General features: G+C 37.2%; 1 protein-coding gene and 2 long non-coding RNA genes across 4 annotated transcripts; 2 read left to right on the top strand and 1 right to left on the bottom strand.

The window, feature by feature from the left end:
* The first annotated feature begins 30,920 nt into the window (after positions 1–30,920).
* Positions 30,921–31,138, top strand: LOC124320532. The gene is made up of 2 exons (XR_006913975.1): positions 30,921–31,003; positions 31,090–31,138. It is a non-coding gene; the product is annotated as an uncharacterized LOC124320532 (long non-coding RNA).
* A 10,680-nt stretch (positions 31,139–41,818) lies between these two features.
* Positions 41,819–43,047, top strand: LOC124329466. Of its 2 annotated transcripts, XM_046788535.1 has the most exons (4): positions 41,819–42,138; positions 42,334–42,434; positions 42,496–42,859; positions 42,959–43,047. In XM_046788535.1, exons 1-3 carry the CDS (start codon positions 41,987–41,989, stop codon positions 42,810–42,812), a joined length of 570 nt encoding a protein of 189 aa, XP_046644491.1. In that variant the 5' UTR covers positions 41,819–41,986; the 3' UTR covers positions 42,813–42,859; positions 42,959–43,047. The 2 variants fall into 2 exon arrangements, with proteins under 2 accessions (XP_046644491.1, XP_046644485.1); XM_046788529.1 differs by having other exon boundaries at positions 42,496–43,047.
* LOC124329483 lies at positions 42,641–43,384 on the bottom strand. The gene is made up of 2 exons (XR_006916797.1): positions 43,318–43,384; positions 42,641–42,678 (listed from the first exon to the last, which is right to left on the bottom strand). It is a non-coding gene; the product is annotated as an uncharacterized LOC124329483 (long non-coding RNA).
* Positions 43,385–72,089: the final 28,705 nt, after the last annotated feature.

Raw genomic sequence — 72,089 nt, 5'->3', positions numbered from 1 at the left:
TCAAGGTACTAATACAAAAGATACGAATTAAGCTGTGCCTACTAACCGTAAAAAAATTCACTGTAGGATTCTGTTCTGTAGCTTATTTAAGAGTAGTATATCGGAGGGAAAAATCTTCATTAATTTCGTTGAATCCAATTCCAGCTTGGCGCCTTTTAGTCCTCTTACTGTGCCCAAATTGGAGCTCCAGGGAGCCAAGTAGCTCAGAGACTTTACTTTAATTTATTTTGTCGTCTCTTCGGATTCAAATTGATAACTTCCTTTACTGGTTCAGATTTTAAACAGTTCTGCAATGGATCGCCTCCAAAAACTAGCCATTTTCAACCAATCGTGGCGAAGAGATTGGTGAGAGATATCTTAGAGTATTCCCAACCAGCTCGGTAACGTCATGTACCTGATGCTGAAATTCCGGCTGATGAGGGCAGCCGAGGATTATTTCCTTCCATGATTCTGGAAAGAAGCCATTGTCTAAAAGGACAGATTTTCTTGAAACTGCTGGTAAGTCATTTGCTGTATACTATCTTTATATACTATCTGCTATCGACTTTTTCTGTATTACGTATAAATAATGATTTCCCTGCTTCAGTCGTGAGCCAAAAGGCGCCTTTGATCATCTGTGCTTATGTAAAAGTGCGCCTCATAGAAATGAGAATCGGATACGTTCGTTATTGGAACGTTATTCCGATTATGCATTCTTATTCGGATTATAAGAAGTTATGAAAGAAGTCGCTTGGAACTTTTTTCTGCACAGCAAATAACGCAGCCGTATTCATTTATGATATCTTGAAATCTCCAAACCCAGTAAAAACGTCGTTGTTGTAATTGAAAAAAATAGTTGATGGTTCTGGAATAACCATATTTCATCTGTACAGTTGGATTGCTAGTAACATCATTCTTTATAGCTTAAGAAGCCTATTGCGTTACCTACATTTGAATAAAAATTAGATTAACGAATGTGGAAAATAAAATGTAACATACTCTATGCTTAATGAGCAGTTCAAAAGCGGACTGAAAATGGAAAGTATTGTATTCATATTGAACCCAGAATCAATGTAAATCCAACCCACAATCGAACCAGAAAATAAGTCAACAAGGGCACTTGGTGAGGTATACGTGATGACAAAAGAATCAGATGAATTCTCTAGCTGTGTCAATTCGTAATACTGTAGAATAACCCATAAGCATATATGGCTCAACTAGCCCCCTCCCAATGCGATGCGAAAACATAATGACATTCCCGCCCCCCCACTCCCCACACATTTCCGACGCGAATAAAAAGTATATTTTAGATACCGATGCTGAGAATCTTTGTCCATTTTTTTCCTGTCGATGAACTATGACTCATTGATATGGGTTATATTGTTGTTATTTACAAACCAAATTTCAAAACATTTGGTTGAAAAGTATAACACTGAGAGGAATGAAAAAACAGTTTTTTTGCATAAGGTTCTCTCGCGCTGCCAAAGGCTTTCGGTAGGTACTATATTTTGGCGTAAATCTACTTCCTTTCGTTGTTCAGACTTGAATGAAAAGTAAGTTCTGTCGTCAGTTAAGGGTGAATTGTTTCTGCTATGGGGAATTGTAAACGATTATAAGGAATTTGATTTACTTTTCATGTTACTGTTGTAAAATTTATCAAGTCGGCACAAAATATAACTATTGCTCCTTTCAGTTCTTTAGTGGATTTCGGAGGCTGGTCCATCGAAGTTTCCTAACTCAGAATTCTCGAATTTCAGGTAAGGCGCTTTTGAGGGACCCTTTCCATATAGGGATTTGCATGGATGTGCCGCACCTAATTTTTTCTTTCTAAGGCTGTCTTCTATAATGTGTGCCTAGAGTAGACGTGTTGAGACGTCTAGTTAGCCTTAGCCACTCTGTCACCTCAGTGATGCAATCTTCAAGCGGTCCGTTGAGTTCACCACTCATGTGACTGGGTAATCATGAACCAGTCGCCAAAATAAAACTGTTCAATCTTGGCACCTACTTCGGTAAACGAAAGTCGTCGACTCCTTGTCGTCTATGGAGTCCAGATGCCCTTGATACCATCGATTCTGTGTCCGACGTCATGCTCCTCTTCCCGGTCTCATTTCTTCCTGGGGTCATTGGATGTTCGTCCTCTTTCTCTCTCTCAGCTGTCTCTTTTGCATCATCATTGCCGACTCTGTGCATCCTCTTTGGGTAGTAGATTCACTTTAGACCGGCTACTTCATAGTCGTCGAGCTCAGTGTATGTACCTTCAGCGCACTGGGAAATTGAAAGCGACCGGTAAGCTGATGTTGTAATCTTTCGTGGACTTCGAGACTTAATTTTGGATTGTGACTTGGGGGGCTTGTCTAAACGGCTTCGTGAGCGGAGTCAAGATCGGGCAGAGGTGAATCCGTCACAATTAAGGTTTCTGATTAGGGACCTTGGAGTCTTGTTGCAGCGTTGGTTGGACTGGCGATGACGTGAGAGGAGTAAGAGCGGCGTTCTCGTGGTGATCAGTGATGAGGTGCTTTCAATACACGGCGAACCGATCGTGAAATGAGTAGTGAAATCAGGAAACCCTTGACTTTTTACATTACTCAATTTGGATGCATCCCACCGATTATTGTGGGAATCAAATTTCGATCAGTTTTGGGACTCAGAATCAAGTCTTAGCGAACTTAATTTGTTTCGATTAGCGAGTGCAGTCACTTATGTTAATTAGGACATGAGACCTGAAAAGCCTTCTAAAATGATTTAACACATTGGCGAGATATTTTGCTAATTAAACGAGTGACTTTGTTCATCGATTGCTAATAAGTTATTTTGCATTAGATGATTGGCTATTGGTTATTGTTTCTATCCTTAAAATTGAAAAATTTGCTCGTCTGTAAAAAGTAAAGCCGGAAAAGCCGGGAAAAGTCAACAATTACCAAATTTTTCCAAACCAAATCACGAAATTCTTATGAAAACAAGAAAAAAAACTAAAGCTATTCGAACTCAACTTAAACTGCACTAATTTAACATCTAGTAAAAATTTTCAAACTTTTTCAAAGATACTTACATCCGTGAGGAAGCTACCGGAATGAAACCCAAATTTGAAAACAACTTGCAGCTGGATAAAACAAAAGCACCAGTCCAGATGAACAAGAACGGCAGCTGAGTGATTCCAAATTGGAGTCAGGAAGAGCAACGAGGAAAAACAGTAGCAAAGACGACCGGTGATGGTAGCAAGGTTGAAAAAAAAATGGCGGCAGAGGCGATCCACACGGAAGCCAATACGAAAACTAATTTCAAATGAGATGAAAGAGACGTATACTGCTGGCACAGATAGCACTGATGGTGTGTAATTTACATAAAAAATTGCACTAGATTTAAACATAATAGGTATAATTAAAGGTTTTTGCGTACGAAAAACAAACAACTTAAAATAAAGAATCTTGAACAATGTGCCGATTAACTTCATCTTATCGTTACGTAGCACTCAATCCGCTATTTTTATTATGCGTTTTGAACTCTTTAAAAGAAAATATGATTTTAAACATTCCTTCTGTGCACTGATAAAACATTGTATACAAGATGATTTTACGTAAGTGCAAAACTTTTCTTGATGTAAGAACCTGTGTGTCGTTTTCTTATAACGAAATCAATTTTAGTCCGCCTAACAAGCTCAATTAGCATGATACGTGGAATTAGGCCAAATAAGGCATTTTGTACGGAACAACTTTTCTTTATATGTATTGGTTGCACGGTTGCAACGTGAGTTGCAAGTTTGCTCCCGTGAGATGTGCATTAGCAAGTATTCGACGTTCAGTGACATCTCAAAATCTGTTCGAGTATTGTAAATGTACATAATAAAGGTTAATAGATTTTCTAATTTATATTTTAGAACGGAAGAAAAAACTAAAAGATCACAGATAAAAAGTAAGTCGAGTGCAAAGGTAAGAGATAATATCATAAGTCTAACGGTATCCTTTATGAAGACGGACACTTATTGGATAGCCGAAACAGGAAAGTGCCAGCATACAATAATGCTGGGACACCGAAAAATTCTCTGCTCTACGCTGAGACCTTTAAGAAGTTACAAATTTTTCGTTAAAAAGGTTTCCGACGGCGGAAAATAAAATAGCTCTTGGAACTTTTCAGTAAGCAAGCAGTAAGCAATAGAGTTAAGAACTATAGATGTTTGCAGAATAAAAAGAAAATCATGAGATGAATTGGGCTAATAGTCTACATATTCCTATCTCTGAGTTGGAAAAGGAAAGATGGCTCGGTTTTTTGTTAAAATAATTAAAAGGACAAAGTTTTCCAAACTGGGTTCGAAACTCTCCAAAAAACTGTCAATAATAATAATAATAATAATATCAACCAAAAAAAGACGACGACGACGAGGGGATGCGGGGTGTAGTGGATCAGAGCGTCAACGCTTTGAAAAAGGCAATGAGGCTCTGTTTTCGAACCCCAGCTGAACCCGTCATAAAACTGTAGCAGTCACGCCGTGGAGAAAGGCAGCACGCATAACACAGGATCCTTGATTACTTTCAAGGATATGACGTTAAACACACGGTGATGTGTTTAATCACATCTTCCAAATTGGAAACGAAACAGCGTCATTAGACCTGATAAGAAATCCTGCGATAGTGCGCTATATAAATTGATAAAATACATAAAAATACAAATACATCTGAAATCAATTTATTAGGACTAGGCGATGGATTTATGCCAGTGTGTCAGTGTAGTTGCTGCAAACAAAGGGACAATACATGTCTTCTTAGGATAATGTACTGTTTTTCTGGTGCTTAAGACCAAGACCTTGTAAACGTTTTCACTGTACTTAAGTCAGTTTTATATTTTCAAGACAAATTGCATTAATTTAATTCATTAACAATCATTTATTTCCCTTTTCGAACGATTTACTTCAGATTATATGAATTCGAACCACTTTTCTATGGTTGTTTCTGTAAGAATGCAATTCTTGAAGTGTTTACTGAATAAATATCCTTATAAAATAAAACTTGAATGTATTCCTCAATGGCAGAGCCATTAAACCCTGATTTAGTTTTTGTTTCCTTTGGCAAGTTCTATAAGGATTCTGCCTGTTTTCTTTTTTCATCGTATTCACTTAAAGGGAATATGTGTGCATGGGGGGGGAGGGAGAGTTTCATGAACATTTAAGCATAAGTATTGAACACATTGATAATTTTTCTTGGACTAAGATGATAAAAATGTGAAGAAATGATTGAAATTGGTGGTAACCAAAGAATTCTTTGGTATTCCTTAGGAATCTGTTGGAAAACAGCCTATTATGTTGTTCATACCACAAGCCATGCCACATAGTCATACCACAAGCTCATATCACAATCCATACCTGTTAGACCTTAAACAGTGTAGCTTTGGCATTCATCTACACATGAGATCATGAAAACCAATTTCAATAAGGATGTAATTGATGTATAGTCAAAAAAATATATAATATATACTTGTTCTATTTTTAATTCAACTTGCTCAAACCACATGTGATTTCAAACTAAGATGTCCACTATTTTTTATTATTTATTATTTTTCATTATTTCTCCGTGACTTTACAAGAAGAATGGGAGTATATTAATGGACCAGATTTTTTCTTTGCTGGCGGGGAAAAATATGTGATCTCTTTTTCAATTATTTTTGTTGTTCAAGAAGAAGAAGCGGAATGAAATGTTTTTATCGTTCCTTGAATAGCGTACGAATATCAATACAGAGAACGGGTAAATTGTGACGATATACTGACAAATAGAATGTGTGCGTGTCGGCAAAGGAAAATATCACACTGAATTTTGTTTAATAAACACATTTTTCATTGGTTAATGTGAATCAATGTCAATAATCTTATCCCTTTTTTGTCTCTTGGAATTTAATTTGATTTTTGAGGAAAATACTGAAAAATGTGTGTAAGATATTATTTGTTTTTCCTTAAATGATCGTAAATTCAAAATGTTTTAAATTTTTTTTGAAGATGAATAAGGAAGACGACTCTTCTTTTACTGTTTTGATGTTTGTCCGAAAGAAATTCTCTTATAACACAAGAATGTTATAAGAGTTCTAAAACTCCCTGATGTTGAAAAATATCATCAAGTGGAACCAGTTCCACCAGAGAATCAGTGGAGTACCCTTGAAAAAGGCACTTGTTTTTTTTTTGCTCGTCTAAGTGGTGTTGGGTACATCAAAGAGGTAGACTTAGCGGAAACTGAAGAAATTTGTGCTCAAAAACTCAGATGAATTATTGATTCCACTCTTTCCTAAGTTTTAAGGCATTTATGCAGCACAACTTAATTAATGATATTTTAAGCTAAAATTAGCCGCTTTCTTTTTTCATCACCTTTATTAAGCCATCAATCATTTATTCTGCAAGATTGAATGCGATTTCAACAGCAAAAGGTTCCTTTAGGAACATGTACATCAGAGGACAAGACTGCAAAACATCGCATACCATAAGCTGCAATAACCGCAATCGGGCTTACAACTTTTAGAAACTCTTTAACTTATTTTATAATAGTAGAGAACCATGCATTTAAATTTGCATTTGGGATACACTACATGCTTTCAAAAATACTTGGTAATTTTGAAATGATTTTTTTAAGTTATGGGTTTGTGCATAGTTATAGATAATGGTGTTGCCCCTACCCCCCCCCCCCCCCAACAAATCTGAAACTTAAATTCATTTTTGAGATCGAGTTTGAACGAATAGATTGCCAAGTTCGTGCAGAAAGTAGACATTCGTGCAGAACAAAGCAGAAACAAGCAAAGCAATTTGGTTCCACTTCAACGGCTGCCAGGCCGTGAAGAACCGTCGAGTCACGAACAGCCGTCAACGTCGAGTCATGGCGATGCGAAACGTGCATCTGCCCCATACTAATTACGTGGACCCCCCCCCCCCCCCCCCCAGGGAAAAAGAGAAAGGCACAGCATGAAAAATGTACAACTTTAGTGAAAAGGAACATGATAAAGAAGATTGTCCTAAACCAAACCTCCCTCCTCCCCGGCCCCCCCCAAAAAATCAACATCATCATTATTTATCAAGGTGTCTCACTTCTTCTTTTTATTATCACAGGTATAATACACCCAAAGAACGTCGGCATTGTGTAATATCCCGCAAGTGTAATTTGATTCATCGGTAAAGCCGCTTGGCACAGCATCTGGGCGAGAGTTGATGACACGTGAAAGTCAATTGAATTAAAACTATACCTAATTATAATTATACGAAATTATAATTTTATTAATATACATCTAGCAGTCCTAGCTTTCAATGGGTGCATCCAGACGATATTCTATTGAATTAGTTTTCAATCAGCCGATTTTCTAGGTTCTCGTAAAGCTCGAGTTAGTTTACAGTTTACGTCATTGCACATTTCAGAATTTATCACTTTTGCATTGTTATTGAAAAAAGGTTATTTTTTATTATACTAGTTTTCGTTAATGTAGTATTATTTTAAGATTGATAATAAAGGTTTCTTGTGAATGGATTTTGAGTTTAAAAACTATGATCAATTAAATTTTGTGTAGTGCACGGGTACTATTTGATTTTGGAATATATGGTAAGGCTATTGAAAAAGGATAGATGAGCGTACTGTTACTAAATTTTTTTTGTTTACTATCCCAATTAATATTTTTGCAATTTAAAACAAATTTAGATTGCAATTAAGAATTATTTGAATTATTAATTATATGTAGACAATGATACCTAATTTTAGGTCCACAGAGCTATGCAGTTGGCACGGAAGTGGAAAAATTCATAGAAAATGACAAAAAAAAATTTTTTTCATTCAAAAACGCGTTTTTAAATTTAATTAATGTCACGATTCTCTGGAAAGAAATTGGTGATATAAAATGTGTAATTCAAAAGCTGTTGATCAAAAATTTTAGCGGAAGCCATTACACGCCAGTAGAAAAGCTAAGTGAATGGATGTCTGGAAACTACAGAAAAATTTTCCAAGTAATTCATTTAAATCTTGAACATAAGTAAGTTGAATTAAAATTTAGACATTCTTTAGGGCATGAACGATCAAGAATCGAGAATTCCACGATGTGGGATCAATCCACACCTAATATGTCGTATCCCCTGTGTTAGGCAGTGATGACTTTCTCACTGGTTCCATCCATCTCTATTTTACGAATCCTCATATAGTTTAACCGACGCGCTAACCACTATACCATGCGCGTCTGTGAATACATAACCATTTTTATAAATCAACTTTTAACCCGCCGACACTCGATTCATTGCGTTGCAAATTTTTAATATTGACAGACCTGTATATTTTTCTTTAAAGAAAATAAAAGAATAATTAAATATTTTAAATTCCCAATAAAATGTTAGCAACATATGAGCTGTTCTATGTCAACATAGTGGTTCAAATCTGGTTTCTTTTGTGAAACTTTTATGTAACCATATTACATCATTTTTATTAACATTAACTATTTTGGAGATGCTTGCCGTTTGCAAAATATAATTAATAACTATATTTTATGCTGGTTAAGGAATTAATTGAAACGAGGGTTAATGACAAATGCAGTTGTTATCACTGACATTGAAATCAGCACGTAGGCGTCACCAACGGTGAAGCCTGGGTGAAACGTTTTTGAATAAATGTGGCCACAATAAGAGAACGTTCCAATCTAAATCGAAAATTCAAAATTGGTTTCCACGGAATTAAGAATGCACATTTCAGTTAATAAACGAATGCAATAAATAAAAAACGAGGCTATGTGTATAGTAGACAGGCGCGAAGAAAAAGCAATTTATTTTTGAATTGTCGTTTGTATATTTAAAGTCGATAACATGTTATCACAGGGAATTAATTTTGAGCAGCGTTGAATACGTGCAAGGTCAAACAGTTTAACCAGAACATCTAACCGAAAATCTTCAATATATCATTCTTTCGAATGGGGATTCATAAACTGCCTGGCAAAAATATTGCAGAAAATGCAGCCTCAATGAATAACCAAGAGGAATAAGGAACGCTTAGGTACGACGGGGGAATAAATAGTTATTTATACAGTGATACTATGTGTATAGTAGACAGGCGCGAAGAAAAAGCAATTTATTTTTGAATTGTCGTTTGTATATTTAAAGTCGATAACATGTTATCACAGGGAATTAATTTTGAGCAGCGTTGAATACGTGCAAGGTCAAACAGTTTAACCAGAACATCTAACCGAAAATCTTCAATATATCATTCTTTCGAATGGGGATTCATAAACTGCCTGGCAAAAATATTGCAGAAAATGCAGCCTCAATGAATAACCAAGAGGAATAAGGAACGCTTAGGTACGACGGGGGAATAAATAGTTATTTATACAGTGATACTTTAGAAAAATAAATCCAAAAAAGAGTTTTAACAAGAGAATTTTGCTGTCAGTCTAGCTCGAGTAATGCAAACGTCAACCCCCTCCTTCCCTCGACTTAATCGTCGCTCAGCGACAATTTTCCATTACTATCTAAACGAGCCGTCTGAGTATGAAATTTCACTTGAAGTGATTTACCGTTGAAAAGGACGCTCTGGATGAATCGATACTGTCAGCCTTTGAAGTAGATATGACCATCTTTCTCGCCGACGTGTTTGAGGGTTGAAGTCAGCTGATATGTTTCCAAATCGAGATTCAGACTCTTTAACTCGCTTGTTCAGAATAGAATCTCAGGCCGTTTCGCTCGATGCTGCATAATTATTAGAAAGAGACATGTCATCGATGAAGAGCCATATAACTTATACGATTTTTTTTTATGTATTCGAAAATTTACCGGATTTCTTTTTCTTCAGACTTGGAATTCCACATTTCTTTGGATGACATGTGATGGAAGAACGACGAAGCCGGACAGCCGCAAGGTCTCTGCATGATAACTTGATGCAAATCAATCTTTTTCCACATATGATTTCTCTCTGAGATCAGTTCCTCGAATGATTTGAAGGATTCCCAACAAGTACGGACGCCAGCTTCGTCAATCACATATGCGACTCCACGTTGATTACTCGAGAATTTGATTGAGTAGGGCGTAAATTTGACATAACTTGAAAAGTAAAATAACTTAAAATTATTGAGAAACAGTAAATCATGCTTAATACCAATTTACCAAGCCTTTCCAGAGTGAAGAGTGAAACATCCGAACAATCCTCGTTTGTGCTTTAGCACATATCCCAAAGGACGCGAGAATCCCCAATTCGGCAAGTTGCTGTAAGAAAATACAGAGATTTCCGAAAGCATATTTTCAATAAAAAATGAGCCGTTTTCTGTGGTGTACATCATGAAATTTTCAGGCGTAGAATCATTTTCGGAATTCAGAGGGAAACCTTGAAATTCATCTTCTTCATGAATGCCAACTGGAAGAAATGGTGTAACAGGAAAATATGGATGAAGATCATAGCTTTCAGCAGGTTGGTTGAAGGTCAAACTTTCAGGGTAGATTTCATAGCTTGTTTCAGGGATTTGTGGTACTGGCCAATGTTGGTGTTCGTAAAAGGTGTGTTGTCTGGGTATGAAATGACAAGCTCTTCATGCAGTAGCTGTTTGACGGTGCCAAGTTTGCATGCACACACATTGCGGTATCTTATTGCTGGAACAAAGCCATGTGAGGAGATTGCATGACATACACGGTATTTGGATTGTAGTTCACAGGGCTCATGGCAAGGGTGTCTTCTTCTAATTCAAATAGGAAATTTTGAAGTGGTTCATGTTGGATAACATCAGAAACACACTGATATTCAAGGTTTTCCTCATTGACATCTGGAATATAATCTGCCGTAAAACAAAAGTGAACAGAACATTAGACAGCATGCAGACAAGAAACCACTCAATTGTATTAACTGACTAATAAATTAAAAGGGCTTTTCAACTTAAAAACTTTCCTTGCTGTTATAGTTAATTGTCACTTATATGTAAAACAAAAGCAATGAAGAATAAAGTTAAATCTCAAGATAGAAATTGTGCTTAGAAAATCACTGTTTGAACACTTATTAATACAGATTAAAGAAATGGATGTCTGAAAAAACCTGAGAAATAATATTCAGAAGGACAGATTTCATTTATTGCTGGTCACTTTCATTTTGCGCCTCTTGTTCACACAAATAATTCGCCAACCAAAATAAAAATTCATCCACCCAAACATCGATGGGATTAGAGTTGGGATCAAGAATACGGACTTGTTTAGGAGAAAAAACTATGACGGTAAAAGTCTAGTTTAACTACCTGATTTTTACTATACCTTACTTTAATAATAAAGTATAGTATAGTAAAAAAAGTCTTCTATAATAAGGAATATTCTTTGACAATGTTGTCTTTATGACAAGTCGGAATGATTTGAGACCGGAATTGATGGCGTAGTGATATCGTTTGAGATTACAGAATCTTTTTCCAATGAGTTAATGGTTCAAATCTATCTTAGATCATTAATATTTTATTTCGTTAATAAAGTAAAGTAAGATATCATATAGTTAAATATCGTACGGTAGTAAAGTAAAGTAAAGTAACACTTGAAGGTATAGTATAGTCAATACTTCATACAGTAGAGTAAAGTCTAGTTAAGTATAAAAGAATGATACCAATTATTTTATTTTATTAATTAAGTTAAGTAAGATAAAATATAGCTAAAAATCAGACTTTGTCAGACTTGTCAGAAAGACTTGTCTTTCTTTATTTTTTGTGGGGGGAGACCCCCCCCCTCCCCAAACCCCCCTTTTTATTTTATTTTTTTTTCATTGTTTTACTTTTTCTCCCGAAATTATTTCTATATTTGGTAAGAAAAACTTATGGTTATTGGCTTAAGACATATCTAAAATCAAATATATTGAAAGAAGAAAAAAAAGGGGGGGGGGAGTTGGGGGGGGGGGGGTCTCCCCCCCACAATAAAATATTTTTACTACGATTCATTGTCATGGTCTAAAATGCACAAGCACAATGCACAACCTTTTTTATTTAAGTTTTGAGTAATTGATTTTGGCAACAATGGGTCAGCACAAAAATTTGTTAAACATGGCAATATTGTTTATCAGACAGAAAATGTTTGATTTGACTGTCACTCAGTCTCAGTGTTACTACATTTATACTGGAATAAAGTTGTGCAAAGTGTCTGCAACAATTGGATAACAATATAGGCTATAAATAGTTTCCTATAAGTATTTTATTTTTTTGTAAGGTTTATTAAAGTTAATAACTAACGAAAACAGCAAGTATTTTGTGAGTTAAAATTAAATAAAAAAGAAAATGTAAAGGGGGGTTGGGGGGGTCTCCCCCCACAAAATAAATATTTTTACTACGATTTATGGTTAGACACTACGTTTTTATGGGCACGTTTATAATTCTGAGTTTTCTTTTTAAATAATGGAGTTTAAAAACAATGAATTGCGAAGCAGAGAACTAGCAAAACGCAAAACGTGATATAATACGGGGATTTTGGGTTGGTAAAGTAAAGAATTGTTTGAAACTAACGTTGTTTGAATTTTTTCTTCGAATTTGCAGCCGAATCATCCTCATCTGTATAATAAGACATGATATTAGACAAAATTTAGATTAAATCACACATACTTTCAAAAAACTTACCATCCGAGCTACATTTCTCGTCAAAAGATTTTGCCAATGAGTTGACATTTTCAGTTTCTTTTTCCTTCTCCTCCTCACGCCTCTCTCTTTTCCTTTCTTTCTCCTCCTCATGCCTCTCTCTTTTCCTCTTCTTGTAAGCCTTTAGTTTAGCCTCCTTTTTGACAATATGCTTCGGCTTTTTTGGACCGGCTACTGCTTCCTCTTCTTCTTCTTCTTCTTTTTCTTCTTCTTCTTCTTCTTCTTCTTCTTCTTCTTCTTCTTCTTCTTCTTCTTCTACTTCGTCATCTAGTTGTAAGAAAGAATCGGGGCAGACACTTTCAGAAGAGTCCTCATCGGTTTCTAAAAAAAAAAAAAAAGGATGATTAGAATTTAACTAATTAGGTTAGGTTAGGGTAGGGTAGGCGCGCACTTACCGCATCTTAAACACCTATGGCAAAATTTGAAATTCCCATCGTTTTTGGCCCCACATCTAGAAAAATATGATTAATAAAATAAGATTAAAATAAAGAATAAATAAATAAGATTAATAAACTTACTTGGAACAGTCCCTTTCTTTTTTCGCATCCAATTCAGGAGCATCATCATTGGGATCCAGGCATCCAGGCGCATCATCATCCATCTAAAATAAATAACATTGATTAGTAACGAGAAGAAAAGAAAATTGATCAACCACAAATCTCGTGTTCAAAACTTCCTGACTACGAGTATAGGCAAGTGGCAACTGATAGAAAGTTGGAAATTCCTTAAAACTCGCATAGACGAAGAATCTGTACTATGTCACATGTTCCGGTATGTCATCAAGGCTAGCTATAACTTATAATGCTCATCCGTGACTTCTACCACCTTCTACTGTGACGATGTCGCTTTGTACAAGAAATCTTAGGTACAAAAGAGGGTACCGTTACATTTGACGCAATAAACTTCTGATTGGATAGGTGGTGAGGCTAAATATAAGTATTATAGCGGTGGATTTTGAACGGATACTACACACGACAAACCAGCGGCAGCAACTTCGGAACACTTTCATAGGTATAGGTATGGGCATAGGTATATTAGGCATAGGTTGCTAAAAAACATGTTGAGGGAAATTTGTGTTGTTGATGGTTGAAAAAACTTGCTGATTGGCTAACAACAGCTTCTCGTCAACAAGGCTCTGAACCGTCCTTTAAAATCAACCGGCTTGAGCCTGGTGGCTTTTAACAATTCTTCGCAGGTCACTGCATCGGTGTGTTGGAACGCAATTAGCATGGCCACTTGGAAGGTGTTCATGTAATAGTGTAAATACTCTTTAGGTAATTGAGTTTCACTTCTACTTAACTCATGGGTAGCCACGTAAGCTTCCGTCCTGTGTATAGCCCACGATAAGAATCCTCGAAGATTTCCACTGATTTTGCCAGTTCTTGTGGAAGGGCAAAATCAACAGATCAACTGTGTCGGAATGGCCAGTTGACGGATTTCATGAAGCGCATGGAGAAATGGAGACCAGCCAGTTCAGGTTAATCTTGGATCGAAAGATAACTTTTCAGTTAATTCGGTTGACAGCGACGCATCATCGAGCATATCCCGAAGTTTTGAAGCAAAATTGTGTCCACAGACCACTTTTAATCGGTTAATCATCGCCAGATCTTCGTCTATGTTCATTAGACTCTATTGAAAAATAATCGTTTTTCCAACAATTGCGTGTACCATTTTTCCGCAATGTCTTTGTCATCAATGTAATCGAATACGGTCACACACTTTTATAGCTTTTCATCAAGTTTTGTGTCGGCACTACCGTCTTTTGATGACTTCTTCAGAAGAAAATCGACATATTTGGCCAGCATCTCGGGAGTTTTGCATTGAATGTTGACTTGATGGTTTACCACAGCAGAACATGTCCTATCTAGAGCGCTTTTAAAAAGCGTATCGTTGCTGAACACGGTTTTTATGATTTCCTTGTACTTCGACTGTACGTTTAAGATGCTTTCTACGAACTCGATAGGTATGTTGCGTTCAGACAGATTAGTCACTCCTCTCAGCCCTTGCTGCTTTATGTGTTCAGTAAGTTGCGACACACAAACTGATAATCCTACCGGAAACCTGAAATAAACACCAACGATCAGAATTCCATCGAAATGCTCTTTCTACAACCGGACGAGAGATAATATTACCAAGTTTATACAAAAAAATAATTTTGACATGCCGCTTTAATGATATTCAGCGTTAAGACAAGTTGCAGCAGTATTAACAAATTTCTCGCCATAGGGGTAGGTCACATATTTATGGAGACGGGTGTACGCTGGTCCTACGGCGTGCCATTCGAAAAATAATCAAGAGCTGCCGACAATGCAAAACGGCAAGAGAAAAACCACAACCACCGATGATGGCAAATCTCCAAAAGGTTTTGCTTCAAGGTTTCTTACGAGCTTTTACAAAAAGTGGCTTAGATTTTTTTTTCCCCCTCACAGTTGTCATCGTGCGTCGATCGGAGAAGCGACACCTGCTACTAATCACCTGCTTAATTACTCGGAACCTTAACCTGGAGGTGGTGCACTCTATGAGCTCAGATTCATTCATGATGGCGCTCAGGCGTTTAATTGCCTGAAAAATCTGACGTCATCTTTAACGAAAACGGTACAAATATCGTCGCTGGAGAAAGAGAACTAGGAGAAGTCTTAGCAAATCTGAACGCAAGAAAAGTCAGGGAAGAATTAACTATCCAAGACATTAGCTGGCGCTTCTCCCCGCCTTCCGGTTCTAACTTTGACAAAGCCTGGGAAAGGCTAGTTCAGTCCAGTAAATGAACCCTACGATTCATTTTTCAAGACCGAACTGTCACGGACGAAGTTTTGTCTTCGGTGATTTAAAGGCTGATGGCCATATTCAAAAGGAAATTGGAAAAAAATCTTTTCCTACACTACTGGATAGTAGCTACTATAAACACGGAACAGAGGAAAGCATTTTGTTTGTGCCTGTTTTCTTTTTATCCACAGTAGTACATGTGTGTGTGTTAAACAAATCAGAGATTACCCCTGTGGGAAGAGAGAGACTGAGCTGCCTGAGAAAGCTTATTTATTGGTTCCACTTTTCTAAACGGATTAAAGGGTTGAATATCTACAAGGCTTTACAGTTTTCACAGTGATTCAAAGAGCGTCAATGTTATCCAAACCCTACGATGATGATGGAGATGCCTCAGACCAATTGCCCCTCTCTACCCGTGGAATAGCCTTAGAACACGGAGGAAAAAAATAAAAGAAGTCAAATTAAGAAATTTCAACTTTTACCCTCTTCTTCGCCACCAATATATTCCACCCTTCTAGCAAATTTCCCGTTGCAAGGATGGACTATGTATTTTCTTTCCGAATGGAAGGATATCCCGCAAGTCTGTCATTGGTCTAAACGTGGGACATCCAATTCGCGCCGCAGTATGTCCCAATGCGGACAGAAAGGCCGTCACCAAATGGATACTGTGGGGATAAAAACTTATGGAAAGTTAGCCACTTCTTGTTCTAATACAAAAAAATGATATTGTAGATTCAGAAGTATTTAAAACAAAATTATTATTACATCGCTCGTACGCAATTTGATATTTTCGAACATTACGTATGGATGATATGCGGTGGAAAGGTTGACGGATATCATTAGGAAATAAAATATTTGCTGTCCCAAATGAAAAGAAAGTCCTATGTATATCACTTGTAGTTACCAAAAGGACGAGACGTCAATTGGAGTTGGGGTCAAAAAATGATATTCTACGGATTCTACGGTCTGCTTGCAGGGCAAGAGTAGCAGGGTAAGACTTCGTGGATACCACACCATTCGAGATAGCTTGTGGGTGATTTAATAATGAAAACCCATGTATCCCACACCATAACTCTTATACGAATTTAAAAATAGCGAAAAGTAAAGAATATAGTTCTTTATCTTTCTGGGGAAAACCAAGGATGTTAGTATGCGCACTCCTAATGTATGAAAAGGAATTCCCGCAGTCATCGTTAGTCTAAGACTTATCTCGTGTGGGTTAAAAAACCAAAATTTGAATAAAGTTTTTTGTTGGCAAAAACTAAAAAAGCGTCAACTATGCCGACTCTCCCCTACTGTAATGCGTTGTCTATCAGAGACTTCTGCATTAAATCTGCGTACCAAATCAGAGTCGACGAATGATAAAGGTCGTTGCATGAAATTTAAATTTGTTTTAAACATACATGGTTATAATCGACGTTGATTTTCACGCTGATTCTCATGGTATTTTGTAATATTTTTGAAATCAACACAGTATGTGTATTTCTACTGCAAAGTTTGAATAAGTTTTCCCCATTTTAAAACGGGCCCCCAGTCATTTTTTATTTGCGGGTTTTGACTACTGATCTATTTGCAGACGAACTTCATTCAAATCACCCATTTTGTGCTGTCTACGGCTGCCTACATCTCTTTTTTGCCCAACTTAGAGCCGAAATACGAAAAGGGTTCTTTACTACCCTTTGGGTAGCGAGTAAGTAAGAGACAATGCAAGTGTTATGCTGAACTTTCTTTTTAAATGGCCGGCTTAACACAAATGGGGACAAGAACTGATGAATTACAAAAACTTGATTGGCAGTAGTCTTCTATGTTTAACAGAAACAGAAAGGAAACTTAAGGTTCTCTCAGAACCAAACGATCTGCAAGGGCGATGAGAATTCGGCGGGTGGATCGGTCTCGATTGGCTCTTCGACACTGGGCTCTTCTGAAACGTTCGAGTGTCTTCAGTAATTGACTCAAAGACAGCAGCCACCAGATCATAGTTATAAGTGGCAGGCGAGGAGACTGGAGGCTGGCGTGTTACACGCTTTCTATAGTTCTCTTTGGGGCTGCCTTTCTGTGGGTTTGACCCGAGCAACTTTTTTAGCCTTCTTTTACCCTTTTCTTTCTTCATATTCTTTGGTGTTACGAAATGCATAGTTTTGGCAACATGTCTTTTGGATTTGTCTCAATTTTTTTAGCCTGAGCTTCCTTTGTGGTGACATAATCACTGGCTGATGAAACGATGGCTGGTTTGACTGGCAGCATCTTAGCTAGCTAAAAAAGGTTTTAACTTAAACTTTTTAAACGCAACGTTAGCTGTATTACCTTTTCCGATTAGAGGGCTGATTGGTGTTGGGACTCGGGAGCCGTTCAAGGACGGGCCGCAAGGTCTTTCTTTCTCTAAAGAACTTGGGGTCGTACTCTGGTCGGGGAGATATCTCTCCCTGCGTTGGCCTTGGTGCCATATTTGCCGGTTTGAGTTCTTATGACGGAAAAAGAAAGTACTTATGCCCTATCCCACAATTCTCACAAAATATAATCTATTTCTTAATTTTTCTCTCCAGTGAAATAAATTGCAGAAAAAAGCTTTTCCCTATTTTCGTTTTTTCCGAAAAATTCTAGTCATTTAATCGAAACTGGAATACATCAAATTTCCAAACATTGGCGAACTTGGAATACACTGATCACACGAAAAATAAAGGAACTATTTTAAAATTGGTGATAACCAAAAAATTCTTAGGTAGTCCCTGTTAGAAATCTGCCAATTATTTTGTTCTTCCTTTCCACAAGCCATAACTGATTGATCTGAAGCAGTTTTACTTTGGCATACATCTAAAAGTGAGAACATTCAACAAGTCTAAATAAGGATTCAATTGATGTAGAGTTACAACAAAACAATCTTTGTTCAAGTTAGAGTGCAACTTGCTCAAACCAGATTTGGATCCTGACTTGGATATTGGTGGCAAGAAACCCAATGCACAATCATTAATTACTTTTTTTATTTACATAAAGGTTATATTTTGCAGCCAGGTTAGAAATTTAAGTAGATAAACAAATTGATGAACACCTCAATCTCATTTCCAAACTTCATTTCCAAACTTCATTTCCAAAACTAATGCAAAGTGAAATGCGACCATGGGCTCCCTGGAAGAAATGCTATGATTTCATTTCAAGGAAAAAAATACTTTGATTCTTGCGTTAACTCAATCATCGGTCAACACAAAAATGGCCAAACAAATGAAGGAAACTGGTCAAAGGCGTTTTTGATTGATTTGCTTTTGATGGGATTCTAGGTAATTTGTCTTCAGGGCTTATTTTTTCTCATAGCTTAGGAACTCGCATATCCATAAAAGCAAACCCCTCTAAACTTTATAGAAACCAGCTGTCACGCAAGCCCAGAACGGCTACTACGCCGACTCATATCGACTAAAAGAAGTGCTGACCCGGCGATCCATTCACCTTATATAATCCCTGTAACATTTCTCTCTCTCAGTCTCCTGGACACTATCACTCTATATATGCTCATGTTCTCTTCCCTGTATTCCCGCTTATAAACTAAGACATGCCAATACATCAGTCTACCACTCCTAGCTGATCTTGTTCTTTCCTGTCAAGCTAAACTTTACACAAGCACTTAATTTGAAGCACTTAACATTTCGTCCTTTCGCCATTCCAGGGGAAGTTGGATCAGAATTATGAATTATTGAGTGCACTCGCTAAAAAAGGAATTCATCCACTAGATAATGCATTATTAAAATTTTTCTATGATAAAAATTATAAATAGGGCTTAAAATCATATATTAGCGAGTAATTTTGCTAAATTTTAATTTAAATGCGAATTCTCGTGAATAGCCTTGATTATAATGATATTGAGCAAAATAACTGACCGACAATTGAGGAATATTGCCAAAACGTCGCCCACCCCAAATTATTTTGGACACTCTTGACGAGTTAAAAAAGAGTTATAAAATTCTTATTACGAAATTTCGGTTTGATGTAAGTACGCGATTTTAGTAGTTACATAGAAATTAAAAAATTTTTGAACTATACAGTATGGGTGAGTTTGTCTTGAATCATTTCTCTTTTATTCTGGATTGTTGCCCGGGTTCCAATTGTGCTACCAGCGACATTCGTCTTATGGTTGCTCTTAATAACTCCGTTTTGGATTAACTCGGCTGCAATTTTTTGTTCGTCTGGGCTTGCGCTATTGTTTGTAGCAGTTGCAAATTGTTTTCACCTTTGGTTTAATTCCGGGGCTTCAACATGGATGTAAGCATATTTGAAATTGTTTGGAAATTAGTGGTAAGTGTTAAATTAGAGCAATTTCAGTTTATTTTGAATGGCTAAAAATCTATATTCTCTTTATTTACCAAACTGGTATTTACTAATAAGTGGTAAACAACACGTCATCAATCTATTCTCCTAAACGGTACTCGTTGGAAGATCAGGAGGGCTTTTGCTAATATATAAGTAGTCGTAGCATCCGTGGAACTCAGGAATGTGAAACATGTGAAGGTCAGTGTATTGAATTTAAGATCATAATCCAAAAGTGTCTTTCTTATGGCACCCTCCAGGATAACAAAATAAGCCAACGGTTTATGAGATGCAGCGACAAATATTCGGGCTAATATTTCCTTCTTTTATCTGATCGCAAGTTCTTTGTCATTTGACTGATTTAAATCGTAAAGATTTCCCTGAAGTCGTGGAACGTGTTTACAAAAATGTTATGTGAACAACTTATTAGACTCATTTTATACTGAAAAAGAGGATAATCAAGAAGTAAGGGATTCTACTACATTATTAAAAAAGATTTCAAACGTTAGGTTTTCATTTCAATCAATGGCTTTTTCTGACAAGTTCTCTCTCTCTCTCATACCTGAAGCTTATAGAAATAATCCTCAATTGAATTTATATCTTTACGACCTACCGACTATGAGAACATTAGGTGTATTATACGACAAAGAAACTGATCTTGGCACCTCTTCTTCCCCTTACTGTGCTGAAATTAGAGCTCAAGCGCTCTGAGTCATATAAATTTTCTTCGGTCGTCTCTTTTGATCCCAATCGATATCTTCATTTATTGGTTTGGATTCCAAACACTTCTACAACGGATCACCATCGAGTATTCCTAACCAGCTTAGTGGCATCATGTACTAGGTGCTGAAAATCCGGCTGATGAGTGCAACCGAGGATTATTTCCTTCCGATATTGTGGAAAGAAGCCATTGTCTCAACGCCCCCACTTTCTTGAAATTGTCTGTAAGTCATTGGCTGTCTACTATCAAACTTCCTAATCCTAGTGCAGAAGATCCGGAAGTGGTAGCTACGAATTGAATTGGGATTTTTTATGGCCCCGCTTATGAGAATCGGATACGTTCGTTATTGGAGCGTTATTCCGATTATGCAAAGTTATGAAAGAAGTTACTTAGATATCGCAATTAATCTCCAACTCTAACTTACACTCTCAAGGTTGGATGGGAAGGGTTACATGAACCGATAAACAAAAGAAGATTAATAAGAAAAATACGAAAACTTAAATGAATGAACATTCTTTAAGGATTTGCTTGTAACAAAATATTGTAAATTTTTAAAATATTGCATTGGAGGTAAGCAAATTATAGTTTTTCGTTGTTTACTCTTATTTTTCTCTTTTTTTCCAATACAAACATTTTCTTATTGTTCTTCAATAGCGGATCAGCTTCTGGTTTTTGCATCTGCTTTTGATTCTTTCCCTTCTTTCATGGCTGTTCTACTACATTCTGAAGACGACAACTATAATTGTCGAAGTTTTGTGCTACGGAAGTTACATCCAATGTTTCTTTAAATTTCCATTTGTGTCTATGCAGTTTACCGCTGATAAGTTGAGAAGGAACAAAAACATGAATGTGGAAAGCTTTATGTCAAACAAACAATAAACATGAATTCGTAATTGGGAAAGCAACAAAAAGGAACTTCTTTCTATGAGTTTTAGCAAGCAATGTGGCAGCGAATTTGATAAAAAACGAGTATTGTTGAGATTTGCAACAGGCAGTAAAATAAACTTTTTTTGCACCTCGTCCACGGATCAAATGTCGCTGTTCCATGTAACTGGTAGTTAAGAAGATGATTTAGAAAATAAACAAAAAATTATTGAAACAAACTTTCCCAAGAATTAAGCTCACAGTACATTGTAAAAACTTTTTCAAGCAAATTGATTGGAAAGTCAACTCTTTTTTAGCCAATTTGTTAAATATTTTGTCCACGATCGTAGTAACAGTAATGTTTATTTTTCAAATTTTCCTAAATTTTTTTAGGATTGAGTCATAGTTTTTTTGTGTTATGATAGCGGAAGAGGGATTCCAAACCAAAAAAGTTAACTGCCGATAAAAAAATTCACACAAAATGACCTTAATACAAACTTTACCTCTAAAACCTTTTCCTATGCAAATAACGCAGCCGTCTTTATTTATACCTGTTTGAAATCGCCAATCCATGTAAACATTTAGTTTTTTGAACAGAGATTTGATGGCTTTGGAAAACCCTAGTTCATCTGTACAGTTTGTGATCGATAGTAACATATTTCTTCATAGCATCTGAAGCAGATGGTCTGGCTTTACCTACATTTGAATAACAATTTGATTTATGAATGTGGGAAATAAAATTTAAAATAGTCGATGATTAACTAGTAGTTTAAATTCGGGTTAAAAATGGAAACATTTATATCCATGTTGAACCCAGAACCCATGTAAATCCAACCCACAGTCGACTCAAGGAATAGTTCACCAAGGCACTGGGAACGGTTTACGCAATGTAGCAAAAATCAGACGAATTCTCTTTCTATGCCAATGATGAGAAGCATTTTCCGTGTTTCTCACGTATAGCAAACACGTTGACTGCATTTCTCAAAGAAGGAGGAAATTTTTTGCATACTTGTAAAACTTGCAATTTACAAAAAACTTTTTAGTTGTAGGCCTACTTAGATGATAGGTCTTTTTCTAGATCTTTTCACTAGTCAAACCAGTGTGAAAGTAACCCATGACAAATTGCGTGGCCATGGTTTCTTCATATTTTTAAGTAGCTCCAGTTCCTTAAAAGGCTTGTCGGTGTCTTTCTTCTTCCAATGGGGTCTTCGGATGTTTTCTCATCTTCCTCGTCTGTGTCTTCTGCACCCTAATTTCCAACTATGAGCATACTCGTTGTGTCGTAAAGGTTCTTCAGACCGGCTTCTTCGTAGTCGTCGAGCTCAGTATTTGTACCTTTTGTGCATAGGGAAATTGAAGGCACCAGTAAGCTGTTGTTGGGATCACTTGTTTTCTGTGGACTTTTCTGTGGGAGAGACTTCCATTTGGAAAATTACTTTGGGGGACTGAGTTCAACGGGGTCAGGAGCCGAGTTAAGGCTGGGCAGAGGTGAATTCTTCACAATGAAGGCTCCTGATTAGAGACTCTGGAGTCTTGTTTTGAGTCGGCTGGACTGGCGTTGATGTGAGAGGGCATGCAAGATTTGCACTTCTTGAAGTATTCAGCGATAAGGTGCTTTCAATACTGTTCCACCCAGATTTTAGCACATTTTATTTGTTCTCGAGAGGGAACTCCTCAAATTTGAAATCTTTTCTGTCAAAACATAGGGGAGTCCGGACCCATGTGAGACAGGAGGTCATTTTAGACAATGCGAGTAAAACTAGTCTAATTATATATAAAAATTAAAATTTTGAGTACGATTTTGTAGAGAATGCTATCTTCTTTCAGTTGCCATTAAAAATTCTGACTTGAAAAAATAATTCAAAATTTTCAACTTTTCATAGAGTAATTTTTGAAAATAAAAAAGCTTGGAGTGTTTACTGATTGAATATTCGTATAAAAGAAAACTTGAATGAACTCTCCAATGGCAGAGCAATTAAACTCTGGTTTAGTCTTATGTTCCCGTTGCAAGTTAAATAAACCAATGCCTGATATTTCCTTGTTTCGTCGTTCCGAAACATTTCATTCCCCTTAAGGGAAAAGGTATGCATTGAGACAGGAGGGGAGGTTACATGAACAGTTGAAAACGTATTGAACACATGGATTATTTTGACTTAGACTACGCTCATAAAACAAAATTTTGGAGGAATTATTGAATTTGCGGTAACCAAAGAATTCTTTGCTAGTTCCTAAAAATCTGTTGGATTGGAAAAAAGCCTGTTATTTGTTCATATACTTACCCCAAGTCATAACTGATAGACCGTAAGCAGTGTTACTATGGCATACACATGGGAACATGAAAACTAACAGCAATAAGGATGCAATTGATGTATAGCAAAAATATAAAATGTATACTTGTTCTATTTTCTATTCAACTTGTTCAAACCAGACATGTGGATCAGGACTTAGATATATGTTTTTGGCACGGAACCGAATGCAGAAACAGTAATTATTTTTAATTTACACTTACAAAGGGGTCGAATTTTGCATCAAATTTAGAAATTGAAGTTGAGATATAAAATTGATGAACACCTCAGTCTTATTTTCAAACAAAATTATCCAAAATTGACGCAAAATGGACCGTAAGACTATTTTAAGCATTTGTTATACATACACTGTCGCAAATTGACGAGAATTCGGAGAATGCATGTTACCATCAGGCCTATCTTAATTTTTAGTCTACCTCTCCTGCTTCAACACCGATGAGAGCAACCGTATCCTTTACCAAATCAGAATAAACGCTAGGATTCCATTAAAATTAACAAGATGTTTAGCACCTAGCGTTGGGTAAGCTAGCATTCGTCGGCCAACCATCAAAGTGCTCAAAAAAATACATAAACATGTTGACTACCTTATTATTCCAGGTTATATTTTGCAAGCCAAATTAGTCAATAAACCAGACCCAACTGAATAAAAATTTCCATTGAATTTTTTATTAAATTCTCAGACGTTACGTGTTACGAAGAAAATCTTACTTTCAGGGAGGGCAAATTGTCAAATCCTAAATCAGCTATTACCGAAAACGATACTTTGACTGTAATTTCTGAAAATGAGGGATTCCATCTTATTTGAACGCAATTTGAAAAACATGTATGCTGGCCATGAACAAATTTGTCAAGCGTCAGACGGAATACCAACGTCTTTTTTAATGAAAAGGTAAGCTTATTATAAGGAATACAACATAAGGAAAACAACACAAGGAAATAAAAAATGAAAACATTTTACTATTAGAAAGAAGTAACGAGTCTGAAAGGGATGGAGTTTCTTTATCAAACAATAGACCTGTCATACTTATTTCATAATTTTTATCTTGTTTAGTCAATTAACAGAGACATTATACATACAGTAACTGAATACCCTAAGGTGTACCCGTATCTGAGGGAGGCGGTGGAAGGTGCGATGTACGTTGACTAAAAGAGGGATTTGAATTAATTCCGAAAGTTTTATTAAAATCATGGACGAGACCATAATTAGTTAAACTAGTTTAATATTAAATTTTGGTTTTACAGTTGCTTTCAACTAAAATTTTCCAAAATGCTTTGTACGGATAGTATGAAAAAACCTGACGTTATCAATAGATAGAATTAAATAAAAAATAAAAAACAAATGGCTAAATTAATTCGATGGCAAGAACTTATTCATTCATTGACAGGATTATTAATTTTTCCTCAAAATTTTTCTTATCATGATGGACGAGACCAACGGTAAAATATTGGCATTAAATATTGGCAGGGGCCTGGTTTTTCTTAATAAAATTCAGAAATTGTGAAAAGCATAGGGAAGTATACCAAGTATACCCAATAAACCCGGGTGTGTGAAACACGTAGATTTGGATTCAGTACAAAAACAGGAAAAATTTCTGAAAATTTCCCAATTCCTAGCGTTTTTTCTCAAGTAGCGCCAATCGGCTTAACAGAACCCCCAAAATTGATATGATTTTCAACTGTGGCTGCACTAAGCATGGAAAAATCCCCATCCAAGATGGCAACCTTGAACAACTCTATACTATTTCGCCGTCTTCACCTCGATCTTCACTACGTAGTCAGTGATAGAGATTACGGTTTGGAGACTACTGGGTAGTCAGAATTACAACTCTTCCCACAAAATTTTTCGATTTTCCTTTTTCTTCCTTCTGACCCCAAAATTACTTCTCACAAAAAAATAATCTCCCTCCGCTGTCCTTTTTTTCTTAATTCTTTTCTTTACCCGAAACATTAGATGGGATTCAAGAAAAAAATTAAGAAAATCTACTCAAAAATATTAAGAATGAAAATCGATCAATAGATAATTAGATATTGCGCCAAGTAGGACGACACCATCTGACTGTAACAACCAGAAGTAATCTTTGCTGGCCGTGTTGCCATGGAAACGGGCCGCTTCGTCTGATCCTGAAAAAAGAAAAAAAAGTGTTACAATACAATTTATAGATGCTGCTCCAATGAAAAAAAGAAAAATCAAAACCCAATCTACTACTAGACAAGCGAACGAACGTAACAGAAAACAGAGTGGAGAGAGGGGTAGACCATTCCACTCCTTGTTACAAACAAAAGTAAAAACGTTCACATCCAATGCAATGTTGCTGCGCTGCTGTATATGGGACTTAATGCTCCATCTGATTGATCTCCAGGATTGGCAGAACGAAATTGGGTAATGGAAAAGGGGATAGTGACAAAGAAAGAGAGAAGGACTAGGCAAACGAAGAGAGAAGTGTAGAGTAACTCCTTCGAATCTCGGAATTTCTAAATAAACTCGGGATAGAGACAAGAAATGGTCAGTTGTTACCGAATGATCCCCTTGAACTTGCATGCAGGAATAGCAAGCCTCTTGGCCGGGATTAAAGTAGGCCATGATTGGTTTGAAAAGTAATTCTTTTCTTATGTAATTTTTTCGTACAGTCTCATCGACTACTTTTTGGCTTTTGCGCGTCACCACTATCAAAACTAGGTAGTGGTACTTCCGAATTCAATTATACAAAAAGTTGTTGATTTATGTTCTGTTCGAAATAATGTTGGTCTGAATGGGGTTGTTTCTTTCACGCCATTCCGCGCCACTTCTCGGTTCAAAGTGTAAAAGAGAATGCCATAAGCGACTTTGATGTTGAATAGCTTGCGGATCAGAATAACAGCGTGCTGTACGCCGGAATTGCGAATGTCTTCCGCGTTACCTTTGATTGAGCCAAATTTTCGGTGATCTAATTTTTTAAGTTTGGCGATCTGACGCAGTGAATCTTTCAACTGTATAGGAATGACTTCAGGAATGATGGGTACGTCAATGCAACTGCAATGAGCACTATAAATGAAGACAGAAGCTGTCGTTCTCATTTGTCATAGATTTTCACGGCGCCAGATAACAAACAAATATTTATGAATAAATATTATTTTTTTTCTGGCAACGCGTCACAGATAGCCGTCATAGAAGATACAATACATGTCTATAAATTTGTACGACGCCATTTTTTTCTATTACAAATTACAGTGTCACATAAATTTTCAGTAATCTAAAAACGAATATTCCATTCAACATAAACTCTAGGCAAGTACTATTTGCATTTCTTACAAAATATGTAAGAACTGTTCCAATAGTACGATGTACTAAAATTTAGTATCAGTTCAACTTCCACGTTACAAGTTTTCATTTCAATTATTATCCAAAGTGTTCATATGAAAATATGTAGGTGATCCATATGTGGCAAAATATAACTGCAAATATGACCAAGAAGACGAAAAACTTCGACGTGCTACACTTTTCCTTAATCACTTGATTAGCATTGGTGCCATGAATAGCAACTGTGAACCTGGAGAAAGCATCTAACAATACAGACAGTTGATAACCGATTAACCTCTCACCAACCACACAAGAGGAGCTTCAGCGAAACAATACAAGGGGACGGCGAAACAATACAGTGGAAACTATTGTTGAACGTTTAATTCTTTAATTTAATTTAATTGTTGAACGAAATACAACAAAAGTGAAAATAGTAAGTTAACAAAATAATTAAAGTGTGATTTTTATGTTACTTTTTTTTCTTTTAGTTATTATAGCTGATTCGTGGTGGACCACGAAAAGAAATGCTTGAAACGCGATATACTTGGCATTGGCATCTCGACTAATGTATCAATCTGGTGTTTCTCCAGATGTAAATGACATTTTAGTACAGGCTCATCATGATCATGATTTCCAACGAAATCATGATGAGGATTAGGCTGCCATTAAGCTTCATCTAATGGCTGTGAATTTTTTTGAAGAATGTGCCAAGAGGGTGGACAAGAGGAAGAAGGGGCCGTTGTGTTGTACATTCGTGGTGGGGAAAGAAAGAACAACTTTCTCGTTGCAGCTAATGATCAAGTGCCAACAAGACGAATACGGTGTCTTATTGACGAATACGGTCTGATATGTAGGCTGGCAATAAGGGTGCCAAGAAGTCTTTGTTGCAAAGCAAAAACGTTTTAACTTCCGGATACAACGAAAACCACAGGATTTTTGCCATCATCTACACTGGTGACGTAGACTTGTGCGTTGTCTATAATTATTTATATTTTTTTTATTTCATTTTTTTTAAATTCATTATGTGTTCGCTGCATAGTGTCTTTATATGTTTTTTATTCTGTCGGTTCAAGTTAACCGGGACGGAGCACGGTAGTTGATTCGGTGACGAGCTTCATTCGGCAGGAAGTCTGTAATGTGAATTGAGAAGAAGGCGTTGTCTGTGGCAAATCCATCAAGGCCGTAAGAGCAATGGTGCTTGCGCAGAGGCCGGGAACCCAAGATTGTGGTGTGTTTCCCATCTATTACGCTTTAAAAAATGTTTATGATAAGTAACCGAAAATATAAACGCTTGTTCGTTTCATTAATTGTAACTTTTAATTTTTCCCTAATCGCTCCTACTCCCCCATTTTTTTACACCCCCCCTTCCCCGAATCATTCTGCGTTAATTAAGGAAAGCGAAGATATTCTGGAGCTCCAATTGCAATAGCAGCTGGTTATAGTAACGCCATGTCTGCTGTACAACAAGACTTCTATCCTGGCTTCCAATTCAAGAAAGTCCGCATTTCTGAGACGATAGATTTTTCAAATCATGTACAACTGTTGAAGCACTCTGTTTTTGTGCACTGTTTTTGAAATAGCCTAGATCTAAGCGACAATCTATTACCCACGCTGCCTATACGGTTCTCGTGGGTAGCGCAGAAGACACCAAGTGAGCGATAGAAAAATAGACGAAACAATGATCTTTAATTTTTTTTCCAGGGAACAATTCCAGTTAAGGATGGCAATTTTTTAGTGCCGTTTTTCGTCCCCCCACCCAGCTATTATGGGTCACCCAACCTCGTAACCCAGCTATGTTATCAATCCACCCGCTATTACCCTTTGCTATATTTCACCCCTATTTTTCCTAGCGTTTTTTGCCACTTGCTGCTCCCATCTATCGGCAGATTGTTCTCATGGGCTTACAGATTACATACGTAGATGACCCAGCGCCCCTCATTTACGAAAACCTTTATTGAGACTTTTTTTTACCAGATTTACAAAAACCTCTGCGCGTAACTTTTACTTTTTTAAATGTTTTTTTTCGTGTTTCATCTATGTTCATTTCATGTTCTCTGATTTGAATACAGAACCACATTTGAATTTGTCTGAATTTTCGTTTTTCGAAATTCCAGTAATAAATCGCAATTCTTTATTCTAATTCCAGCGTAAATACCTAGTCTTGAATGATACTTTTTTATATCGTGTTTGGGGATTGCATATCTTGTGGATGTAAAGTTGAAATTGCTCTTTTGAAAAAAATGTGTCAAACTGGTAATTTTGCAAAAGAATTAATTTTTATCATTATTGTTGTGTTTTATTATATATGTTGTGTTTCTTAAGTCAAACTCTCAATGAGCAAACTGTTTCTGCTGTAAAAAGGAAATCAAAAATTAAGATTGATACACACCAGCTTAAGCCTTATAAGAACCTTTATAAGAAAGTGAATTGTGTAAATTAAAAATATAATTTATTCTTTTCAATGTTCTATTTCACACAATATGAATTACAGAAGACAGACTTCCTGGTTAAGAAATTTGTTGATTGCTTCAAGTGTTAAGAAGGACTCTCTTTTCTGTATTAAAAGAAGTAAACCTCTCAGTTCGAGGAAAGTTTACAGATTTTAGATAAAGACTGGGATTGCTATGTTGATTCCTTGCTAAAAAACCTACAATTTAGTGAGTTTTTATCACAATCATTTCAATACGCAGACAATGTAACAATGTAATTATAAAGAGAAGTATTCATTCGTTTCTAAATATTCATTGAAATGTTCGTAAATTTAGAACAAATTACAAACGGCCAAAACCGTGTTCAAGGCTGAGTATCCCAACAATTCATCCATCCTTGTAGTTTTCTATGATTGGTAGTGTAAGCCTGCTAACTCCGGGACAGGTGTTGGATAAAGGACAAAATGGATTGATGTTGTCGTTCAGTTGGTACTTAATTCTGTACTTGAAACTGTACCATCAAACGGGGACATTTTTCAATCCGGTAATGAAAAAATATACTTCTTCCAAATAAATCTTGCTGTGATTTGGTACAAAAATTTTGCCGTCGGTGACGTTGTTCAAGAAGTAAAAAAAAAAAATTGAAAGAAAAGATTTGAATTATTTTTGATTCGGAATTTGTCGGCTTTGAATCATTGTCAGGGATCTCCAAAATTAATGCCATGGTAACGGGTGTGTCCAAAAACCACATTTGATTTTGTTCGTCCTCCAGCAACTATGAGAACAAAATCGAATACGTTACTTTTCCTGACAAAAATAAGAGTTCTCGAACTTTGTATACATCCAATAAAGCGAGACCCCTTTTAATGAGGTGAAATTTAATGTTTCTCCCGTGAGGAACACGGTGATTTTTCTAGAAGCAGATCAGAAATTTGGGGCATTAGCCTTCCTGGCGAATGTGCTAATGTGCTGGCAATAATGTAATATGGTTAAATATTTACACGAACTTACGTAACAACTAACAAGCCTCTGAAGGTAACCGTTGTTGGAGGAAGTTACTTCACAAGACGTGATCCATGGACTTTTTCGGAAATTCAGGAACAGATTAAGAATACTGAAAAATTCACCACGATAACAGCATGTGATTCTTTTTTCCGTAAAAAACAAGAAACAAGGTTATTGTGAGAAATAAAACTGAAAAAAAAACTTTTTTCAGAGAGAAGCAACAGGAACAGTCGGTCTGATGGTCAATCGGCACGCGACAGGTGTTAAATGTGACTCATAGATGGCGAGTTAGACAAATTATATTATTTTTGTTAATTAAAAAATGAATTTATCGATGAATGATGCCACCTCAAAGGAACTGGTTGGATCTTTGTATAAGTATGAATATTAATGTTCATTTGATCATTTCGATTTCTTATTTTCCTATTTTGAATAGGGAATTTCCGGCCCTCAATGGAATACAGTTCTCGTATGCCAAGGCAAGAAATGGTATTTTTAAAGAAGACGATATCATTGATAATTCAGCCAACATGGCTACCTTGAAGGTGACTTTATCTTTTAATTATTTTTTCATTCCTATATCTTTTACAGCTGAAAAATTAGTAAAAAGATGTAACAATTGGTTAATTCCCCTATCTATGCAGAGTGCCATCGGATCTACTGGAGATATTTTCATTATTCCACACCGGGACTTACTTCTTCCAACGGATCCAGTCGGCATACGAGTAAAATGCCCTGATTGCGGTGAAAACATTCTGTCCTGTGACAGCAGAGAGCATTCTGCCACCCATCTACGGTAGGAATATAGCATATTTTGAATAACGGGGTGAATATTATTTGCATATTTAGCATATTTATTTAAGGTTTTATTTTCCTATTTAGGGATGACAATTTTTTTTTGTCCAGAAGGGGCAAAAATAACCTACGAAAGCAAAAAAGTAAACAAGGATGCTGATGGACCAAAGGATGGCGATTAAAGATCCACGTACGTCCTTCGCAAATTCTTCGTCTTTTATCATATTTCAAATTCTGACTGCCATTGCGATGGGCAGAACAACTAAGATTAATGTTAAACGTGGTTAAACGTAATGTATTCAAGTTTGTATTTCGTTTATTTGTGTTAGTGTCTTCTCGAGTGTATGCTTGACCTTGTTTTTTACCTGGATCTTTTCACTTAGAAAATAATACAGATTTGGAACTTCCAATCTCGATCTTTTCAGTTACAATTAGAAAAATAATACAGATTTTAAAACTTCTATCTATTCAAAATAATCGCATAAACTGTTCCGTTTCAACAAAAAAAATTGTGTAGTTCAAAATTTGACCGCTAGATAGCAGTGGCGTTTTTTTTCGATTTTTTTTCATGTCGTAAACGGCGCGCCATATGTTTCCGTTCCAATAAATAAATTTAAGCAATACTATTTTTATTTGATTACCATATTTCTTAATTTAGATTAGTTAGAAACAATCAATCAAGTTGGGAGACAGCTTTTTGGCGGTTTCGCAATTTTTTCGATCGCAATCAAGCAAAATTTACATTGATCATTAAACTTCAAAGTGTTAGCATTAGACAATAATACCAGGTTGAAAGCGTAGAATCTAGAATGGTTCATTACTGGAATACTTTGAAAGAGCTTTTATCCTCAGTTCTTTCCGGTGAGGAAGCAATTTCTGGCGGGAGATTGAGCGATGGAAAGTTATTTGTGTAATCTCTTTGCCAAAATGAACCAGAGGTTTTGGATATGGGATCATTGTACATGGACACTAAACAACATCTGGAGAACCATGGTTAATCGATCTTCAGTCAAGTAAATGGCAGCATTGAGAAGAATCAGCTTGGAGTGTATTACGATCTCTGGAAGTGTTATGGCATAGCCATTGACAGTATGAATGTAATTTACTCGTAAGTCAAATATGTTTTAACTAGCCTAAAAAACTATTAAAACTAATACGTGCTACTTTTTCTTAGACATTTCAACATACCCCATGTTTGGACTGCAACGACTGAAAACAACATAAAAGAACTTGGTATTCAGAATTTTTTGATCCGTTTAACTTCATAATCCACAATTTACATTTTAGGATTTAATTTATGGAGGGAGCATGAGCATGATTGAGCCATTGAAGGACAATATTTTTAAAGCGTTTTTTGAATCAATCGGTTCTGAAGGAGCTAGACAATCTGAAGAATACCCCCCTTTTCGGGTACAGGGTGTTATCCAGTCCTTGCTACAGTGACATACGCCAGAGAATATGTATGATCTCTATGAGACCGTTTTCAAAGCACCATTTTCAGAAGCAATTGGAGTGCATTGAAGGTATGTATAGAGTAACATTAAATTGGTATAAATTTGCATTATTTTATTTGTCTTTCAAATTTAGGCAAGAAGCCAGTCGATGTCTGCAGGAGCTTTCGGCTGCCACAGCTGCATAACAATTTTTGTTACTTCGGAATGAAGAAGCTGTACGAAGCACATCTCCTACTAGAACCAATGGGTGTGGCTTTGTCTCCAATCGTGTACTTATTGAAACATTAGTGGCAAGGCAGGGACTTGTGGTTTGTACACTCTCGATGCAAATGTCCATCATCTTCACCATTGTAGCATACACGTTCGTTTCCTGACAATAAAAACAATTACTTAGTGACAAAATACAGATGATATTCCCCACACGGAAAAAATGTCCAACTTTCTCTCCCGTTCTAAAAGAAGATAAAAAAATCATAATTAACAAATGATATTCATAGAAAACCTATAATTCTTTGACTAATTTGTGAAAATGACAACCGAAGTGGTAGTGGCTTTAAACACGGTGAGACAGTCGAGCAACTGTATGACACCGTTTGAGATCATCTATGGGCGATAAGTGGAGCTTTCTCACGAAAGACAATTCCCGTATCCTGAAAAAGGTTATGAGACTTACGTCGACTTCGTAAAACGGGTCGCCAACTTAAATTCTTAGTTTAAAAAAACTTAATGAATGACTGGGTTTAGAAATCAACAGGACACTTGGCGACCACGGATTGTTGGATTCCTTTACTACAATTTTCTTCTTCATTATTTCTACTTCCATCCTTCTCTCCCTCTTGGCAGGAGAGACTTAGAACGGCGGAAAACTTATCGCCTAGGAATCACCCCTGTTAATATGATGCTCCATTGGGGTCGTTGATTTCAGGGGGCCATCAACCAAAAACAGATGTTGAAAACAAAAAAGTACCCCACACGTTGATTCTTGCTGCTCCCTTGGAACCTTGTCCAAGAGTCCCTGAATGAAATCAGAAACCTTTCCTACTTCCCGTATTTCTTCCTCTTCAAGGGTTTATTGCCGTCTTCCGTATCTGCATCTTCTTTGTTCAAAAAATGGCCAAAGACATCATCACCAACGTTACCAGCTCAGATTTGGCGATATCTTCATTTAGATAAAAACCTACTTTTACTGTTAGAGAATTTTTTTTTTCGTGTCTGGCTGATCCAGATAAAAAAAATAAAATGTGGTTATCGTCCCTCTATCGCGTGATAAAGAATGTGTCAAGTGTCTTCTTCGAAAGGGTTTGCAACTTGGGATTGATTCCATATGGCCTTTTCTATTTTCTATTTAGTTTACAATACAATGATTGGTTAAATCAGAATCAAAATTTTCTCTCATTTTATTAATGGATTTTGCAAATCAAGTCCACAAACAATTTTTGTAATATCAGCACGCTTCAGTCGTTGATTATGTTGAATAAAGTAAAAAAGTATACATACAAGAGTTTAACAGCTTACTTGTGCTATATTTGTGTAGAGAAGGAACATACCAAATTGACACATAGATCCAGCTAGGCTTTCCAACACTTACATATTACACAACGCAGTAACGCACAAAGGAATCAGGGCAACATGGGTACCAAGAAAGAAGCTTCTTCTCACCACATGAGATGGAAATTGCTATTTCCACACACCCACTCAATTTTACATTACATGATTAAAATCAACAATGTTGCTTTCTTCCCGGAGTCGACTGAAGAGCTGTCCATCCAGGGGCTTTGTTAGAATATCTTAGTTAATGTTTATAGTTGTTGTGAAGTGTGAATGTACTGGATATGAATGACCCCTTCCTTGACCATGTTGCGGATGTGGTGGTATTTGACATCTATGTGCTTACTTCTCGCTTGATGTCCAGAGTTTTTCACCAAGCTGTTGGCACCTTGATTATCACACAATAAGGTAGTAGGTGACTTCTGCTCCCATCCGATGTCATCCAGTAGTTGCCGGAACCATATGACTGTTTTCGTGGCTGCACTGGCAGCAACATAGTCTGCTTCGGTAGATGAAAGAGATACGCAGTCCTGACGATGACTAGACCAAGACACTGGGCCCCTGATTGAGGAAACAAAAAACGCCAGTGGTTGATTTCCTAGTTACGAGATCGCCAGCGTAGTCCGAGTCCGAATACGTTAGCAGCATATTTCTCTCCTGTACTCCTCCATAGGAGATTCCAGAAGTGATGGTGCCTCGAAGGTACGAAAGAATTCTCTTCACTTCCTCCCAATGTCCCTTTGCTGGATTGGTTGAGAACTGCGCAACTTGATTCACCGAAAAGGCAATATCAGGTCTTGTGCAGGTAGCCGCAAACATCAAAGATCCAACTGCTTCTCTAAACGGGAAGGAATCCTTTGGGTCTCTTTCTGCATTGTTGGACAATCTTGCATGTGGGTCCGCCGGTACTGTTTTCGGATAGCAGTTCTCCATGTGAAATTTCTTGAGTGTCTTTTCGATGTATTTCTCTTGACTGATGTGAATAAGGCTCCTTTCTGGATTTCTTCTTATTTGGATCCCTACTATACACTCCACGTCACCATGAGTAATCTCAAACAAATTTTCCAGGTAGCGGACGATATCTTCCAATCTTGATTGTAGAGAGCTGCAAACAATACCGTCATCAAGCCATATGGCCATTATGGTTAGTTCGGTATCTGTCTTGATTGTGTAAACACACGGATCTGCCTTACTTTGTGAGAAACCACACTGCACCAAAAAATTGTTGAATTTCTCGTTCCAGGAACACGAGGCTTGTTTTAAATCATACAGTGATTTGTTCGGTCAGCAAACCAGGTCCTCTTGTCCTTCAATTTCAAATGTTGTTGGTTGGAACATGTAAAGTTCTTCATGAAGGTCCATCAGGTCATTCAGAAAAGCTGTTTTACATCCAATTCCACCATCTCAAGATTTTCAGCAGCTGTGATTGGAAGTACGGCACGCAGAGAGTCATGTTTCACCACTGGAGAATAGGTTTCTTCCTAATCAATGCCAGGTTTTTGTGTGAACCCCTTTGCTACAAGCCTTGCCTTGTATCTATCTTCGATACCAGATTTAATTCTATACACCCACTTGTTCCTGATTGCAGTTCTTCCAACTGGTAACCTGTAGATTGCCCAAGTGTTGTTCTTCATAAGCGAATGATTCTCTTCATCCATGGCTAAGATCCACTTCTCTGATTCAGCTGGGTTGAGAGCTTCTTCTACCATTTCCGGTTCTTCAACATCCAGTAACGCCATTCCAGCATATTTTTCAGTTTGCGATTCTTCTATTCACCGGCTGGGTTTGTTTCGGATCCTTGCTCCAAGCGGATTTTCTTCTCTGGGAGTGATAATGGTAACTCGCTTCTTTTTTCTTGGATTCGTTGCAGTTGGATCGACGGTAACAGTCGGTGCTTCTTGGGCTTCAGATGATTGATCTGGATTCAAAGGCAATTGATTTTCAGACGGCAATGTCTCAGGCGGATTCTCTGATGGACTCAATATCGAATTCTCAGGAACCAATGCTTCTGGGTACACCAATGGAGGATCGCTGAAACTAGATTCTCTTGAAATAGAACAGAACCTTTCTTCGTTAAAAAGGACATCTCTACTGATCCTCACTTTTCTAGTGGCTGGATCCCATAGTCTAAAAGCCTTCTGGGTTTCACAATACCCAACATGGATACACTTAATTGCCTTGGAATGAAATTTTGTCCGTTCATCCTTCGGCACATGAACATAGGCATCTGCTCCAAACACCCGAAGATGAAAAAAATTTGGCTTGATACCTATACAGAACTAATAAGGCGTTTTTCCTTCTCGACTCCTTGACACTACTCGATTGTTGATATAGACGGCTGTGTTGGAGGCTTCCACCCATAGCTCAATCGGAAGACCTGTGGCATGCAGCATGCTTCTGGCTGGTTCAACTATTGTCTGGTTGGATCTCTCCGACACTCCGTTTTAGTCTGGGGTCTTCGGGGTTCTTTATTCATGCTTGATTCCCCTCCACTTCAAATATTCTTCAAACTTGTTGCTGAAATATTCGCCGCCGTTGTCTGAGCGAAGAGTGGCAACGTGCTGGCCAGTTTCTACCAAGATGCGTTAGACTAGTTGTCTAAAAAGTGCTTCCACCTCAGATTTCAGCTTGAAAAAATAAATGAAGACAAAGCCACTAAAATCGTCCTTGAAAATAACTAAGTACTTGGCTCCTTTAGGTGAAGGTCTTGACATTGGTCCACGCACGTCGGAATGAATGAGTTCTCCTATCCTGTTGGCTCGTTTTCTCCCTCCAGTTGGAAAAGGAAGCCTATGATGTTTACCTAGGGCACAACCTTCACAGAATGGTCCAGCAGATGTGTCGCTTCGTTTGATGATAAGTCAATCCACCAACTTCTCTGACTCCATCTTTCGGATGGTTTCTGGTCTTGTGTGTCCCAGACGATGATGCCACAGGTGAAGAGGTTGAAATTCCGGTCTGGATAGTGCATGGAATGCAGTTTGTTGACCATCTGAATTCTGTCCTTGAGACATGATTCTTGACACTTCGTATATTCAGACGATATAGATGATTCGAGAACTTTCACCAACCACCACAATCTTCTCCCCATTAGAGATGGTAACTCGGTCATTGTTGAACAAGAAGCGCAGGCCTGATTTTGTTGCAGATCGAACGGATAAAAGATTGACGCCTAAATCAGGAACGAAGAGTACATTCTTTAGAATACCTGAATGCCATTCTTCGTTGACATTGGTTTGGATTGTAATGTCTCCCATTCTTTTGGCTTGGAGAAGATTGTTACTACATCCAACTCCTTTGACTGGCCAACTTCCATTCTTAACCGCTTGATAGTTTGAAAAAAGATGAAACTGATCCGACATATGAATAGTGCAGCCAGAGTCCACATACCAGTTGTCTCTAAAATTTTCTTCAAATTAAATATCACCTGGAAGAGTTGTGAAAGCGTAGTCTCCAGGCCAATCGGGTTGTTTAATGGGGGAATCAAATAAGAATGGGGTAATCGCCTAATGTCGCATTCCAAATTAATGCGCATTCGTGAAATATTTATACCATCAAGATCACAAGATGCAAATCAAGTCCACAAACAATTTTTATAATATCAACACGCTTCAGTCGTTGGTTATTTATTCATTTATAAGGAGAATCCAATTAGAATGGGGTAATCGCCTAATTTCGCATTCCAAATGAATGCGCATTCTTGAAATATTTATACCATCAAGATCATCTTTTTTGCTTGACCTTACACCTGACATTACCGACGATTGCCAGACTAATCTACACTTTTTGCTCGATATGAAACGTTCAATTCTTTCAAAACCTCGATTTGCCATTAAGTGAATCCTCGACCAATGTTAACAAGAAACTAATTGTTTCATTACCACTTTGTCAGTGGTTCGGACTCAAATTCCTGTAGAAAGAAAATTTATAAGTCCGTCGGGAGTTATGGAAACAAAATACTTCAACGTAATGTATTCTTTATACTCCGCTCATGTAAGTACTTGCTGAACGGGATTACTAGGCTTTTAAATTTAAATTTGAAAGAAGTCTATAATTGATTAAATCTTGCTGCAATTTTTTGGGAATGATAACGGCAATATTCTTCTTATTAAATAACTGTTGGACCAAATTATAATTTTGAGGAAATAATCTTCAAGAAAGGCTGGTTAACCGTTTGAAGATCCAAGTACAAGCTAGTCACGAACTTATTCCGAATTAATTCACAAGAATTAGGAAATACTCAAGCCATCTTATTTTTCTTAAAATAAAACCAACAGCATCGTCATATGTAAAAAAGAGGTTATGAAAATTTCTTTGAATAAAGATAAATGAATGAAATGCGTTCTGGTAGAATCTATATGTATACTCTGCCTACTGTGGGATCCATATTTAGTATATTTCTTGTTCGAAGTTAAGTGCTGTTTTTAAATAAGATGGTCTCCATATTTTTTCTTTTTCAAAGATGTTAAGAGTTTGATTCGCCACTGGAACTTTCCCCTGAACATGTCAAAGAATTCTTCCTCTTCTGACGGAATATTTAATGTTCTTTTCGTAGAACTGTGTTTCTCATGGGAGGATTTAAGGATCAATAAACTGTATATTCCAGGGTGAACCCAATGACGAGTACGATATATTAGCTAGTAATCCATGTTTGGTGAAATCCAATTGATTAGTTTGAACTTCTTCACTTCTCACTTTTACACCTGGTTTACAGTTTCAAGAAGTGTTCATAGTGACTCTACTAATTGATTCAATAGGCAGGTATTCTCATGTACATATATCACTGTACATGTTCGTCACATCACAGTACTCCCAGAAAAATCGATCGCCCGCTTTTAGAGAAATTTGTTTTTCTGATAATCATGATCAAAAACCATACTAAGAGGTAGGCCTAGTTTGAGATCAGACTTCATTTAACTCATTTAATCTGTTAGGTTAATTTTTTTGTATTAATTGTACTATTATTTTATTTTGATGTGGTTTTCTCAATACGGGCTCATAACAGCGGTAAAAAAGTACTCGGTCTATTGCTTCTGATTTAATAATTAATGAATTCTGATTTGAGAATTGTGAAGAATCCAGAAGTTGTTTCATGAGCTTCTGGCCCTTCATTAACTTCAGCAACTAGGCTTTTTACAACCAATGTAATAGGTATTGTAGTATTTTAAATACTAGTAACCACATTAAGGGCATATCCTGTAGGGAAGAATGGGCTTAAACGGGACAGGTGGGTTACATGGTTCGGCGATGAGTTTTCAAACTTCGCTCATTAAAAAAAAATTCTGAATTGTGCTTCACATTTTAATCTTTTTTAAAATAGCTTAGATCTAAGCTATAATCTATAAGCCACTCTGCTTACGGTTCTCGTGGGTGGCGCAGCCGAAACCAAGTAAGAGATAGACAAATAGACGCAACAAAGATCCGTATTTTTAAAATATTCATTTGAAACAGTTCTAGTTAATTATTGCAAATACTTTTAGTGCCATTTTTCGTCCCCCCATGCAGCTATTATGAGTCATGTACCATACTTTGTAACCCAGCTTTGTTATCAATCCACCCGCTCACCCTTTTCTATATTTAAACCCTATTTTTCCGAGCGCTTCTGGCAACTTGCTTCTCCCATCTACCGATAGATTGTTCAAACAGATTACATAGATGAGTGTCTCGTACAACCAGCGCCCATCATTTCATCGCCCATCACAAAACCTTCTTTGTTGAAAGACTTTTGTTTACCAGATTTACGAAAGCTTTGCGCGTAACTTTGAATATAATTTTTTTTTTCGTGTTTCATTTATGTTCATTTCATGTTCTCTGATTTGAATATAGAGTCACATTTGAATTGGTCTGAATTTTCGTTTTTCGAAAATTCTTGATTCTAAGATCCAGCGTATTAAAAAACTAGTCCTGAAGGATGCCTCTTAGTATCGTTTTTGAGGATTGCATATCCTGTGGATGTAAAGTTGAAATTTCTCTTTTGAAAAACATGTGTCAAACTGGTAATTTAGCAAAAAAATTGATTTTTAATTTTTTATCATTATTCTACAAGTTGTGTTTCTTAAGTTAAACTTGTCTCAACGAGCAAACTGTTTCTGCTGTAAAAACGAAATCCAAAAAAAAATTACCAACAACTGCTTTCAAAGTGTTTGGGTAAGAAGGTAAATTGTGTAAATTAAAAAAACCATATATTGTTTTAAATGTTCTCGAGGAAAGTACACGGATTTAAGATAACAACTCTGATTACTATTTTGATTCCTTGCTCAGAAAACCTCTTGATTTGGCGAGTTTTTACCACAATCATTTCAATACGCAGACAATTAAAAAATTATATTGAATAGTATTCATTCGTTCGCAAATTTTCTTTGTGATGTTCGTAAATTTAGATCAAATTTCAAACGGCCAAACCATTTTCCAAGCTGAGTGCTCCATCAATCCATACATCCTCCTTTCCTTGTATTTTTCTACGATTGGCAGCGTAAGATGGGCAACTCCGCGATAGGTGTTTGATAAAGGACGAAATCGATTGATGGTGTCGTTCAGTTGGTACTGAATTCTGTATTTGAAACTGCCCCATCAAACGGGGACGTTTAATCAATCCGGTAATGAAATAATATACTTTTTCCAGAAAAAAACAAGAAATCTTGCAGTGATTTGGTAGAAAACTTTGCCGTCGGTGACGTTGTTCAAGAAGTCAACCCAGAAATTGAACGACATGATTTGACACATTTTTTGCTTCGGGATTTAAAGGCTTTGAATCGTTGTCAAGGATCTCCTAAATTTATGCTACGGTAACGGGTATTTTTTTAAATATAAAAGGCGTACTCGTAAGACGAGTGTTGCATGTGTATTTACATTATCGGCACGATGGCAATCATCGTAATAAAAAAGGAGCGAGACAGAGTAACAGTTTGTTGACTGAATGAGACAATGTTATGGATTTGGACAGTATGAATTTTGGAGTATACCCGTACGCGACGGTTAGCTTGTCCAAAAAAATAAACTTGTAACAAGGTTGCACTAGGTTAAAGCTTCACAAGTATGAAAAAACCTTGCGGAAAGTTTAACTCGATTCTGATAAAAAAGGGAGACGGAACTCTAGCAACTTACTTGCAATGCTTCGAAGTACAAAACTTGATTTTTAAAACTTAAAGCAAAGCGAGCGGCAAGCAATCCAGAACTAAGTATAAGTTGGGCATATTTGCTTGTCTTTTTGTAAGGTAGGCGGATGCTTGATAATTGAAAGTATGGTGTATTTTAGGTAAAATATATTTAAAAATATACTTCAAGCTAGTTCAACAGTGACTAGCATACTTTTTACTTGTCTGGTAATAGTTTAAATTGGTCATTCCTATATATATGGCTCATCATTAAAACTTATAAAAGTAATAATTTGATTATACTCATTCATCGCTTATTGAAAGATACAGTTTACAATAGTCTACAGTTTTGTTTCTTTTTATTTATTTGCGGTTAAGTTAATTATCCAGTTACAGACTTACAGATCAATCGGTTAGTTGTAATCCTCAGTAGCTAATCGCGTGTTTCTCCTTTTCTAAGTCCACTTCGATGACCCAAAACTACCATTCCCTTGCCATTTTAATGTTAATACACTTTAAAATAAATAAAAATGATCGTAGTTTAAATTTTTTCACAGCAGTACTACAGCAGACGATCAAACTTAAAAACCGCATTAAATCTGTTAAAACGATTTCTTTAAATTACGCAGCAAAATTCTAATAATAATTATCTAAATTTCATGTTTTTCTTTTGTTTTGAAGTTATTGGTCTCTTTTTTATATATTAAAAGTTTTTTTTAACCATTTGAGGTTATTTGTAAAATTAATTCTGGCAACCCTGTTCCTGATCGGCTTTTTCCCTCCAAAACTGTTAGCTGTCTCGTTCATCCGTCACATTTTCAATCTAGCTAGGCATCGACACGAAATTGTTCCCATAACGAAAACATATTTATTTAGTTTGCCCAAAATATGTTTGTTCTTTTTTATTTTACCGTTGGTGAACCTGGTATAGGGACAATTAGTTCAGTTAAGAGTCCAATTCTGACAGACGATGAAAAAGAAGACGTGATTTCAACAGTACAAGAAATATGGATTAGAGAAAGAACCAAACTAGTGATCAGGTAAAATGTTTTGGATTTTTTTGTGTATGACTTTGTTCAACTTTTGATTTAACTTCATTGTAGCATTTAGCCTAATGCTATTCTATTCATGTAATATCATAAACCTGGTTTGGCAAATGTTGACGAGTGAAATCTTAAATGGTCGTTTCATTTAATGTTCTAATTTTGATTCTTTATTAATTGTGTGCTGTATAGGTGGCCCAAAGATTTCAACTCAGCAATCTGCGAAAGAGTTTATGAGAAAAACAATCTTGTTGATTGTGATCACAGACCTGGAGTTGCTGTGGCAATATCGAGTAAGTATAGTACAGCTTATTGAAATTATGACAAATATTTATTCTTTTTTGATCGTTACAGGTAACCAAGAAAACCTGCTTCAACTCAGACAACACCTCATTCTTGATCAATCTTCAGCAAAGAAGAATGCAAATGAGCTACGTGGCACAAAACAGAAGACAAGAAGGTTTCTTGTGTATCCTGAAGGCGACAACACTCAAGAAGCATCATTTCCAGTAGTAGCTAAGAAAAGAAAACCCAACCCTGCAGAAAAACAACTTGTTAAAGTAAAACATTTGTCTTTAATGTGTTTACGTGTCCTGCCATTTTGTGCTCTTTTGATTGTCACGTGTTTCAATTCCTCTCATGCCGTGGGAAATGTTTTTATGGTTTCTTAAACGTACGTAAGCCTATTTCCCACCTAGTTGTTCATACTTGTGTGAATTTAACCTTACTGCCTTAATTTGCTGCCCTTGTTTCTGTTTTAAAGCCAAAGTTTCTGAAATTTACGCATTTCCCAGTCGAATTTCACACTTGTGTGAATTTTCCCTTAATGCCTTAATTTTTCCCCTTTTGTTTTTAAAGCCACGTACAATCTAGAGTGACATCAATACAATTCATTTTGTCTACAAATCTTGAGTTAAATTAAAATCAAAGTATTTTTATTTAAGTTAATTATATAGGCTAGATTAATACAAGCTACAGCTTGGTTGTGGAATACGATCGTGCAAATATAAGCTTTACGAATTGATTTTACACTATAGTCTAGCTTACTGGACGTAAGCAAAAATTATAGTTAAGCAAATAAAGCTAAAAGCTATTTTGCAATAGCTAAGCTTCCATCTCGGTTAAAATCCCTTACATTGCATCGGAGCAAATCTAACTTGCCTCCTGGAAGCTTACACTATTATGGGATCCTTCTCTCCGAAGCTTGCGCTAAGCTTCTACCTAGCTCACCATACCGTACGGGTATAAATCAGGCGTACGGATCAAGGAAGGAAATGATTTGAGTGCTTCTCGTCCAGGAGTGGACTGGGCAGATTAGTGTCAGCAGTCCTCTCCGGTCGAAGCTACAATGGTATTAGTTAGAGAAAGAAAGGTGGGTATTGGTAAGCCGTGTATGTAGTTATAAGCGTACTGAATGCAGTACTGGCAAATGCCATAGCTGATTGTCGAGAAGGAAGAGACCTAGATCCTCGTCCAAAAAGCAGGACCACTCTTTAGCGCGGTCTTTTTGCAAGAAACGCCGAGTGAGCAACTGTGGGAAAAAAAAATTTAGTTTGCAAGGCTTTAGCCAAAGTTACCCATTCTTGAAGCCAGTTTCCGCTAGCGTGTTCAAAAACGTGGCCTGAAAGAACTGTCTCACAGGGCAGCCGGAAGCGCTTTCAGGCTATTTTTGTGGATGACTGTGCTTTTGACCAGTGCCCTGGCAGACGGAGTCATAGGAAATTCTTGTTCCAATAGCGCCTTTTGGCCTATGCAATTGATGATTTCGTAGTAGATGGGTGGAAAATTGTCTAGGACTAGTGCTGCAAGAGTGGAGTTAGATTTGATCCAGTGCGCAGCAATAAGCGTGAAAGGGCGCTGGGTTGCGCGGAGAAGTTTTTTGCACCAGGCGTATCTTACAGCGCTTCTCCAGACCAAACAACCATACATAAGTTTTTGGAGGTAAGGGTTATTGGTATGTCCACAAGCAACATTTGAATTGGTTTGTCCACCAGTAAATATGAGAAAAAAATTGATTATGGTACTTGTCCTAGCAAAAATAAGAGTTCTCAAACCTTGTCTACATCCAATAAAGTGAGGCCCCTGTTTAATGGGGTGAAATTCAAAGTTTCTCTCGTTACGAACACGGTAATTTTCCCAGACGACGATCAGAAATTTGAGTCATAAGCCTTCCTGCATGATTCCAATACCTTAGAAAAACGAAACGCATATTTTATACACTTCATGGGCTACGGTATACTAACGAATCTGAAAAATTTATACTTAACATTAGTAAGCTGTCATCTGGATGTGCCTTGGACAATGTTGAGTAAACGAGTGGAAAAGAACAACTGATTCGAATAAGAGAAAATGAAAACTGACAGAAGCATTCGTTACGTGTAAAATTTACGCGCAAAGTTTTTGTAAATCTAGTAAACTTGAAACATTAAGCACTGGAAGAATGGTAAGGTGACACGAATTATTACAAGCCACACCGATCCTCAATTTTTTACGGAAACATTTGACAAATATAAGGGTATATTTGCTTGTTGTTGTTACTCCCGATTCAAGAATGAACTAGTTTTGATAAAATCTGTTTTATAGGTTGTCTTAGTAATTGTCTCTTATGTTCCGTTAGAGATTGCTCTGTCTGAATGAATAATTAGCCTGAGAGTAAGTATACTGTCGTTATTGAATAGCCTCGAACGTTGTATGGCATTCCATTTAATTTTCTCAAACTTTCTCTCATTTGTTTCAATCATACCCATATTGTTTTTAAATCTTATTAGATACCTGTTCTTTACTAAATGATTATTTCATGTAAAATAACCGATAAAAAAATTGTATTCTTGGTTACTTGGTTAACAGTTAATTTGGTGAAACAGTGATTTTTCTTGCACAAAAAAAACGTTAAAACGTAAAACAACACATGTAACAAAGGAAATTATTAAAAATAATTAGAAAATGATTAGTCGTTTTCTTCTTTGCTGGCTGACGATTCTTCTTTATCTGACTCTTGCTCACTTTCATCCTTCATCCTCACCTTCTCCATCGTCTTTTTTTCTTGTCTAATTTCTGATTCAGTTGTTATTTCTTTTTGCAACAATTATTCCAGGGTTTGTGGAGCCAAGTCAAACTCAAACCAGTTTACAGAAAGTCTTTCCTTCCCGTCCTATTCGCCGACAAAGAGAACCACAGGTAATGTGTGCTTAAATCTTAAAATGCTCTAAAATGTAGTGTTTCAACAGGAAAAAGAGAAACCTCCAGAATTGAATAGCTTGATCAAGTTGAAAGTGCGGGGCACCTGGGAAGGAGCCTGAATAATCAATCTATTTGACTTCGAATCTTATTTGATCTCCAATACAGGTCCGTACTTAAAATCCAGATTTTCAGAAAAACTCTGTCTGAAAAAACGAACGACTAGCAGACGGCAGATTTGACAAGATTCAAACCATAGTAGATGATTCTTTTAGATCTTGAATTCTGGTAGGTATGGATCAAATCAACTCAATCTTTGACAGTGGGCATCAATTGAAAGACCGTGTGGATTAAGTGCCTACACCACTCCATTTGGAAAAATGCAAGTCGGTCCAACAAGAGAAGCTCCATCTCGAAAGGGTAAAAAAGTAATTCAATGCCTTGTCTCATATACTTATTACTCATCTGCACAGGTTGCAAAATCATTTACAACAGCATGTATCAGTTCAACTAAAGTCTACCAAACCCAGTCGAAAAAAGAATTTCCTTCGAAGACAGGAACTTCTAGTCTTCTCAACCCAGAGGGGAGGGGGGGGGGAATCTCTCGGATGTATCAGATGGAACAGAAGGAAATGACGACAAGAAATGAATAAAGAAGAAATTTTCTTCTTGAAAGTAACCCGTAGTAGGTTAAGAAAGCATAATTTGTTTTTAATGGTTTTTTATTAATAAAACTTATGAATACAATGGTCTGTCACTTCTGCTTCCTGATGATCAATCTGGTAATCTTTTTCATCTATAGGACATAATCACTGTGTAATAATGCTAGTAGGGTTAGGTGTCTTCTCATCATTGTGGTTCCGTTGATGAAGACATTATTGATGAATTCACCTCCAGATGAAGAGAGAATCCAAAAAGGGAACAATTAAAGTATATAAATTAAGAATTAGTCGCAAGGCATGCAATACACACACAATCACCGCAGTCTAATCTTCATCAACAGATTATTACTGTGCTCCACTCACAACCCAGTTATCGTAAAAATCACACAAACACACAACCACACAAACACACACACACACATATATATAATTGTAATTTTTATTGTCAAGACTACCTGCAGGTTTTTTCGGTTCCTCTAATACAGCGAGGTCTTTATCGTCGAAGTTAGAAAGAATGTCAACTTTGGGGTATGGTACGGAAGTCTCACGGATTGATGTATTTTTCCTTCTGTCGTGTTTTTTCGTCCTTAACGCAACATTGCAGTTCATGACAGAATAGGTGATCCCCGTTCGAAGGATTTTTTCAACACCAAATATCGCAGCCCTCGCATTCATGTTGTAGTTGCCTCCGTTGGCTTGATGAAATGCACTGAATTTTCGCTCCTGGTTGTCACTATTAAATTTCTGAGAAAGTACAAACTGATATTCTGCTTCCATTAAATGTTCTATTTTTGCAATTGTAGATTTAGTAGCTATTACGATGGCCTCGGTTGTTTCATTAGAAAGAAAATGATTTTTTTCTTCTGCGTTCATTTTCCAGTTTTCTAACCATTTGATGAAATCCCACTGCAGTCTAAGATCATCTTTTGAGGTAAATGGTGCTTTATTTGGCAGGCGCTAGTGAATTTCTTGCGTAATATTGCAAACATCATGTATTACAAACCATTTTATGATTTTTAGGAGGAATGAAATAGTTTTTCACTGCCCAAGCATGAAGAAGAATGACAGGAGAAACAAAAAAAATGAAGGAACTATTTTAAAATTGGTGATAACCAAAAAATTCTTAGGCAGTCCCTGTTAGAAATCTGCCAATTATTTTGTTCTTCCTTTCCACAAGCCATAACTGATTGATCTGAAGCAGTTTTACTTTGGCATACATCTAAAAGTGAGAACATTCAACAAATCTAAATAAGGATTTAATTTCTGTAGAGTTACAACAAATAAATTTTCGTTCCAGTTAGAGTGCAACTTGCTCAAACCAGATTTGGATCCTCACTTGGATATTGGTGGTAAGAAACCCAATGCACAATCATCAATTAATTTTTTATATTGACATAAAGGTTATATTTCGCATCCAGGTTAGAAATGTAAGTAGAGAAACAAATTGATGAACACCTCAATCTCATTTCCAAACTTCATTTCCAAACTTCACTTCCAAAACTGATGCAAAACGAAATGCGACCATGAGCTCCCTGGAAGAAATGCTATGATATCATTTCAAGAAAAAAAATAATTTGATTCTTGCGTTAACTCAACCATCGGTCAACCCAAAAATGGCCAAAAAAATGAAGGAAACTGGTCAAAGGCGTCTTTGATTGATTTGCTTTTGATAGGATTTTAAGTAATTTGTCTTCAGGGCTTATTTTTTCTCATAGCTTAGGAACTCGCATATCCATAAAAGCAAACCCCTCTAAACTTTAAAGAAAAAAATTGCTTAAGAATTGACAAGAAGCTTAAAGAATACATTTAGTCATTTTTACAAGTTTAATGCACCACGGGGCCCCGCCCACCTTTGGATGGCCGCCAAAACCTGACGTCACAACCACGACGTCATGTGGACTCAGCAGCCTCCGAGTTAGTAATCTCACCAAACTGGACCATCTGTCACGCAAGCCCAGAACGGCTACTACGCCGAATCATATCGACTAAAAGAAGTGCTGACCCGGCGATCCATTCTCCTTATATAATCCCTGTAACATTTCTCTCTCTCAGTCTCCTGGACACTATCATATATGCTCACGTTCTCTTCCCTGTATTCCCGTTTATAAACTAAGACGTGCCAATACATCAGTCTACCACTCCTAGCTGAGCTTGTTCTTTCCTGTCAAGCTAAACTTTACACAAGCACTTAATTTGAAACACTCAACATTTCGTCATTTCGGCATTAAGTTGGATCAGAATTATAAATTATTGAGTGCACTCGCTAAAAAAGGAATTCATCAACTAGGTAATGCATTATTACAAATTTTCTATGATAAAAATAAAAAAACAGGGCTTAGAATCATATAATAGCGAGTAATTTTGCTAAATTTTAATTTAAATGCGAATTCTCGTGAATAGCCTTGATTATAATGATATTGAGCAACATAACTGACCGACAATTGAGGAATATTGCCTAAACGTCGCCCACCCCAAAATATTTTGGACACTCTTGACGAGTTATAAGAGAGTTATAAAATTCTTTTTATGAAATTTCGGTTTGATGGGCTAATGTAAGTATGCGATATTAGTAGTTACATAAAAATTAAAAAAATTGTGAACTATACAGTATGGGTGACTTGTCGTGAATCATTTCTCTTTTTTCTGGATTGTTGCCCGGGTTCCAATTGTGCTACCAGCAACATTCGTCTTATAGTTGCTCTTAATAACTCCGTTTTGATTAACTCGGCTGCAACTTTTTGTTCGTCTGGGCTTGCGCTATTGTTTGTAGCAGCTGAAAGTTGTTTCCACCTTTGGTTCAATTACGGGGCTTCAACATGGATGTAAGCATATTTGAAATTGTTTGGAAATTAGTGGTAAGTGTTAAATTAGAGCAATTTAAGTTTATTTTGAATGGCTAAAAATCTATATTCTCTTTATTTACCAAACTGGTATTTACTAATAAGTGGTAAACAACACACATCAATCTATTTTCCTAAACGGTACTCGTTGGAAGATCAGGAGGGCTTTTGCTAATAAATAAGTAGTCGTAGCATCAATAGTACTCAGTAATGTGAGACATGTGAAGGTCAGTGTATTGAATTTACGATCATAATCCAAAAATGTCTTTCTTATGGCGCCCTCCAGGATAAAAAAATAAGCCAACGGTTTATGAGATGCAGCGACAAATATTCGGGCTAATATTTCCTTTTTTTATCTGAACGCAAGTTCTTTGTCATTTGACCGATTTACATCGTAAAGATTTCCCTGAAGTCGTCAAACGTGTTTACAAAAATGTTATGTGAACAACTTATTAGACTAATTTTATACTGAAGAAGAGGATAATCAAGAAGTAAGGGATTCGACTACATTATTGAAAAAAGATTTCCAACGTTAGGCTTTAATTTAAATCAATGGCTTTCTCTGAAAAGTTCTCTTTCTCTCATACCTGAAGCCCTAGCGGTGGTTCTCGGTTGAAAGTCGGTATGGTTGTGATTACCCTTTTTTTACGGCCCAAAATTCGGTAATTTGAAGGGAAAAACAACCTTTACCCAAAAGTTATTGAAAATTTTTCAAAGACAAGTCAGACACAATATTTCCAGTTATAACTCAGTTTTTTCCCAGTATTTATAACCCCAAAACTTAATTTTGAGAGAAGTGTGAAATTACCTCTTTATAAACGGTTGTAGACGGGTTAGAAATACTAACAAATATAAAGCGCTATTCAACCCGTTTTCACCGGGTTCTGAAACCGTATTTTAGACCAGTAAATTTAAGGTTTAAATAACTAAAAATTTTCCGGTAAATGTTATCCTTCACAATACTGTCGCTTAAAAACGTTTTATTTATCCATTGCCATCCGGTTTGACCCTGGTTTTGCCAACGGTTATTTCTACCGACTCAAATGTTGTCGGGTAAAGGTCTTATTTACCCTTAATTTCTCGGTAATTTAGACGAGTTTAAAACTACGATTTAAGTTTTTCTCCATTGCTTTCCAGTTTGCCAATGGTTATTTCTACCGACGCAAACTTATTTTTAAGGGGAATATTTAGGTCCAAGTAATTCGTAATTTACCGGTAAACTATGTCCAACTTTAAACGCGTTATGCAACTGTTTTTTTAACCGTATTCATTCAGGTAGCCAACGGTTATTTACACCAACTGAAATATGTAATTTGAGAGTAAATTTTAGGTTAAAAACACGGGTTTTTCTCTCGTAAATATTTTATGTGTAACACCGACGTTCAAAAAGGTTGATTTCATCCGTTTTCATCCGGTATTCCTTCGGTTTTTTTACCAACTTGCAAAGGGTAGTTTTTGGGTTCATACAACTTTTAATTTACTGGCGAAAAAAACCGCATTTGTCAACTGTTATTGCCACTAGTTTTTTACCCATTTTCATTCAGTTTATCAACGGTTACATACACCAACTCAAATGTGTAAATATAGGGTTAATTTTAGGTTAAAGACACTGGTGTTTCTTAAGTTAACCGCGCCCATATAAAACCAACGTTCGAAAAGGTTGTGTTCATCCGTTTTCATCCGGTATTGCAAAAGATTTTTTTTACCAACTTGCAAAGGGTTATGTAACCGTTGGCAAAACCTTTGAGAATACTGGATGAAAACGTATAAAATAAACCTTTTCGAACGTTGGTTTTATATGGGCGAGATTTACTTAAGAAAACCCAGTGTCTTTAACCTAAAATTTACCCTATACTTCCAAATTTCATTTGGTGTACATAACCGTTGACAAACTGAATGAAAACGGGTAAAAAACCAGTTGCATAACTCGTTTAAAGTTGGACATAGTTTACCGGTAAATTACGAATTACTTGGACCTAAATATTCCCCTTAAAAATAAGTTTGCGTCGGTAGAAATAACCATTGGTAAACTGGAAAGCAATGGAGAAAAACACCTTTTTAAGTTTTAGTTTTAAACTCGTCTAAATTACCGAGAAATTAAGGGTGAATTAGACCTTTAAACGACAAAATTTGAGTCGGTAGAAATAACCGTTGGCAAAACCAGAGGCAAACCGGATGGCAACAGATAAAAAAAAAACTTTTTAAGCGACAGTATTATGAAGGATAACATTTACCGCAAAATTTTTAGTTATTTTAACCTTAAATTTACTGGTTTTAATAACGGTTTCAAAATTTGGTTACAATGTTTGACAGTATTTCTAACCCGTTTAGCAATGAAGAAATAAACTTTCTAAATGTTATAGAGCGCAAAGTTAACAGTGTAAATTTGACTGACAAATTGAGGGAAGAAAAACCGGAGATTTACGGGTTTGTATTGAAATATTTAACCAGTTTTTACGCCTTATTTCACACTTAGTTTTTACCGGTTGTTCTTCTTGGTAAAATCGCGGTTTTTCTAACCCACTGAAATGTCCCACCAGAACACCATGTCAGACGGTCGGGGGTAGGAAAACGACTGAAAAGGGGTGGGCTAAATCCGCGGTTCGTAGGTAGTTTCCACATGGTTTGCAGTACATGAAGGTGGTAATCAGTGGGGTTTTCACCACCCTAAAACTCTCTGCAGTTTGGGGGTGGTATGAAGAAGAAGGAAGGGGGGGTGGGGGGGTTTTTACCACCCTAAAACCACGTTGCAGTTGGGGGTGGAATGAAGAAGAAGGAGGGGGGGGGGGGGGTTAGTGGGGTTTTACCACCCTAAAACCACGTTGTAAACATTTTTAGTTACCCAGTCGACGCAGCATTTGTATGTTGTTGTCAAATTTCAACACTTTTGTGGTTTATGGTTGTCATTTAACACCAGAATTAGGAGGGTAGTATACTACCCACACAATTCAGTAAGTGTCATCAACTTAAGACATCATATCTGTGTGTTTTCCAAAAATACTGAAAATTCGATGACAAGAATGAAAAATTTTCTAAGTCCTCATTGCATTATTCGGTTCTATTCTTACGTATACGAACCATTTTCACATAACTGGTAGTTGAGTGGATAGCAAGCTGAGCTAGGAAATGGTTCTCTCGAGTAGTCGAGGTTCGAAACTAGGATCATACAATATTTTGGTTGGATGGTTCTAATTTCAGAGGGCGGAAATCGAGATCTGTCCCACCCACTGGGAGAGATGGTGGTGGACAGGTGGCAATTAAAATTTATCCCACCCACGGGGAGAGGTGGTGGTGGACAGGTGAAGGGCAAAATTCTGAAAAATCAAATGGTTTAAAAAATCCGTAAATTCCCGGTTATTTACTCTGGATTTCTCTGTCAATATAACTAATGTATTACTCTACTTATCCGTTGGGTTTACGCTCTTAAGGGGTTAATTTACCCGTTTAAAAATCTGGTGTATTTCGAGGAAAATAAACTGAATATTGATGGTTAAACTTACGGAAAGAAAACCGTATTAGTCGGTTGGGTTTACGCTCTTAAGGGGTTAATTTACCCGTTTAAAAATTTGGTTTTTTTCGAGTAAAATAAACGCCTTTTTTACAAAATCGAAAATTTTTCAGGCGCGTAAAAACACGGTGTTATTACTGCACTTCTCGGTTGGGTTTACGCTCTTAAGGGGTTACTTTACGGTAAAAATCGGTAAATTATACCAGTAAAATTCCATTTACCGGTTTTTTTCACCGGTAAATTACCAGTTTTCAACCAACAACCGCCGCTAGGGAGCTTATAGAAATAATCCCCAATTGAATTTATATCTTTACGACCTACCGACTATGAGAAGATTAGGTGTATTATACCCTCTTCTTCCCCTAACTGTGCTGAAATTAGAGCTCAAGCGCTCTGAGTCATATAAATTTTCTTCGGTCGTCTCTTTTGATTCCAATCGATATCTTCATTTATTGGTTTGGATTCCAAACACTTCTGCAACGGACCACCATCGGGTATTCCTAACCAGCTTAGTGGCGTCATGGACCAGGTGCTGAAAATCCGGCTGATGAGTGCAACCGAGGATTATTTCCTTCCGATATTGTGGAAAGAAGCCATTGTCTCAACGGCCCCACTTTCTTGAAATTGTCGGTAAGTCATTGGCTGTCTACTATCAAACTTTCTAATCCTAGTGCAGAAGATCCGGAAGTAGTAGCAACGAATTGAATTGGGATTTTTTATGGCCCCGCTTATGAGAATCGGATACGTTCGTTATTGGAACGTTATTCCGATTATGCATTGTTATTCCGATTTGGCAAAGTTATAAAAGAAGTCACTAAGATATCGCAATTAATCTCCAACTCTAACTTACACTCTCAAGGTTGGATGGGAAGAGTTACATGAACCGATAAACAAAAGAAGATTTATAAGAAAAATACGAAAACTTAAATGAATGAACATTCTTTAAGGATTTGCTTGTAACAAAATATTGTCAATTTTTTATTTTTATTGCATTGGATGTAAGCAAATTATAGTTTTTCGTTGTTTACTCTTATTTTTCTCTTTTTCTCCAATACAAACATTTTCTTATTGTTCTTCAATAGCGGATCAGCTTCTGGTTTTTGCATTTGCTTTTGATTCTTTCCCTTCTTTCCTGGCTGTTTAACTACATTCTGACGACGACAACTATATTTGTCGAAGTTGTGTGCTTCGGAAGTTACATCCAATATTTCTTTAAATTTCCATTTGTGTCTATGCAGTTTACCGCTGATAAGTTGAGAAGGAACAAAAAACATGAATGTGGAAAGTTTTATGTCAAACAAACAATAAACACGAATTCGTAATTGGGAAAGCAACAAGAAGGAACTTCTTTCTATGAGTTTTAGCAAGCAATGTGGCAGCAAATTTGATAAAAAGCGAGTATTGTTGAGATTTGCAACAGGCAGTAAAATAAACTTTTTTGCACCTCGTCCACGGATCAAATGTCGCTGTTCCATGTAACTTGTAGTTAAGAAGATGATTTAGAAAATAAACAAAAAAATATTGAAAAATACTTTCCCAAGAATTAAGCTCACAGTAGATTGTAAAAACTTTTTCAAGCAAATTGATTAAAAAGTCAACTATTTTTTAGCCAATTTGTTAAATATTTTGTCCATGACTTCGATCGTAGTGACGGTAATGTTTATTTTTCAAATTTTCTTATATTTTTTTAGGATAGAATGTAGTTGAGTCATAGTTTTTTTTCTGTTATGATAGCAGAAGAGTGTTTCCAAACAAAAAAAGTTAACTGCCGATAAAAAAATTCGCACAAAATGACCTTAATTCAAACTTTACCTCTAAAACCTTTTCTTATGCAAATAACCCATCCGTCTTTATTTATACCTGTTTGAATTCGCCAATCCATGTAAACATTTAGTTTTTTTGAACAGAGATTTGATGGCTTTGGAAAACCCTAGTTCATCTGTACAGTTGTGATCAATAGTAACATATTTCTTTATAGCATCTGAAGCAGATGGTCTAGCTTTACCTACATTTGAATAACAATTTGATTTATGAATGTGGGAAATAAAATTTAAAATAGTCTATGATTAACTAGTAGTTTAAATTCGGGCTAAAAATGGAAAGATTTATATCCATGTTGAACCCAGAACCCATGTAAATCCAACCCACACTCGACTCAAGGAATAGTTCACCAAGGCACTGGGAACGGTTTACGCAATGTAGCAAAAATCAGACGAATTTTCTTTCTATGCCAATGATGAGAAGCATTTTCCGTGTTTCTCTCTTATAGCAAACACGTTGACTGCATTTCTCAAAGAAGGAGGAAATTTTTTGCATACTTGAAAAACTTGCAATTTACAAAAAACTTTTTTGTTGTACTGAGATGATAGGTCTTTTTCTAGATCTTTTCACTAGTCAAACCAGTGTGAAAGTAACCCATGACAAATTTCGTGGCCATGGTTTCTTCATATTTTTAAGTAGCTCCAGTTCCTTAAAAGGCTTGTCGGTGTCTTTCTTCTTCCAATGGGGTCTTCGGATGTTTTCTCATCTTCCTCGGCTGTGTCTTCTGCACCCTAATTGCCAACTCTGAGCATACTCGTTGTGTCGTAAAGGTTCTTCAGACCGGCTTCTTCGTAGTCGTCGAGCTCAGTATTTGTACCTTTTGCGCATAGTGAAGTGGAAAGCGACCAGTTAGCTGTTTTTGGGATCACTTGTTCTCTGTGAACGCAGAGACTTCCATTTGGAAAATTACTTTGGGGGACTGGGTTCAATGGGGTCGGGAGCCGAGTCAAGACTGGGCAGAGGTGGATTCATTTCAATGAAGGCTCCTGATTAGAGACTCTGGAGTCTTGTTTTGAGTCGGCTGGACTGGCGTTGATGTGAGAGGGCATGCAAGAGTTGCACTTCTTGAAGTATTCAGCGATAAGGTGCTTTCAATGCTGTTCCACCCGGATTTTAGCACATTTTATTTGTTCTCGAAAGGGAACTCCTCAAATTCCAAATCTTTTCTGTCAGAACATAGAGGAGACCGGAGCCATGTGAGACAGGAGGTCATTTTAGACAACGCGAGTAAAACTAGTCTAATTATATAATAAAAATCAGAATTTGGAGTACGATTTTGTAGAGAATACTATCTTCTTTCAGTTGCCATTCAAAATTACGACTTGAAAAAATAATTCAAAATATTCATCTTTTCATAGAGGAATTTTTTTCAGAAAAAACCGTTCAGCCTATAGATCTTTCATAATGTCTTTAACCCAAAACATAATGAATGTTTTATAACGTCACAAGAGTTTCTATGTTTTTTTTTTATAAATGATTTAGTGTATCTTTTAATTCTAAAATGATTTCGATGGCAGAACAAAAAGTATCTCTTTTTGCAGTCAATAATAGAGTTATGAACAATTAATGTTTACAGCATGAAAAAAAAAACAGGAGAGGACCTGGGCTTGGAGAAGTCATGGTCTACATAAGTCTATGCAGTGGAAGTGAGAGTTGGACAAGAGAAGATGGCTGGGTTGAAGAAATCCAAACTGGGATTACAACTCTCTGAAAACCTATTTACAAAAGTAAATTGTGACCCCCAAACAATACAATATCTGAAATCCCTTAATTGAAACTAGGCTTAGGATTAATGCCAGTGTGCTAGAGTGTAGCTGCTGCAAATAAACAAAGGGACAATGCACATCTTCTTCGGATGATTTTCTGTTTTTTTTTCTGGTGCAGCATTGACGAGAAGGATATACCATAAAGAGTCCTACATTTCACGTATAAGATAATATGCAGATTCACTTTGTCAGATCTTTTAGTTGTTGTTTGGTTTGGGGGTGTATAAAAACAAATGTTTCGAAACAAATTTTCACTGTACTTAATGTATGCCTGTACTTAAGGAATGAAGATATTTCAAGGAACATTGCATTTCTTTAACTCATTGACAACTTTATATATTTGCTTTCAGATTCTATAAATTTGACCCAAGTTTCTACGGTTTTTTTTGTAAGAAAAAAAAGCTTGGAGTTTTTACTGATTAAATATTCATATACAAGAAAACTTGAATGAACTTCCCAATGGCAGAGCCATTAAACCCTGATTTAGTCTTATGTTCCCGTTGCAAGTTCAATAAACATATGCCTGATGTTTCCTTTTTTCGTCGTTCCGAAACATTTGTATGCATCGGGATAGGAGGGGAGGTTACATGAACAGTTGAAAACGTAACGAACACATGGATTATTTTGACTTAGACTACGCTCATCAAACAAAATTTTGAAGTAATTATTGAATTTGTGGTAACCAAAGAATTCTTTGTTAGTTCCTAAATTTCATATACTTACCCCAAGTCATAACTGATAGACCTTGAGCAGTGTTACTGTGGCATACACATGGGAAACATAAAAACCAACAATAATATGGATGCAATTGATGAATAGCAAAAAAATAAAATGTATACTTGTTCTATTTTCTATTCAACTTGCTCAAACCAGAAATATGGATCAGGACTTAGATATATGTTGGTGGCACGGAACCGAATGCAGAAACAGTAATTATTTTTGATTTAAACTTACAAAGGGGTCGAATTTTGCATCAAATTTAGTAATTGAAGTTGAGATATAAAATTGATGAACACTTCAGTCTAATTTCCAAACAACATTCTCCAAAATTGACGAATGGACCGTAAGACTATTTTTACTATGTGTTATACATACACTGTCATAAATTGACGACAATTAGGAGAATGCATGTTACCATTAGGCATATCTTAATTTTTAGTCTACCTCTCCTGCCTCAACACCGATGAGAGTAACCGTATTTTGCAAGCCAAATTAACCAATAAACCAGACCCAACTGAATCAAAATTTCCATTTAATTTTAAATGAAATTCTTAGACGTTACGTTTTACGAACAGAATCTTACTTTCAGGGAGGGCAAATTGTCATATCCTAAATAAGCTATTACCGAAAACGATACGTTGACTGTAATTTCTGGAACAAAAAGGATTCCATCTTGTTTGAACGCAATTTGCAAAACATATATGCTGGCCATGAACAAATTTGTCAAGCGTCAGACGGAATACCCCCGTCTTTTTTTATGAAAAGGTAAGCTTAGTATAACATAATGAAAACAACACAATGAAATAAAAAATGAAAACATTTTGCTATTATAAAGAAGTAACGAGTCTGAAAGGGATGGAGTTTCTTTATCAAACAATAGACCTGTTATACTTATTTCATAATTTTTATCTTTTTAAGTCAATTAACGGAGACATTATACATACAGAGACTGAATACCCTAAGGTGTACCCGGATCTGAGGGAGGTGGTGGAAGGTGCGATGTACGTTCACTAAAAGAGGGATATGAATTAATTCAAAAAGTTTTTTAAAAATCATGGACGAGACCATAACTAGTTTAATATAATTTTTTTGTTTTACAGTTGCCTTCAACTTAATTTTACCAAAAATGCTTTGTACGGATAGTATATGAAAAAACCTAGCGATATCAATAGATAGAATTAAATAAAAAATAAAAAACAAATTGCTAAATTAATTCGATGGCAAGACCTTATTAATTCATTGACAGGATTATCAATGTTTTCCACAAAATTTTTCTTATCATGATGGACGAGACCAACGGTAAAATATTGGCATTAAATATTGGCAGGGGCGTTGTTTTTCTTAATACAATTAAGAAATTATGAAAGGCGTTGGGCAGTATACCAAGTATACCCAATAAACCCCGGTGTGTGAAACACGTAGATTTAGATTCAGTACCAAAACAGGAAAAATTTCTGAAAATTTACCAATTCCTAGAGTTTTTTTCTCAAGTAGCGCCAATTGGCTCAACAGAACCCCATGCAATTGGGGGGCAATTGCTTATGATTTTCAACTTTGGCTGCACTAGGCATGGAAAAATCCACATCAAATATGGCAACCTTGAACCACTCTATACGAGTTCGCCGTCTTCACCTCGATCTTTACTACGTAGTTTGTGATAGATATTACGGTTTGGAGACTATTGGGTAGTCAGAATTACAACTCTTCCCACAAATTTTTTCGATTTTTCCTTTTCTTCCTTCTGACCCCAAAATTACTTTTAAAAAATTAATTTCCCTCCGCTGTCCTTTTTTTCTTAATTCTTCTCTTAATCCGAAACATTAGATGGGAAAAAAGAAAAAAATAAAGAAAATCTGCTCAAAAATATTAAGAATGAAAATCGATCAATAGATAATTAGATATTGTGCCAAGTAGGACAACACCATCTGACTGCAACAACCAGAAGTAATCTTTGCTGGCCGTGTTGCCATGGAAACGGACCGCTTCGTCTGATCCTGAAAAAAGAAAAAAAAAGTGTAACAATACAATTAACAGATGCTGCTCCAATGGAAAGAAAAATTAAAACCCAATCTACTACTAGACAAGCGAACGAACGTAACAGAAAACAGAGTGGAGAGAGGGGTAGACCATTCCACTCCTTGTTACAAGCAAAAGTAAAAACGTTCACATCCAATGCAATGTTGCTGCGCTGCTGTATATGGGACTTGATGCTCCATCTGATTGATCTCCAGGACTGGTTAAACGAAATTGGGTAATGTAAAATGGGGTAGAGAAAAAGAAAGAGAGAGAGACTAGACAAACGAAGAGAGAAGGGTAGAGCAACTCCTTCAAATCTCGGAATTTCTAAATAAACTCGGGATAGAGACAAGAAAGGGACAGTTGTGACCGAATGATCCCCTTTGAACTTGCATGCAGGAATAGCAAGCCTCTTGGCCGGGATTAAAGTAGGCCATGATTGGTTTGAAAAGTAATTTTTTTCTTATGTAATTTTTATGTTTATCGTTCATAATTTTTGTGTGGCGCTAAACCTTGTAAGATTAATAAAATAAATATAAATAATCTTTGACTTCTCTTTATTAGCTACACACGAGATGAAAAAATGGCACATTGTTATGGGGAGGCACATTTTTTTCCTAACATAATTTAGAATTTTTCCTTATACTTTTCAGTTATTTGTAAGTTTGATGGAATTATGTTGTTTATCTTTCTTTCTTCTGCAATAATGGTTGAATGTTTAATAGCTATCAAAACCAGTTCAATAATTAAAATCCACTTTCCACTTATTTTTGCTTGTAAGCGGCAAAGTAATCTTCAGAATGCATGTTGTGGCGAATGGAACATCTGCAACTCTGCGTTTCTTCCTTGGGAAAATCCAAATTCAATTTTGTATCTGGCCAATCCTTCAAGGTCGCTGTTCAGTGTGTCCAGAGGAATGATGTGACTACCAGTGCAATACTTGTAAACGTGGATTGACTGGATGGATCGATTGGGTGGGCGGATTGACAGGCAGCGGAACAGATTAACGGATGCAAAAGAAAGATCTTTTTGATTGGCTTTAAGATGAGAGGATATACATCGTCTGTTCGCAGAGAACAACAAGCCATAGTGGCAATAAAAGCCTTTCGTGTGTCAGTTACATACAGATAAATATACGTTGGCAGCAGGCAGGCTCCCTCTGCATGTTCCATCTAAGTCTCAGCTCGGCTTATATCTCAAGAAGAGAAAAAACAAAATAAAATAAGGAAATACATTTATTCACCCGTCTTTTGTGTTTGGCCTCGAGCTGCGGTCGTTTTCTGAAAGACTTTTGGACTGACTAAATCAGACCAAATTGCAGCACTTCCGTTGGTTGGGATGGCTGGATGTCGTCTCTGTTGACTGAAGATCGGAAATTATCCAATCAAAGTCGCTGCGGCTGAATTTCCAAAGTTTGTGGATGTGGGTGCTGCCCATGGGCAGACGATATTTTCGAGGTTGTTGCAGACCATTGATGGCTCGGAACGTGGCTCGCAGAGAAAAAAAAATCCACTTCAAATTCACCGTCCTCAGGGGGTCTATATGGCTCCACTGTGGTTGTTCTACAGAGAGGACTGCGTAATACGGAATGTCGCCGACCAGTGGGTAGGAATTGTGAAGTCGTATGGGCCGATATCGTCGGCAAGCCTCAGATAAAATCGTACACTTTCGGCGAAGCTTGATTTTTGGGAAGCAATTTTGGAGTGGAACGCTCTAAATAAATAAAGGCTAAGGAGATGACACAAAAAATTTAAAAAATGTATTACGTGGAGCCGGAAGAGGCGGCGTGGCCAGTCTGATACCGCGACGCCTTGCGATCTGGTCGCTGCTCATCATCCCCGCGTACTCCTGGTTTCATCATTGAGTGATCCCATTTTTTTTCAGCATCTCGCAGTGGAAACATTTTGAATGCTTTTTCAAAATTAGAGTCGTTTTCAGTCACCACTAACCAAAGTCAGTTGCTTTCTTCCTGATTCGTAATCATTATCGATGACACTTTGTATCGCTTGTACGAGAATGTCAAATGCGTGATATTGAAAATACGTTTTATTGAAATTACTTTAATGTCCCCTTTGTGTTTTATCTAGACGTATTTAGAAAAGGAACTCTCTTTTTTATATGAAGTCGTGTATCAATTCTGGTGATCTCATTCCTTTATTTATAGAGAAAACATGAATTTCAGTTTATTAGTTTTCAAAAATGTAAATTAAAATTATTAGAAATGAAAATACTAAGATAAATTTTAAGCTCTGACAAGTAGTTATTAGTTTTCAAAGCATTCCAAGTGCGATTCGCCGATTTGACTTATCCCATATCCATGACTTAGCGAGCAACAATTTTTTTCGTTCGATTAAAATGAAAGAGAGATATTTGGGACTGGAACAAAGTGTTAAACTCGTTAAACCGGTTAGAGCATAGCTCATGAATTTCAGGTAGAATTGGGAAAATGATCTTCGAGACCACACAAAATAATGTCATTCGCAGTAGTTGGGTTTCTCACACAATTCACAAAAATAAGCCTCCAAAGCATCATATTGCTCAAATACACGAACTACTGCATACTCCAGAGTAAAGACACAGAGTTTGGCCTGGTGATATCAGTATATTTTTTTTGCATTCGAAAATGTATTAAAATTGTTTAAACGCTTCTCGTCTTTTGGGACTTCGAGAAAAATATGCAAGTTCCACGTACCACGTCTTGCACAAAGTTTCGGCAATTCCAGTGATCCTTTATGTGAAAATAAATGACTCGATGTTTAATAACACTTCACAGTATCTTCTAAAAAAGAGTGATAGCTAGTGCCGTTCTGATGGAAACATCAGTTGTCTCGTCGATAACTTTTAAGACCAAGGTGTGTTATTCAGTGTTTCTACCAATGTTGTAATCGAATAACGCCCAATTCCGAAATAACAAAGTCAAATTGTCATTGGTGATGTGATGATTAAAAAAATTAAAAATTAAGAAGAGGACATTCAACAAATATCATAATCACTTTTTCTAATATTAGACTGTCCGGGAATGATGCTTTAAACGTTGTAATTCATCCTAACAGCTCATCGACATCTCGCTGACATCCAAGTTCAAAGAGGTAATCAGTTCTAGTTACAACGACAAACCGGTAAAGCAGAAACCCGTAAGAAAACGGAATTATTCAAAGAAAATCCGTGAAGGCGTTGTGGAAGCTCATAGAAATCACACTAACATTCAAGCTTATCAAGAGGATGAATTTGTTTTGGTTGTAAAAGCGGATCCACGTGAGCTCCTACAAGCTCATCAACAATAGGAAGCACAATTAAACCAACTGAAATACTAGTGAAACTTCCTCTACAGCTACAAACAACTTTTAAACAGTAAGTATTGTTGATTAGTCCTAAATTCCTTCGTAAAGTCCAGAGTATTTTTTCGCTGGTCTGACAATTAATTGGTTTTCCGTTAATTTTCGATTTCAGCTTAGCACCTTTATTGCCTTATACATATCAACTAAACGATGGCCGAGAGACCAAAAAGTCCAAACTGAACACTTAAGAATCCTCTTTTTTATTTCAAGACCAGAAGAGCAACAAACAACTCAGGACGAAAAAAGAGAGGTCGCGTCATGTAAAATTATTAACAAAGATCGACAAACAAATGGTTGAACGAGTTAGCCAAACGGAATTGAATTATACAAGAAGAGATTTATCCAACCAGCTGGAGGAGTGAGAGCTCACAACATCTTTCGATCATTGCATACAAAAAGAGAAATTCCCGACTGTAGCGTAACTATCATGTATCCCAGTAATGTAATGCAATACGACACGCGCTGCTAAATAACGCGCTAACGTCGTAGTTCTAGACACACTCCTTGTACTGTATCCTTCTTAGAAGTGCCTGTCAAATGTTGTGCACCGTGTAGGCCTTTGCCCCCTTCGTGAATACATACACACTCTTACAAGAATTTTACACCGACGACGATTGGGTCGACAAACTGAAACGCATAACCATAGTATGCTATGGTATGATCAACGATAACATTAGAACGGTATCTAGAACCCTTTCTGCGTCTTCATACTCAGCTCTGGCATCAGCTCACACCATCGCAGTATCACGCTGGCACCTACGCAATCTCATCAAGGCGATGACGTTCTCCGAACCTCAGCAAGAAAACCGACGGTTAACTGTCTGGTTAAGCAAACGTAACGAAAAACTAGAGAAAGAGAATCAAGAACGCCAAAATAATCAAAAATAGTTTCAAAGTCGACTTTTAACAACAACAACAAATCATAGAAGAAGAAAGGTTTGCACGTCAGCCGGACAGACAACAGCACAACCACAAACTCAAACTCAAAAAAGCAAAAATCACGAAAACTTTCCCCAATAAGCTCGCGTCTTATGCAATCTTCTATACTAATTCTTATAATCCACCTTTAAAACGGAACTAATAATAAGGCCTAAGCATCATCCCACAGTAGCGTTTCGCAACATATTTGATTTAATCAGTGACGTGAAAAAATACAGACAAAATGATGTAAAGTATTTCCATTTAACTTTCTTTGTACAAGTTGCATCCAAAGACTTCTTCTTTGTTCAATGAGTACTTTGTCGCAATCAGAAAACCTATCACATTTTGTTTACTGTGGAATTTTATAAAAACTACGTCCTTTTCTTATTTTCGACACTTTCCAACAAAAACAAATGCAACAATTGGCATTAACCTTTTCAACAAATTTCTAGAAATGAGCACAATACTTCCGGAAAACTGAATTAAATGACAGCTAAACCTTACTTGATGACATTAATCTCTCACAAGGAACTGTGCTTTGTCTTGAAAAATCGAACCTAAATGCGAACTTGTGGAACAAAGAAAAAATGGAGAATGGTAATCTTATCCTGCTGAACACACGATTCAAGGACGCTTACTCAGTATTCTTTCCGAAACAAGAGTGTCTCCGATTCAACATGCCGCCTAGAAACGATCCTGATCCCACCAGCAATATTTAAATATCTATAGTGCCCGTTAATGGGTGGTCAGAAAAGCCTCTTGTACTTTCTTATCTATGCGTTGCTCACAACTGTCGATTCAAGTCACTCCTGTGACGAAAGTGAAAGGCACGGGATAAGAATCAATCCTCGTAATCCATTCCTATCCCCGCATGTGCATGCATGAGCCTGCATGGTATACTGTCGTATAATAAAAGTAATTTGGATCCTTTTGGTCCAAATAGAAGGCTTATCAAGCATTTTTCGATTCTGTGTTTTAAGATTGAATAAAAATGGCAAAAAAATAAAAAGAGAGACACAAAATATAAGAAGTTAAATGCGGCGAAACAATCTTCTTAGAAAGCCGCGGAAGGATCTGCTTTAAAAAGGAAGCAATTAAAAAAAGAAAGAGAACGAAAAGCTGGGAATAAAAAGCCTTCCATCGATATTGATACCGGACTTAATGCTCAAGACAATGAAAAGGAGTGAAATGCCGCCGAGGATTAGGTTGCCGGAGACGGCTGACGGAGAAAACGGCGCCTTGAGTGCGATCCCTGGTAACAAGGGTGAGGAAAACGGCGCGGGGGATAAGTAAGAATTTGGGAGTAGTATTTGTTGTTTGTTGTTGATTGTTTATTTGTTGTTGTTGTTAGCGCACGGTGAGCAGCGGGTTTCAGATCGCGGGCAAGATCCGGGGTCGCGTACGAAACGCACGTTGAGCGTAAAAAGCGTGCGCATTTTGTCCGCAAGACACGGGGTCGTTTGGTTTGTAAGCGCACAGTGAGCAGCAGGAAGCATCAAGCTTCTGGTCGCGGGCAAGACCTGTGGTCGCTTAAGAGCGCACGTTGAGCGGCAAAAGGTGTAAACCTTTTCGGTTTCCGCAAGAAACGGGGTCGTTCACAGTGCACAGTGAGCAGCGGGAAGTGTCAAAGCTTTCGGACTCGGGCAAGATCTGGGGTCGCTGAAAATGCACGGTGAGCAACGGGAAGTGTTTCACTTCTGTACGGTTGCAACATGCCGGGGTCGTTTAGTGTTTTGTTTGTGTTCTTTTTTTTTGTGTGTTTGTTGTGTTGTGGAGAAGTGAGCTGTGTATGGTGTACGGAGACGAAGACAGTGGCCGAAGGAGGAAGGCAGTTGGACCGGTGGAGAGAGAGCTTGATCATCCCCTATGGAGCGGGAGATCGACAAGAGAATTTGCGATGGCGAGAGGGTCGAAGAGAGACCGGTGGATGGAGTGGAGAAGAGAGACCAACGGTGAGAGCAATTGAAAGAGAGCTACGGGAGGAGAGAAGCTGGGAGACCGGCAGAAGGTCGAGAGCCCGACAGCAAGGCAAGGCGAGGAGAGCAAGCGACAGAGGAGAGAGCGAAGGTGAAGAGAGCGAGCAACAAAGGAGAGAGCGACGAGCGGCGGCGAGAGGAGAGATCGACGGAAGAGACAGCGGAGAGAGGGAGCGACGGAAACGACAGAGCGGGATAGAAACGATGGAGCTAGAGAAAGAAGAAGGAACGAGAGCGACGAGTGACGATGAGAGAGAGCGACGAGTGGAGAGAGCGACAGCGAAGAGAGAGACGAGCGACGGCGGAGAGAGCGACGAGTGAATGCGGAGAGAGCGACGAGCGACGGCGGAGAGAGCGACGAGCGACGGCGGAGAGAGCGACGAGCGACGGCGGAGAGAGCGACGAGCGACGGTGGAGAGAGCGACGAGCGACGGCGGAGAGAGCGACGAGCGACGGCGGAGAGAGCGACGAGCGACGGCGGAGAGAGCGACGAGCGATGGCGGAGAGAGCGACGAGCGACGGCGGAGAGAGCGACGAGCGACGGCGGAGAGAGCGACGAGCGACGGCGGAGAGAGCGACGAGCGACGGCGGAGAGAGCGACGAGCGACGGCGGAGAGAGCGACGAGCGACGGCGGAGAGAGCGACGAGCGACGGCGGAGAGAGCGGGAGGGTTTGATTTTTTGACTTCGGGATTGCTCTCTAAAACTTGTTCAATTGATTTCATTATCTGTTGATTCCTTTGGCAGCCTCGCCCTCCGGACTAGCCTTCTTGCCTGTTAAAAAATAAGAACAATATTACGTTATACATAGTCTACGGACCAAACAAAAAACTCTCTTGATCATACCTTTCTTCTTTCTTGGCGGAGTTGGACTTGGAGCATCGGAGTTTTAAAATCAGGTTCCTTTCGTCCCTCGATGGTCTCCTTATAACTATCACTCGAGATTGAATCCATTTCAATAACAAAGGAATGATCAGAAACATCAGATTCTTTATTCAACGAGAATGTTTGAATTTCTTGATCGTTATATTATCATCTGAATCTGAAAGTACAAATCTTTTATTACAGTATTTCTGTGTGAAAAATTTAGAAAAGGACATCAATTTTAAGTGGTACCAGAAGAATCATAAAAATTCCCCGTTTCAATTATTGCTCTCAACCTCCAATTTGTAACAGGTTTTCCTTCTTCCTCCTCATATTCGTTTCTTTTTCCTTCTTCATCCTCTTCGTCCATATTTGTAACCCTTCTGGTTTATTAAATTGAAAATTTTCGTTATTGTCGCCCTACGTATAGTAAATTTCATATAATATATTCATACTCGGCATCGTCATGCACTGTGGACATGAATCCCATTTGATCAAAGTATGTCCAAGGTTTCTTCGCACGTTTGGAACCCTCCAAACCACTGCCACTTGGATCTTCTTCATTCAGTTATTTTCTTTTCAGATCTGTAGGTGTCCTTCAATTGCTTCCATTTCCTTTTTACTTCGCCAGGACCTGTTAAAAAAAGTTACGTAACATATTTAAATAAAATATATTTCCAATAATTTGTAGAAAATGTAAACAGCATACAGTTTGAAAATTCCCTTCCGATGACAGCTCTAGTTGTAGCTTGGGTCACTTGGTTTTTATAATCAAACATCGTCACATCATCAAAACTTTATTCTTTTCAACAGACTGTATGAACCTTCCGTTTTTGCTTTGTACCACATTCTAGCTCGTTTGGCTTTCCTATAATAATAATAATAGTACAAAAATGAGCGATGGCGATCACATAACACAGTTCTGAAATTATAAATTTATTGACACATCCCCCTTTGGTTATTTGTTTGCTTGCACCATTCACTCAGAGATTGAGAGATTTAATTGGTGACTTCTTTTAAGACATTTTTTTCTCCATAATAACAATAAAATAATCGAAAAACATTTACAAATAGCCAGAAATCACGAGGAACACACATTGAAATAATGACGAATATTGAAAGAATGACAGCAGACAAATTTTGCATTGCTGATGTTGCCCCAATATAAAAAAAATTTTGCGCATCAAAAATGGAACGCTGTGATTGGCTTATCAGTTTTCGGCTTTTGACTTTCGTCTTTCCGTCGATTTCGGCGCCGAAAAGTTTGGAAATTTCTAAACTTTTCGGCGCGGAAAAAACACTGGAAAGACGAATTTTTTGGAAGATTCGGCTCGCATTTCGGCTCGTTTTTTCGTCTTTCGGCCAAAAACTAGCAGAAAAACCCCTAGTGTGAACGGGCCTTAAAGTAACGAAGGTAACTTTTTCAGTTAATTTCTAATATTCCAAGCAAAAATAATTCAACGTTTATTTTATTGAATTTCAGATGTGACCCAAAAGACCGTCCAAGAGGGAGAGAACATAACCATAACCCAATCTCATCAGTCGGGTGAGATGAGCCGCTCGACAGGGAGCTGGTATAAGGGAAGCATGGTAAAATATATTTCGGTTTCCTAGTGTATGTCGTGAACACCACTTGTAACTAAGGCTAAGAAATCGATGTGACTGACATTGAGTGATATGTCATTATCTTTTTCTTTTCTAAAAAAAATTCCATGGAGCATCGACCATGTGATCCTAAAGTGGTCCACCCCTCGAGTCACTTTCTCTATACACATCCTGAGACCTTGTAATGACAATCTAACGATTTTCGTATGTTATTTTGCCCTACAATCGGAATGAGAAGAAGAAGCCCAGGGTCGGCGACAATGACGATAAGGATCTCTTCGTTCGATTTCCTATTGCTTGGGAGTTGGCGATATCGTCCAGCTTGTATCTTTAAAAAGGTAAAACGATTTTTTATAAAACAGAGACATGGTCAATACAGTATGAATATTTATTTGTTGCAAGAAGTTGATTGATGAAGGTTACAACAGAGATGCGATTCGGTTTCTTTGAATATGTCCAATATGACGCTCGTGATCCATGGGAAAGTTACCGTCTTCGTCTTCGTCTTCCTCACTTCCGACACAATCATCGTCATCATCATCAACGCCGTTGATCTCTCACGATTTAGCGTGCGGTTGAACAGTAGTTGTTCCTGGAAAACATTGACGTATTAATGGATGATTTTGTAGCATATTGTACAACGCAATATTTACCTCTGTTGCACCTTCTCGCGGGATGATTTCAGCAAATAGTTGGAAAGAGGATAGGCAAGATCGGCGATTACGTTGTAATTGCCAGCAAGTTTGTCAGGCAGCGTTCGCCCTAGCTCGCTATTTTCATATTCACGGGCGTCATGCGTAGATCCTGGCCAGCCAGCACTTATCGATGTAAATGAAAGATTTTTTCTGCAGATCGCTTGTAGAATTACTGCTCAATAACCTTTCCGACAAGTATAAGCAGCAAAGTTTTCCAATGGGTCAATGCGTTATTCGTATTAAACTGCCGTCCAGCACGCCTGGAATGGACCCATGAGAAATAACAATTGTTATAGCTGCTATTTACCACGTTCATGTGTTTTCGTGAAAAATATTTACCTATAGTGTATGGAAGACGAAATTCTTCGTCAATGCTATGATATTTATTTCGTTCTGGGCAACGAATGAAATCCGCACCGTAACCCATTATTACTTGGCATGTAGACATGAAAATATACTGGGCATCACCTGGATGGATGTTAATGATTTAAGTACATGATAAGTAGAAGAGAGAAATGATATTTAACATCAAGAGGCTCACCACCACGAAATCAAGAATATTTCCTTTTAACCAAATAACCGTCAACCGTTAAGCTCAACTAACATTTATCATCTTTTAACATTCCAAAGCGACCGCCGATAGCTCTGAAACTGTCTTGGTTGCCAAGAGTCCATAGAAATATTAGAAGATTCACATAAGGCGGAAGGGATTTATTATGGATTTTTGTGTTAATTGGATGTGTCAAGTACATCGTAAATCTTTGCAGCAATATCTACATGAAACAATGAGTTTAAATACAGCAATAATAATGTTGTAACTCACTAGGATAATAGTACATTATAGGCATTTCTATACATCTGGAAGTGTTGTTTGAATAAATCATCTGGGTATATCCAAACTGTGTCTTGAATATAGTTTACGATACCAACATAAGGCGAAGGGCCGTCCCGAACCCGCAGTTGCTGGTTAAATACCAAATAAGTAATTCTGTCTGGGTATACGTATTCCTCGATTAAATCCATGTCGATGTCGTCGTCGTTATTGGCGTTATTTCCGGTGGCAGCGCGACCTATTCCTTCTCTTATTTTGTCAGTGGTTTAAATTGCCCGGCAAGTTTCACTGATTTAGCCAGTGCTTCTGCCACCCCTTACAATTATTCTTCTTGATCAGAGAATTCGTCACCCACTAACACTTGGATTACTTCTTCTTCATATTCCGAGCTGAAATTTGCTGCTGCTGGAGCCGCTGTAGAAGGAGTTGGCTATGGAGGAAATGCTTTTTCTTCCAATGCAGAAGCTGGAGTAGGAGCTGCTGTTGTGATCGTTGCTGCAGCTCCGGGCTTGTATCTTATTTCCCCGTTGTTCTTGCAATTCCTCCAACGTCATTTACTTGAGGGAGATCGGGAGAAAGTTTTCGAGTGGTGTTCTGAAAATTCGACGGTCATGGACGTCGTCGAGAAGCGGGTAACCTCTCTATAGACCTTGTAGCACGTAATCTCTCTGCATATGTCGCTGTCGTTAGGAGGTGGTGCCGTTACCACCATCATAGTCGAATTTGACTATGAATACTCCTGTATGTATTAATTAAATGCCTTTAGATGCAAAGGAGTGGTGGGGCATGCAAGATACGTCCACCTGGCTCTTCATATTTTTATGATAAGTACTCTATGGAACAAAAAACAATTTTTGGGCTTGCAGAAATCAACTAATTATAGGGAGTAAACGTAGAATGAAAAATAATTTGATTATACAAGAAACAAATTTTGTTTATTCTCGTGGCGTGGAAAAAAATTGGAAGTTCGTGCGATATTTTGTTCAAAAGTTATGCCCGAAAGAAAAGGAATATTTAGGGAGATTACAGTAACAAAGCAAATGACGTTGTGCAAAATGCTCGGATATTGGTCGCACGCCTAGTGTTGCTTGGAAGCACTGTCGCATAAGGGTATTCTCAGTATCAGGACTCGGCTCAGGAGCCGTTTACTGATTGGGAGGTTGAGGTCTCACGATAGTTTTAAGACGAACTGTCGTTACACTAAATTTTCTCGGGCGCAAACAATCACGTTTGATCAACCGGCCCCAGACTGTTCTCAACCAGGTCTGGGAACAACTCTTTGGGATAGTCGTACTCTACCGCCAAGACAACTAGTCTTAATTTTTCTTATTCTTGTCTTATTCCTGGGAGATTCTAATCATATAGCCAGTCTTATATTGTTTTTCACAACATCAAAAACAAACTCCTTCGAATGGCTAACCCGCTCAACGATCAATCATCAGAAAGTAAGTGTTAGTTACGGCTGGACACCGTCAAATCAGGTCTAGTTCAATGAACAACCTCGGGGAAATCCGAGACGAATATACTCGGTCCAAGTAATATTTCGCATATGTGATTACCCTGTTTTGAGTGATCCAAAACCTGAATCAGAATTGTTCATCACACTATTTGGTTTGTTACTGATGCTATAAGCCCGCTTATGCCCGACTGCATAACCGAATGCGTAGTGTAGCAGTGTTTTCCAGAAGCCTTTAGAGAACTCATGCCTGGGATGTACTCTGCCCTCTTGCAAAAGATTTAACCCACAAAAAGGAAAGGATTGATCCCAGACTGAAACACGGCTGCATTAAACACTGGTTAAGCAGTGCTGTATCAGCTTGGATTGGCTAACGTTGGTAATGATCTCAAGACTGGTGTTGCAATTGCAGTTCGTGAGTGCAGGGGAAGAAACCTGGTTTCGTAAAGGAAACACTTTTTACATCTTCTCTCCATTATTTCAATTAATTGCGGTAAAAGCTAACATATCCTTTTCCAGGTTATTGATTTTATGTACGCTGTTGCAGGAGATGTTAAGGATAAACTTCAATGACTAAGGGCAGGATTAGACCCCACAAAAATGCTTGCTTTGTAACCATGCCAACGCCATTATTTTAAATTTTTTGCAGTTCTCCGCAGTTTTTTTTCAGAGTTCTCTCCAACAGCGAATGTCAACAAGCGTCTTGACACTTGCGAACGTTCGTGCCTCAAGACTTTTGTTTGTGAGTGAGGGAGTAGAAAGTGCCCAAAGGCATAGCCGTCCTTGTAGCAAAAGGTTTGATGATGTGATATGGGGAAGAGTTTATAACTTGAGGGAATTACCTAATAGCCTTACATAAACTAACAGAACATGTTGGTTCATCCTATGTGATAAAAAGCACCAAAATAATGAAGGACTCTACGTCAGTTACCTTTGTGTTTACGGTAATGTTTAATTTTTTCAAAATAGTTTTTAATAATTTTTTTGTCTTCCAATGTAGGTGATACAATTATTAGATCTTCCAGATCTTATAAAAAAATACTCGCAAAAACGTTCTTGCCTCCAAAAAGGAAAAATTGACTTGGAACCCGTTTGTTCTGGAATTTGAAATTCATCTAACAAGATCAAATTATTTTTCTTTTCTATTTCACTTTTTAAATATTTCTCAACATCAACAGGCTCCATAGAGGCCCTATAGAGATTGAAATTTCTGTATCTACTCTTTTTCATGGTTTGTCATTCTTCATTGTCATATATAAACGCCGAATATGCCCGAATAAACTTTCGGTACGTTTATTATACAATTAAAGGCGAAACATGTTGTAACATCATTAGATTTTATCGAAAAAGTTTGTGGAATGTTTTTGAAGTAGTACTGCTGGTATTTTTCTAAATTTAAGTTTTTTGCGTGATAACTTAAAACTTCCTTCGATACTGAGAGATGTGTTAAGATGGCATCACAGTCAGCGTGGTTTTATTTGACATTTGAATTTAAAATAAAATAATTTTGGATTAGTTATACAAACGAAACCCTAGCTATGGACCAGGAAATTTATCCGTTTTAAAATCAGCTTTAAAGTGCAATGACACGCTAGTTGTTGTTGCCATCAAAATAGGCCCCCGTCTTCTGCTTCAAAATAATTTGCCGGAAAGCTCCAAGCAACTACTAAAAAGTAATGTGGCCCATCAGATGAAAAAACCCACCATTACTCCCATGAAAAAGTAAAGAAAATTTTATAAGGAAAAAAATAA

This window comes from Daphnia pulicaria, chromosome 1 (assembly GCF_021234035.1).
Source record: "Daphnia pulicaria isolate SC F1-1A chromosome 1, SC_F0-13Bv2, whole genome shotgun sequence".
NCBI classification, from domain to species: domain Eukaryota; kingdom Metazoa; phylum Arthropoda; class Branchiopoda; order Diplostraca; family Daphniidae; genus Daphnia; species Daphnia pulicaria.
This window is presented reverse-complemented; position numbering and strand designations above follow the sequence as displayed.

Coding starts and splice junctions, on each gene's coding strand:
- LOC124329466 (XM_046788535.1), top strand. CDS start 41,987: ATGTTTGTTCTTTTTTATTTTACCGTTGGTGAACCTGGTATAGGGACA. Junction 42,139..42,333: donor AGAACCAAACTAGTGATCAG/GTAAAATGTTTT, acceptor TGTGCTGTATAG/GTGGCCCAAAGATTTCAACT. Junction 42,435..42,495: donor AGTTGCTGTGGCAATATCGA/GTAAGTATAGTA, acceptor TGATCGTTACAG/GTAACCAAGAAAACCTGCTT.